This window comes from Garra rufa, chromosome 17, assembly GCF_049309525.1.
Source record: "Garra rufa chromosome 17, GarRuf1.0, whole genome shotgun sequence".
Taxonomy (NCBI): Eukaryota; Metazoa; Chordata; class Actinopteri; order Cypriniformes; family Cyprinidae; genus Garra; species Garra rufa.
In genome coordinates, this window is record NC_133377.1 from 10424365 (window position 1) to 10495132 (window position 70768).

The 70768-nt window shown below is 38.2% G+C and overlaps 4 protein-coding genes across 4 annotated transcripts; all 4 read right to left on the minus strand.

The window, feature by feature from the left end:
• Window positions 1-4609: 4609 nt before the first annotated feature.
• LOC141290177 (asparagine synthetase [glutamine-hydrolyzing]-like) lies at window positions 4610-14819 on the minus strand. Its single transcript, XM_073822376.1, has 8 exons — window positions 11832-14819; window positions 11558-11743; window positions 11077-11178; window positions 10851-10978; window positions 9135-9261; window positions 6961-7061; window positions 5352-5504; window positions 4610-5269 (listed from the first exon to the last, which is right to left on the minus strand). Exons 1-8 carry the CDS (start codon window positions 11971-11973, stop codon window positions 5057-5059), a joined length of 1152 nt encoding a protein of 383 aa, XP_073678477.1. The 5' UTR covers window positions 11974-14819; the 3' UTR covers window positions 4610-5056.
• A 4645-nt stretch (window positions 14820-19464) lies between these two features.
• LOC141290176 (asparagine synthetase [glutamine-hydrolyzing]-like) lies at window positions 19465-36198 on the minus strand. The gene is made up of 12 exons (XM_073822375.1): window positions 36102-36198; window positions 28816-29072; window positions 26981-27218; window positions 26699-26884; window positions 26484-26585; window positions 26258-26385; window positions 25627-25753; window positions 23685-23791; window positions 23409-23509; window positions 23238-23319; window positions 22493-22648; window positions 19465-22409 (listed from the first exon to the last, which is right to left on the minus strand). Exons 2-12 carry the CDS (start codon window positions 29062-29064, stop codon window positions 22200-22202), a joined length of 1686 nt encoding a protein of 561 aa, XP_073678476.1. The 5' UTR covers window positions 29065-29072; window positions 36102-36198; the 3' UTR covers window positions 19465-22199.
• Window positions 36199-38684: 2486 nt separating this feature from the next.
• Window positions 38685-54872, minus strand: LOC141290295 (biogenesis of lysosome-related organelles complex 1 subunit 4-like). Its single transcript, XM_073822476.1, has 5 exons — window positions 54543-54872; window positions 39434-39505; window positions 39193-39294; window positions 38975-39109; window positions 38685-38888 (listed from the first exon to the last, which is right to left on the minus strand). The coding sequence occupies exons 1-5, from the start codon at window positions 54846-54848 to the stop codon at window positions 38793-38795; spliced, it is 711 nt and encodes a 236-aa protein (XP_073678577.1). The 5' UTR covers window positions 54849-54872; the 3' UTR covers window positions 38685-38792.
• Window positions 54873-56250: 1378 nt separating this feature from the next.
• LOC141290242 (partitioning defective 6 homolog gamma-like) lies at window positions 56251-58167 on the minus strand. Its single transcript, XM_073822438.1, has 2 exons — window positions 58134-58167; window positions 56251-57982 (listed from the first exon to the last, which is right to left on the minus strand). The coding sequence occupies exons 1-2, from the start codon at window positions 58165-58167 to the stop codon at window positions 56973-56975; spliced, it is 1044 nt and encodes a 347-aa protein (XP_073678539.1). The 3' UTR covers window positions 56251-56972.
• Between the last annotated feature and the right edge of the window lie 12601 nt (window positions 58168-70768).

The following is a 70768-nucleotide window of genomic DNA, read 5'->3' on the forward strand; positions in this document are numbered from 1 at the left end:
TATTCCTTTTTGTGCTACTTTTATTACTGCAATCTTTACATCCTATACTGTGTTTATTAACTAGGATATTGCTGGAATAAGTGCTCTGCCAATATCAGTGCTGTGAGAAAGGATGCTATACGGTAGGCCTAGCAGAGACAGGGAGGAGTGTGGTAGAGATAGGGAAAACAAAACAGTTACACAATGTACTTTGGGTTTGTAATTAACTCTAAAGTAGAGGTGAACACATGACAATAATTGTAATTTCTTAGGTCCCCATGAGCAAACAGGCTTATAAATCATGCACAATGAGTTTTTTTAAAGAAAGAAAAAGTGTGCACAATCTCCTGTGAGGGCTAGGTTTAGGTGTAGGGTAGGTGTAGGGCGATAGAAAGTACGGTTTGTACAGTATAAAAACCATTACGCCTATGGAATGTACCCATAAAATATGTAAACACAACATGTGTGTGTGTGTGTGTGTGTGTGTGTGTGAGTGTGTGATACACATTCACAGGTTACTCCTATCATAAGTAATAGCAGAAAAACAGCATAAACAGACAGCACACGGACTCTACAAGATTCACAGATTATTTTTTTATTTAGTTTTTACTGTATGTATAAAATGTGTTATAAATAGGTTGTTTTTGTTCCAGTTACATACATTAAATGTTTAAATATCTATTATTGTCACAAGGACGGTCAGAGGCGAGCGGATCCATATGCAGCATTTAATGTAGAGGCAAACAAACTCAAAGGGGCAGGCAAAAATCGTAGTCAAACACGGGCAGAAAGGTCGGGGCAGGCAGCAAGAATCAAACACGGGAAGGAGTCCAGGAATCAAAACACGGGAAGAAACGCTCAGAACTGCAGCCGGGACAATACAAGACTTCGCGAAGAAGCTGAGTGTGTGAGTGGATTTAGCAGTCCTAGAAATGAGGTGCAGGTGTGAGCGGTAATCAGTGCAGTGAGAAACAAGGAGCAGGTGAATGCAGTAATTAGTGCAGTGGCTTGTGGGGAATGAAGTCACATTTACATTTACATTTACATTTATTCATTTAGCCGACGCTTTTATCCAAAGCGACTTACAATTGGGAATACAACAAGTGATTCATCCTAAGGAGGCAGATCAACATAGGAAGTGTTCAAAAATACCATATATCAGGCGTTGTTAGAAGAGTGCAGGCTAGAAGGAGAAGATCAAGAAAGAGAGGAAAAACAGGCTAGAAGGGAGGATATTTTTTTTTTTTTTTTTTTTTTTTATTGAGTCAGATAGTGTCGAAAAAGATGGGTTTTCAGCAGTCGTTTGAAAGCTGTTAAGGAGTCTGCATTCCGGATAGGGGTGGGAAGATCATTCCACCAGGCAGGAACGTTGAACGAGAATGTTCTGGACAGTGATTTCATGCCTCTCTGTGGTGGTACAATGAGGCGTCTTTCACTAGAGGATCTCAGTCTTCTGGAAGGAGTGTAGATGTGTAGTAGTGAATGGAGGTAGGCAGGTGATGATCCGGTGGCTGTCCTATAGGCCAGCATCAGTGTCTTGAATTTGATGCGTGCTGTAACCGGTAGCCAGTGCAGGGATATGAAGAGAGGTGTAACATGGGCCTTTTTGGGCTCGTTGAAGACCAGTCGTGCTGCTGCATTCTGAATCATTTGTAGAGGCTTGATTGTACATGCTGGAAGACCAGCTAAAAGAGCATTGCAGTAGTCCAGCCTGGAAATGACCAGGGCCTGGACGAGGAGTTGTGTAGCATGCTCTGTTAGGAAGGGCCTGATCTTTCTGATGTTGTACAATGCAAACCTGCAAGATCGAGCGGTCTTAGCTATGTGGTCTTTAAAAGTCAGTTGGTTGTCAAAGATAACACCCAGATTTCTGGCTGAAGTTGATGGGGTAATTGTTGATGAACCTAACTGGATGGAGAAGTCATGCTGTAGAGATGGAGTGGCAGGAAAGATAAGGAGTTCCGTCTTTGCTAGATTGAGCTGTAGATGGTGTTCCTTCATCCATGCAGAGATATCCGCTAGGCAACCTGAGATCCGTGCAGCTACCGATGGATCGTCTGGTTTGAAAGAAAGATAGAGCTGTGTGTCATCAGCATAGCAATGGTAGGAGAAGCCATGTGCCTGTATGATGGGGCCCAGAGATGTAGTGTATATGGAGAAGAGGAGAGGTCCAAGAACTGAACCCTGAGGAACCCCAGTGACCAGTTGATGAGTTTTGGATACCTCGCCTCCCCAGGCCACTCTGAAAGACCTACCAGAGAGGTAGGATTTGAACCAGCGAAGTGAAGTCCCTGTAATACCCAGCATTGAGAGGGTGGACAGGAGGATCTGGTGATTCACAGTGTCAAAAGCTGCAGATAGGTCCAGCAAGATGAGTACCGATGATTTGGACTCAGCTTTTGCCGTCCGCAAGGCTTCAGTGACAGACAGTAGCGCAGTCTCAGTTGAATGGCCGCTTCTGAACCCTGATTGGTTAGAGTCCAGTAGATTGTTCTGTGAGAGGAATAAGGATAGCTGGTTGAAAACAGCCCGTTCCAGTGTTTTTGCTATGAATGGAAGGAGGGAGACAGGTCTGTAGTTGTCTATGAGTGAGGAGTTAAGTGTAGGTTTTTTGAGCAGTGGGGTTACCCGGGCCTGCTTAAATGTAGTGGGAAAAGTGCCTGTGAGAAGAGATGTGTTGATGATGTGTGTGAGCGCCGGTAGGATTGTAGGGGAGATTGCTTGGAGAAGGTGTGAGGGGATAGGATCTAAAGGACATGTCGTCGGATGGCTGGAGAGGAAAAGTTTGGTTACTTCTGCCTCCGAGCAAGGACAGAAGGAGAAGTGGGGGGTTCCAGCCGTGATTGTGGTCAATTTTAGTTCCTGTATGTGTGGAGCTGAGAACTTATTATTGATCGATGTAGTTTTGTCTGTAAAAAATGTGGCGAAATCATCAGCTGTTATAGAAGTTGTGGGAGGTGGTGGAGGGGGACAAAGCAGTGTATTAAATGTTTTGAAAAGGTTGCGTGCGTCCGGGGAATTGTTGATCCTGTTGTGGAAGTATGAAGATTTGGCTGTATGTACTTGGGTAGCGAAAGATGAGAGCATAGACCGATACATACTGAGGTCGGATGGATCCTTAGATTTGTGCCATTTTCTCTCAGCTGCCCTAAGTTTGGAACGATGCTCACGAAGAACATCGGATAACCAAGTCCATGATGTGTAGTGCAAGAGTTTATGATGACAGGACGACTCAATTCGTGACAATTATATATGGTACTGCTTGTATTATTTCACCATCTGTACACCAATATAAGTAGTGAATGTGCGTGTCGGTGGGTGGGGCTGTGTCAGTGTGGTAATGTGGGCTGGTGTTGCTACAGTGCCAGGGCTGAATTTTTGTCCCAGTCCGCCCCTGCATCCAATTACTAATATCATTACACATAGAAATATAGTCATTAAAGTGCCAGTCCTACAGAAGTACCCTGCATAGCTTAAGAACACAGTGGTAACAGTTCATGGACTTAAAAGTTTGACCCTATAACCTTTTAGTTTCCAGTCTTTCCAGTTTCCAAATAAATGCTGCTCTTTTGAACATTCTATTTGTCAAACAATCCAAAAATATAAAGCAGCACAACTGTTTTCAAAATTGATAATAACAATAAACGTTTCCTGAGCAGCGAATCAAAATATCTAAATGATTCCTAAGGATTATGTGACACTGAAGACTGGAGTAATGATGCTGAAAATTCAGCTTTGATCACATGGGGGAAAAAAAGTACATTTTACAATATATTACAAACAAAAACATTTTAAATTGTATATTACCGTTTTGGCTTTATTTTTGATATGGAAATGCAAATGATGTGTTGATTTGTAAATTGCTCATTAATGTCAATGTATAAGTTATAAGTTTATGTAAATATAAAAGTATAAAATAAAATAAAAATCATTAAAAAATAAATAAATAAAATCATACTGACCCACACTGTTTGAATGGTAGTACTGTATATTGCTAGCCTGGAAAAAAATCCAGACCCTAATATATTAAGATTAAGGGTTTGGCATCGAGCAATGAAAAGAGCCTAACTCGAGGGGCGGCACCAAGCATGCATTTGAAACTCTCACTGCACGCAATTGGATAACGCTACGACCAATCACAACAATACACTGTGACACACGCTAACTGATAGAATAAACTCTTGCCGTATCCAGTCGGCAAAACAGCAAAAACGTCCTTCTTGCAAAGGAACGATTCGAGCGCGGTTTTCTGTTCCTCTTTTATATGAAAAGCCAAGTCTAACTCGTTCATTGTAGCGGCCAAAGCCGTTTCAAACAACTCGTGTTTATCTATAGCCATCTTCATTCCGGACATCGCAGCGCTGTCGTCATCAGCTTCGCTCGCCTCTGGCCCGCCTACATCAGATACACCGATTTGATTGGTTCCCAGAACTGCTTACGTAATGCAGTAACGTGCAACATTGCTCGATGCCAGAGTGTCTTGCAGAGAAAATTTAAACTGTGCTCTTGCGAGACCTCTGGATTTCCAGGGTAGTATATTGCTTGTTACTAATGTAAAATCATAAATAAATGTGGAATCTCCTTCAAACAACATAAGAAACAACCAATATCTTTAACTTGACCTTTTTGTTTTATTAATATAAAGCTATCATTGTTTTACTACAGTAACAAAATGAGTGTAGAAGAAACAATGTTTCTGTGCAATTTTAAGAGATTTTTTTAACCAACAAGCTATGCTAACCCAGTTCTGTTGTGGTTTGTTTACAGATTCAAGCTCCATAAAAAGAAAAAAAACATGGAGTAAACAAGGCAACTTAAAGGCCTAAAGAGCAGACAAGGCCTCCATTGTTATACTTTGAAATCTATTGAGCTGAAGATACAGTATCACTCTGACCTTTAAAGATCTGTCCTAAAACAAACTCAAGCCTTAGGAAAGACTAAACCCATCAACCTCAAAGATACTTAAAACCTGAACAGAGAATGGGGAGGCAAAAAATATATGATGACATTGTTGAACTGGCAGGTATGTATGCTGTTGTGAATGTATGGTCTTGGCCAGGGATGAAGATTGATGGGATTACTGGTCTTTATCAGGCTTGTAGATGGACAGGGTTCTGGCTGAGGGGTCAGTGGCCTTGATCCAGCGGGGCATCCAGTAATGTGGCGTCCACTCGGAGCGGCCGGGGTAATACTTCTCAAAGATCTGCCTTATTATGAAGAAGCCAACTTTGGTTGTGGGAGGATTGAAAGGGAACAGCTTACTGGCATTCTCCAACTGAGAGTCATTAACCTGAAAGAGAAAAGACAAATATAAGGATGAGATGACAAGGAAGGTGGTGTAAAGCGCTCTGTGTCATGTGCATGTAAAGTACCTCAGACTCAATGTGCTCCTGCAGGCTGATGTACCAGGGTTTCTTCTGAGATGTCATACCATCACTGAAGGCCTCCTTCCTCCAGAGAATCTCATCTGGGATGAGATTTAAATCTTTAAACGACTCCCTCAAGAGATGCTTCTCCACACCATCCTGCTCCCATCAAACAAGTAATTCAATCTTGTTACAAAAACCACTAATAAAAAATTCAGTATCAAAAACTATTGCTTATATTGACCCTATAAAGCCAACTGTATCATGTTTGATACACACATTTTAAAATGTTTTTGAAACCACAAAATACCTAAATCAACTGCAAAAAGTTACATTTTCTAATATATTTATTTCATAGATAGATTGCTCCAGACAGAGCTGTGGAGCCATCTGCTAGACAGTTAAAGCAACACTAAGTAACTTTTCCCTCAACGCTCCCTCTACAGGTTGGAAGCGGAATTGTCCATTACCGCTGTCGTAAATAATTTAGCCTACCGTCGCGTCACATGCACGTTATTTGTTTGAAGGCTATCCAGGACCGGCTTTGGAAATAACGATGTCCAGTGACAAAGTAGAGTATGTTGTATGACTTTATAAAATTAATTCTGCTGAAAAAACCAGCTAAAACCAGCCTAGGCTGGTTGGCTGGTCTTAGCTGGTTTAAGCTGGAAATGGCTGGTTTTAGCTGGTCTCCCAGCCTGGCCAGGCTGGTCAGGCTGGTCTTAGCTGGTCAGGCTGGGAAACCACCAGCTAAAGGAAAAATGGCCAAAACCCCTCTAAAACCAGCCTGCCTCCCAGCTATGACCAGCTAAAACCAGGCTGGTTGACCAGCTAAAACCAGCCAACCAGCCTAGGCTGGTTTTAGCTGTTTTTTTCACCAGAAGCCTGCCGTAAAGCAAGTCGCATTTGTAGTCTCATTTGAACTACAAAACCGCGACCCGACGACCCAAACTTACATAGTGCTGTTATGGCCGATAGAGGGTCGCAAAGCGAATACGAAAGTGCCGTTTCACCCTGTTATGAGTTGATGAACCACTGACACGAGTTCGGAAACATTATTTTAAGGTAAAAACATCTCTTTTGTGTTGACAATTCCGCTTCCAACCTGTAGAGGGAGCGTTGAGGGAAAAGTTACTTAGTGTTGCTTTAAAAGGATTCAAATGGTTTAAAGCACCAAATGCCAGTAAAAATCAGCACAAAAACTAGATTTTTTCTAACTGTATTTTTTATCTTGCATGTCAGGCTTTCCAAGGTTAAAGGTAAGGAGTTTGTCAAATACCTAAATATTCAGTTGGGATTGGAAAAAGTAGCTGCAGTAAGAACTGACATGAGAACAAATAGGAGCTAGGAAAACCCACCTTAGGCACTCTCATCTCTTCAGGCAGAGAGAGGTAAATCATAACAGGGATAAAATACATTACAACAATACATGAAGTAATGGCTCTCTTACTGAACAGAAAAATGATTTGAACATTAAAGTTGTCACTTGTGAAAAAGAAGTAGGCTTAATTGTATTGAATGTGCACTTGTAGTACTGTGTAAAGTGGCTAAGTGTAAAAATACCTGTTGGAGCTACTGTAAATATAAGACAGGTTGATTATACAATAACATGTACCTTATGAAAGTATCCTTGTGTCAGCTCATCCAATCCTTCACCTGAGAAAAGCACAACGCTGTCTGTCTTCTCACGGATGTACTTTGATATCAAGTACATTTCTGCAAACACAAACAGAGATCCCTGAACCTTCCTGCTGCCATCTAGTGGTAAAGTTCAGTCACTGTTACTGTTTGCTCACAATTGACACATGGCAAAGCCCAAGTATTAAGCTTCTGCATTTAACTCATCCTGCACTGTTTGTGCTACAAATATGAATGATGCCAAAATCAGGCAGCTGGCTGTTGATGAGAGGTCTGCCATTACTTTAAGGATTTTTCTTGCCGAATATAAACAAAAAAATAAAAATAAATACACATAATAATTATAAAAAAGTTGCTTTTTCAGGCATTTAGAAACAGCCTTTATTACAGAGGCAAAGGGAAAGAACACCTTGAGCAATGCTGAACCTTTTGTCCTGCCAACCCACCAGACCACCATTGTCTCTAATCCAGAAAATTCATGTGGTCACATGAGCAGAGAAATGGTGGCCAACTAAAACCTAGACGCAGCGGGCTAAGGTCAATGGGCACAGTGACAGCAGGACAGTTTTATCATCAACACTTCACAAATGTTAAGTGGAAATGAATTTCTACTAATGTCTTAAAAGTGCCATAGAATGGAAAACTGTATTTACCTTGGCATAGTTGAATAATAACGGTTCTGTACATGGACATGACAAACCGTGAGTCTCAAACACCATCGTTTTCTCCTTCTTATATAAATCTGGTGTTTGCAAAAGACCACTGAAAAATAGGCTAATCCTAACATAACAGTGACTATTACGTAATAGTCCCGATATCAGTAATAGTTATGCCCCCACCATTTGCATAGCCGAATCATCAGAAGTTCTGCAGCTAGGCTATTGTGAAAAAACAAAACAAAGCGAGGACAACAGTGAAAATGGCAGATCACTGGAATAAATGTTATGTTCCAGGTTGTGCAGGAGATGTGAAGTGCAGGGATGGGTTGGTGTCTGTAGAAAGGCAAGGAAAACAAATAAGGCAATCTAATAAAATAAAGCCAGCCACTGAAGGGATATGGATAGCTTATTGCTAGCAGTAGCCTGTTACATTGCAGTACCTAAGATTTCACTTACCACATAAACGGAGAGTTGACTGCACGGAAGATGGCGAATGATTTACAGATCCTGAGCATCACTAACAAGCATCTAAACTTGTAAAATATGTGGTAAGTACTGTCGCTGTAGTATAACGTTACACAGAGCACATGCGTTCACAAAAGTAAAAGTAGTTTCAATGACCCACATATTAATAGTGGCTCAAGCTCCTTAATTAAATATATATTTTCCTCCATGTGCGAGCTACTGAAATGAGCCGCTCTGTGAAACAGCCAATCAGAGCAGAGCTCATCGTTATTATTCATGAACCTTCCAAATAAGGTAATAACAATAACAATCTAGGGACAAATCCTAGGGTTGTAAATGGACCTGTAAAACCGTTTCTGGAGAATTTTTGCCATTTCCTATGCCATATACCTTCTATGTAGATATCAGAGAACAATTTAAAATATTGTATCAATGCATTCTATGGCACATTTAATGCAAAGGAGAAGCAAGTTTCACATTTTAGAAACTGAGTAGCTGTAGGAACCAGCCAACTCTTCCACATCCTTCAGTATGATTTGTTTAAAGCTACAGTCCTAACTTTTTGCCTCATGGTCACCATTTCGGTTTGTAACCTGCATTTGGAGGTATTTGCAGAATTATCATCACTACGTGGGTGGGCAGCAGCAGGGCTCCTCATCGTGGCTGTCACTGCACCATTGTGGATATTCACTATGTTTTTACAAAGCGTCATCACTCGGCCATATTGGCAGCACTGAACGTAAACAATGCCACTGAACCCGAATATGGCGAATTAGGCTAAAGTAAGGAGATGCATGTTCATGCTTAAAATTTGACTTAACCAAAAAAAACGAATGAACTTGAGCTCTTTTTTTTTAATTAAATAAGAATAATTGAACATTACAAAAATATAGAAATATAAATCCAGATACACAGAATATAATAGCAATCTTAAACTATATAACAGTGAATAAGAGGGAAAAACAGATAAACAAAATAAACTAATACCACATAGAAAAATAAATAAATAAAATGAACTTGTACTCACCGACGGAGGCACACACAGTGGTGATGTCATAACTCTCCAAGTGAAAGATGACATCCTCCAGCACACGGATTGCTTCCTCAGGTGTGAAGTTCACCTCATGGTGTTCACTTTTAATGTGGGCTGCCACCTGCCACACAACAGTAGGTAAAATTAGGCATTGGTGATCTGATATATCATGACCATATTTTAATGACCATTTTGAACCAAAACTGAATGTTTAATGCAATACAGTGTTTTTTTTTTTTTTTTTACTGTGCATAGGTCATAAATCATAGTTTTGTTCCAGTCTGGATATTCTCAAAAGTACATATAAAAATTAGGAAGTTCACGATTCAGATTGTGGATCATGATTTTGCATTACATGATTGTGATATATATACCCCTGTGGTGGGCTCAGGCTTTAGCTTCGTTTTGCTAGGTAAAGGCTAGCTGGGTTTTGGACTGAAAGTGGGGCTGGCAAATCCCTTGTTAGCATCGAAGACGGTGAGTGGTGAATAATTGCTCACCAGCACCCACTCCAAAAAAAACAGCAAAGCTCCCCTGAGGACCTTCCCAAAAATTAAAATTTGATGTTTATCTGCTTACCCCCATGGCATCCAAGATGTAGGTGACTTTGTTTCTTCAGTAGAACACAAACAAAGATTTTTAACTCAAACCGTTGCAGCCTGTTGGTCATATAATGGCAGTTGGTTGATAGATTCCCATGATAGATTTATTGACACTGGCATCTTACCTTGAGACCCGCCTTGATGAGCTGTAACAGTCCGATCGCCATTGTTATAATGCCGGAAAAGGGACATAGACAAGAATGGTTCCTAAGTGATTGAGTTGTTTTGTTGTTGGATGTAATAATAAACATAGTAGTCGTCATTTACTTCCGACATCTGAGCCGCTGAAGACACAGTGGATGGCTTTTGTTTGTGAAGGAAATGCGCCTCCTGATCTACATAAATGTGTCTATGTTTGTGTTTTATGAATCTTTGCAATCACCTTTCCTAATAACGTGCTAGTTAGCAAGTTTCGCAGCTAAAGTAAACAGTCTCTCAGAGCATGGCTCCTCACTCCACAGAGAGAAGAAAGGGGAGCAGAGCTCATTTGCATTTAAAGAAACATCCAACAGAATAGGTTAATTTTTTGCAGAGCTGATTTTTACAAGGTAAAAGGGTGTTGTTTTACAGTACTATTGATTATTTTTTAACTAAAGTATGTTATAGACTTTTTATTAAGACCCAAAAGAATCATTCCAACTTGTGGAAAATGGGCATCCAATGACCCTTTTTGGACACAGTCTCAATATAGTTATGTTAATGCAAGTGGCCCCAGATGTGCATAATTTTGTAATTTTCTAACAATAAACATTCATCTTCAATGTCACAATCTTAAGGAGCAGTACAGTCTTTGTGATAGAGAGTCATGCGTAACAAAATGTGAGACAATTAAATGTATCTGGCAACTAAAATATGTTAACAAAAAATATTTTTACTTAATTGGATTGAAAATCAGTGCAAAATATTATCCCAAAAATATAAAAATCTTATTGATTTTAAATGGTGGATACAACATCATTGTTTAAATTAAACACCTAATCTCACAAAAATACCTGGGATAATGCCTTGAATGCTTTAATGTTTCCAGTATTCATGAAACACGCTTCCAGTGTTTAGGCTATTGAGCTGTAAAGTGCATTTGACAAGCTACATGTATAAAGTGTCTGACCTTGCGAGCAGCAACAGCATCTGGACTGTCTTCTGCACCGATGGAAAACATCTGAATGCAATACTGGAGCTGCTCTTCTTTGGCCAGTTTCACAAGTGTAGCAGCTACCAGACTCGAATCGAGACCACCTGGAAATAAAACCACCATGGACAGGCTGAATGTAAGAAAATAAATTATAGTAACTAACCCACTAAATCAAAGCAAATAACTAAATGAGCACAGGCACCTGAGAGGAGGCAACCGATTCTTCTATGAGCCATCAAGCGTTTCTTAACTGCATCTTCAAACAGGATCCTAATGTTGCTCTTGACAGTCTCCAATTCAAAGCCTGATGAAAAGTATGAATTTTTTTGTTTGTTATACAAAGTTATCAGACTGCTTAAAACAAAACAAAGCAATATAAACTTCTATTATGCTGCTGAATGTGACATCTGTCATTAAACAAGAGCATTAAACAAGAACATGTAACATCAACGACGGACACTGGGGTGTGATTAGACACAGACTTAAATACATAGAAAACAAGGCGTGGTTACAAACAAGATAACGAGATGACGAGGGGGAAATACAATTATGGGCAAGACTGAACCAACTAATACAAAACCAAAAGGGGGGAACACAGGACTAAACCATTATCATAAGGAAAGATAGGGGGAAAAACACTAGGAAAACAGAACAGGACAGGACAAAATACTGACAACATCTACCTGTGCCAAGACCTTCAAGGTTGTTAAAGCTGGCGTGTTTGAGTTCTTCTGTGCAGCAGTGGAAGCGATCCATCTGAAGAGACTGCACTTTTCCAGTGAGCTTCAAATCAAACACCTCAAAGTGTCCTGGTGGGAAAGGAGTGATCTTTGCAGGAGTGGACATGGAGGTTTTGATTTCTAGAAAACCTGTGCAGATTCAATCAAAGTTGAAACATAATGCTGCTAAAAAATATGCTGTAATATGCAAAGTGTGCAAAAACTCTGTTCATTATACCTTTGCCCTCAGAACAGACAGCCAGAAAGCCGTCGTCAGTGATCAGTTTGAACAGTGGTCCCACGCCGTACGTGTCCCTGCCTATGAAATCCCTCATGTTAGCCGTGTCCAACAAGATGAAGGCAAATATGCCATCCAGCATGATATATGATATAATATGATATAACTTTTTATTGTCAGACGAATCTGAAATTTTTCTTGCGTAACAGTATGTTGACACTCTTTACAAACAGACAAAACACAATTTACAAAAAACATTCAATATAATCAAGAAAGAAAAAAAAAAAACAAAAAAAAACACTGGAGCTTTCATTTTACATGGATCTTATTTAGCTCTAGGACAGCCTGGTGTACAAAAGAATGTTTTAATTTCACTCGAATAAATCTTGAAACCTTGTATCTGCGCTTAGATGGCAAAAGAACAAATTCATTATACAACACATGACTAGGATTTGAGACAATATTCATAGCCAGCCTTAAGAGGTTATTATGATCAGAAAGTTCATATAGCTTTTCAAGAGGCTGTCCTACTATCTTTGAACATATATGCATGGAGCATGGAGGCCATCTTCTCGATTCCAAAGCGATCATACAGGTGGAGAAGAATCTCGCCGTTGACTTTAGTCTGATACTCAAACCCAAAGTGATTTTTCAGCTGTAAGAATAAGATAGGTCAACAGATGTTATGGTAAACCATGAAGGAAGACATAGATATTAGTGCTGGGTAGTAACTGATAACATGTAATCTGGATGAATTAAGTTTTCAAATACAAAATTTAATTGATCATTAACTTTTCAATTATTTATGAACCCCCTCTGGTTTCTTCACATTACGTTAGGGATTCCCAAACATTTGCTGATAAAGAATGGAATACATTTTCTTTCTTTTTTTTATGGTACAATATAATTCTAATCAAATCAATATGAGTTAGGTCAAAAGTTATTTAAAATGCATTAAAAAGTACTTTATATTGTCTAAAGAAAATGTAATTATTACATTACTACAATTTTCATTATGTAATATCAGGCACATAAATAGAAGAAACATTTATAAACAGAATAAAAAATGGTGTTAAAATAATAAGATGTTCAGCTACCTACCTTTATGTGGTTGTAGATCTCACCACTGTAACATAAATGAAAATCGGGAACTTCTTGACTCGCAGCGGCTGCATGCCGTACAGTTGGTCCACGATAGCGAGGTGGTGAACCCAGAAACAGCAGTTGGTAAAACCGTTGACAGTCTCAAAGCGGAAAGCATCTGGACCACGATGAGCGATTTTCATGGCATTAGTGCACTGAACTGCAAGGCACTCATCACTACCAAACAAGGCCCATATACCACACATACTGACACTGCAGATAAATAAGAACATAGAATGTATTAACAAATTCTATTACCAAAGTAATCATGTCCAAATGTTTCCACACATGAATTTAAGGCCTCTCAGTACCCATGGTTTTAGATGTATGTGCCATGGAAGTACTAATAGTATTCTATGATTTCATCATTTAAAGGGTTACTCCACCCCAAAATGAAAATTTTGTCATTAATCACTTACCCCCATGTCGTTACAAAAAGCTTTGTGCCTCTTCGGAACACAATTTAAGATATTTTGGATGAAAACTGGGAGCTTAATTAAATTAAAACAAAATTGTTATTTTTGTTTTCTTTGCGTAGATAAAAGTATTCTTGTAGCTTCATAAAATTATGGTTGAACCACTGATGGCAGATGGACTATTTTGACATTGTCTTTCATACTTTTCTGGGCCTTGACAGTGTTATTTACTTGGCAGTCAATGGGACAGCCACAAAGCTCCCAGTTGCTACAAACCCGGCCCTTGTCCTTCTGTCCGCTCACTACCAGAGGTTGTCTGTGCATTTCATTGACTGTTACATCTCACTGACTGTTAAACATCACCCTGGACTCCATATGCCATGTGCCATTGCACGGTTTGCACTTTCACCCACATCCAATCAGCAACTCTATAAATACCAGGTCACTACAGTCACTCACTGTGGAGTATTGGTTTTGCGTAGCAGCCGTACAAAGTGTTCCCTTGTTTTTCTAGTTCTGTTTTGTGTTTCCGTGTTCTTATTGCCCTGTCTGGTTCTCAATCTACTGCCTGCCCTTTTGGATTACTCTTTTGTCTCGCCCCATTGGATTACATTCATCGCTGTTTTCGACCCTCGCCTGTCTAGGATTACTCTTGTGTTTTGCTCCCGTTGTATCTGTTTACTGTTGCCTGACCCTCTGCCTGTTTGACCACGTCTGTGCTAAATACCAATAGCTTGCGAATGGATCCGCACTCCTGTCTTTCCATTACAGAATACTCCGTCACAACAGGATCCAGCAGTTTTTCACCCGGACACTGGTCAGGTATGGACACTGCAAGACAGTTGTTAGCCCTCGAGCAGGGTACACGATCACTCGAGGGCTATATACAGGAGTATTTGGACATTGCTTATTTTTCTGATCTACCAGACTGTATATTAATAGACTTTTTCTGCAAGGGCGTGAATCAGCCGCTTAAATCTGAGCTCGTTTGAGAGGGTCCGTGCTCATCACATTAAATTTATAGATTATGCTTTAGTGTGTGTAGGCTCGTTGTTTACTGTGGGTGTCACAGAGGAGGTACGCGACATCGCGGCAATGATGGCAGCGGGACATACACCTCTCTTGAACATTATGCCATACGCGCAACCCGTTCACGAAATGGCATCCGCGCCAGACCCCATACACAAAATGACGGCCGCACCAGTGAACGCACACAAAGTAGCGGCTACATCTTCACTTCATCACGACACGTCCGTTTCCAGTTATCTGAGGTTCGCATCCAGTTTAGGGGATCCACTGCTGCTGTCAGCTCGAACAGCTGGTCTCCCTAAACCCACATCTGCCAAGCCAGCACCCGCTAACATCACGTCTGCCAAAACAGCGCCCGCTAGCGTCACGTCTGCCAAGCCAGCGCCCGCTAGCATCACGTCACAGCTGCGGTTCCTGAGTCAAGTAACAGCTGTTCCTCCAAGGTCAAGTCCAGTGGCAGATGTTCCTCTAGAGAAAAGTCAAGACACAGTGACACTTCCTGAGTCAGGTCAAGACACAACAGCACTTCCTGAGTCAAGTCAAGACACAGCAGCACTTGCTGAGTCAAGACAAGACACAGCAGCACTTCCTGAGTCAAGTCAAGACACAGCAGCACTTCCTGAGTCAAGTCAAGACACAGCAGCACTTGCTGAGTCAAGACAAGACACAGCTTCACATCCTTCAAAGTCAGGTCAAGTCACGGCTGTTCCTTCATAGTCAAGTCAAGTCACGGCTGTTCCTTCAAAGTCAAGTAAGGTCACAGCATTTCCTCCAGAGCCAAGTCACATCTTGTCCGAGCATCCAGAGCCAAGTTATGTCTCGTCCGAGCGTCCAGAGCCAAGTCACGTCTCGTCTGACCGCCCAGAGTCTTGCCACATCATGGCTGACCGCCCAGAGTCTCGCCTAGTCACCGCTGACTGTCCAGAGTCGGTTGACCGCCCAAAGAGTCCTATCACGTCACAACTGGTCTCCTAGAACCAGGTCATGTCGCATCTGTTCGGCCAGAGCCAACTCACCTCAGGCTTCCTACCCACAAACTGATTCCCCTGTCCACGACATTTCCCATCATGGGAGTTGCACCACCACCGAGTCTCCAGAGGTGGTGGCTCACGCTGCAGAACCTCTGGAGGCAGCCTCGTCTACCGGGGCTTCCTCCATGGCTATGAGACTCCTGTCCTGTCTCGGCCACAGAGGCCGTATATGAACTCTCAGCCTTTCCCAAGGACTCTACTCCATCAACGGAATCTCGGACGGATGAGCTACTCCATCAAGGGGACCCGATCAGACCCGTCCACTTTATTAGCGGATACAGGTGGGGTCTGTCTGGTCCTAATCCTTATTTATTCCGCATCCATCGAGCCGTGCAAGTGGACGCTGATACGGACCCGTTTTGCGGAGTCATTATGCTATCTGGGCAACCACCGCACAGAATATGAAGAATATCAAAAACTTTGTGATTTAGCTGTCCACGGTAGTCCTAAACGTGTACCAGCACAATAACATGAAAACAAAATTTGTGAAAAAAAAAAAAAAAAAAATATATATATATATATATATATATATATATATATATATATATGTCGTACTGCAGTATATGAGTAATATATGTTAAGCTGTTCAGTTATTGCCAGGGGCGCCACTCGCAATTTTGGGCCCTATGACAAAATATGAGTTTGGGCCCCCCCTACCACACCAAAGCAGATCTCTGGGGGCCCCTAAAGGGCATGGGCCCTTAGAATCGTCCTACTTACCCCCCCTTAGCGGCACCCCTGGTTATTGCATTTAAGTCCACTTATTACAGCTGGAAAACATATGACAGGAATTTGACATTTGGACAAATAACCTGCTAAGGAATGTTCTAATCACAAATGAGATATATAAATATTAAAAAGCAAACTGATATCACACATAACTAGCAATACCTGTAATAGATGCTTGATTTGCTTTATTTTGGTTGAAATAGGGGAGAGGTAGCCCTATCAGATCTTCCTCAGAGAAGCTCGGCTGATGAAACGAGATACCCATTGCTGTCTCAGACAGTATGGCCAGCCCAGCAGCGTCAACCCCGACGTAGAAAAAGTTATTTTATTAAGCATAGCGCCACGTAGTGTTCGGATCATCTATGTTGGTGTCAAATTAGCATTTTATTATATCGAATTATCGATTTAATCAGACGATAGATAGATGAGGTAGCTGATCAAAAACAAGGTGAGATTATAAGGCTTTCATAAAACAAAGCTATACAAATGTGTTGCCAAATTCTTTCCAAGAATAACTCTCTATTGACTGTTGGATCTTCATGTTGATGGTGAGGTAAAAAGAAGAAAATTTATATATATCGTTTTCATTACAATGAATAAACAAAAGTGCTTTCCTTGACCTCTGTATTAAATTGCTCTGTACATGGTCCTTGAGATGCCCTTTGATTTCACAGCTGTAAGTTGTATAAAAAGATAATTAAGACTTGATTCAATTTGATGATATATTAATATTTGCTTTTCCTTATTTACCAGTTGGATTTTCCTTTAATACTAAAATGGCAGTGCTTGGAAAATTTTGCTGTTGAACGGTATCTTTTTCTCTCTTTCGCTTTTCTCTGTCCAGCAGACTACAAATTACCATATTTTTTCACAGGAAACATCCTCACAGATATGCAAGTGACGGAAGAGCAGGAGATTGAAATCGGCAATCGGGTATGCTTTTATGTCTCAAATAAGAGCACTTGAGAAAAAAAAAATGAAAACTTGATTTGCCTTGAATTCTTTTTTGTTATACTTGCTTCAAACCCAAAGAGCACCTTCTGGGATTACTTCACAAGGTCCTTTCAGCAAGTAGCACTCCAACATGTCTTCTATATAAATAGCATGTTTCTCAAGTTTTTATTTTAGTTTTCTTTTGTCAATTTTGAAAATTATTGTTAAATGTTTTGAATCAAATGTTCAATGCTTCGTTTTGTCTCTTTGTCCACCGGGGGACTGGTTTTTATCATTGGATCTCAAAGGCGCTTACTTTCACATCCAGATGTGATCCTTGTGTCTGCCAGTCAGCGAGTAGTCCCACGCTTGGTGCCTGGGATGTCTTTACCTCAAGGTGATACACTGCTGCATCAGAGCTGTGGCCCCTTGGAAGGCCCCTTGCCTGTTTCAGACAGGTGTCCCAGAGGGACTGACCTTCAGAAGGAATGCCTTCTTCTATGGCCACAGTGCAACCTACTCTCACAAGGAGCGGGCATACTGTCCAAGGGCAATTTTGCTCCAGAAGAATGGAGACTACACTCCCAAATGTTTCAAATGATTTGCTCTTTGTTTAAAGAGCTGATGGATAAGGGGGGCACCCTTTCTAATCTTGAATGTATATGTGAAAAAAACCTATATATAGCAGCTATCTAAAGACCTTGTCTTTAAGTTCCTGAGGTGGAGCTCTGAGACTGAATCCAACTTGTCCTCATACTGTGCCACTTTGAGACTTATCCATAGTCCTTATGGCCCTATGAGGCCCTCACTTTGAGCCACTCCAGTAAGCCAACATACAGCCCCTGTTGCTTAAGACCACCTTCCTTTTGGCTTTAGCTCTAACCACTTTCAACTATTTGTATACTTAGGAGGCCGATTTAAAGTGCTGCCAGTCACAAAGCAGAGATTATCTTGCTGAATAGTTGATGCCAAAGCCCTGCATGGCTTATGCATCAGTGGGCTTGCAGTGTCCTATTAGAGTGAGGGCCCACTCCATCAGAGGAATGCCCTTCTCCTGGGCTCGGTCCAGCTGAGTTTTAATTAGATATCTGTATGCGGCAGCTGGTCTTCGTCATCCACCTTTGCCAGATTTTACAACTTGGACATCCCTGCCCTTCAGGTATGGATTTTGTCCAGAGCTGCACAGGTTGTTGCTGGGATCCTCTTTCACTTCTCATGAAGCTACTGGACGTTAAACACATGGTTTTTCTCCACCTTATGCTTGAGGATGACCAAACTGTTTTTTGTTTGTGTGCGGGGCGCGTAAGCGCAGGGTAAAGGTAGTTCCACTACAGGTCTGCACCTATTAAATTAATATGCCCTTGTCTCAAATAAAACTTCACTTTTCTTTTTTCCAAGTTGTTATATAATCAACAAAGAAACAACATTTTACTTGTTTGTATGGCCACTCAGACCGCTGACATAATATGAAAATAATATGCTCAACAGGATCAGGCAGGAACACACGAACAACGACGTAGTAAAAGACGAATATTTAATAAATCCAATGGGAAACAGGCAGACACAGGAACACGGAGTGGTAACATTAAAGACCGACAGCATTGAGGGGAAAACACACACACTAAATAAACAGAATGATTACACATCCAGGTGGAGACAATGAGGGAGAAACCAACAACACTCAGAACTGCGGGGGAAAATGGGAGAAACCAACATGAAAGTCCGGGGGTGTGACAAACCCACTTTAGATCTTAGCCAATCAATATCATTTTTATATATTTTGGCCTCATGTGATTGGACCGTTTTTGACTGTCAAATACGCGCAATATCTTTTCCGAGATAAAAGTAAATTTATCTTGTAAAAAAACCTTTCACAAGCCGTTCAAATGAAGAAATAAAATAAAAATACGGATCATGGAGCTTTTGGATGGAGTTTGCTCACTAGATGTTATGTAAGTCATGCTTTTTATTGTTTTCCCTGTTCATTATTTCCTGTCCCCAAATTGTTGTAAGCAGCTACACAGAAAGTAACTGAAACAATGCAGTCTTGAGGCAATCGTCGGGGTTCAAGCACAATGCTTTGTGTAGATGATTTAGTTACACAATGGACATGTCTCTTTTCAAGTAAACTGAGTCTTTATAAGTATTAAACGTTATAAGTTGTTTGGCTGTTGTTGTTTTTATAATTAACATCTATCTTGGGATTAAGGAAGTTAACACAAAGAAAAATAATAAAGATAAATTCAAGTTGTTTATTTAGAATCAGGGAGGTTTTCTGTTACTAAAGAAATCAGAAGTGGAGTAATGAAATTTATTACAATTCGTTTAAGGCGAGAGAGCACGACACGAAGCTGACAGTTCCAAAGCAAAGACTTTAATTTAATCCACACTGGTAATTCCACAAACAGGGTAATACACACAAAAGGGTGTGACAAGACAGGATAATCAAACATTGAACACAAACCAACTTATAAAGACAGGCTAAATGACACCAGGACAGGTGATGGTGATTGCTATTTAGTGCACATGACGAGGACTGGAACTGGAAGGGCCATATAAGGGCAAACCTCGCAACGTAGAAAAAACAAAACAAAATAAAGAAAGGCAAAAACGTTCAAGGAGGTGAAGATGGAGGGGGGAGTCAGAGGGAGACAGAACAGTCCAGTGTGGTGACGATGGGGGGAGGAGGCAAAGGAGAGACAGGCGAGACCCAGACCGCGGCCATGATAGTAGCCCACGGCGGAGCTGACGGAGGAGCCATGGTGGAGGAAGAGGTGACGACTTCATGGGGCCGACCGAAGGAGGCGGAGCAGGTGGAGCCCGAGGCAGTGGTGGTGGTGTGGTCCTCGAGAGAGTGGTCCTCCTGCTCCAGCAGAAGGACGAGGATGACGGGATCTTCCATGGCAAATGAAGAATTTCAGTCAGGTTTCAGGCCCCACCATAGCACAGAAACTGCACTTGTAAAAAAATCACAAATGACTTGCTTCTTGTGTCAGACCAAGGCTGCATCTCATTGCTAGTTTTACTTGATCTTAAAGCTGCTATAGACACTATAGATCATGACATACTCATAGATTGATATAAAGCTATACAGGTATTCAAGGGCAGGCTTTAAGATGGTTCAGATCATACCTGTCTGACCGCTACCACTTTGTTTAAATGGGGAGTCATCGCAATTATCACCAGTAAAGTGTGGAGTGCCACAATGATCTGCTATTTTCAATTTACATGTTACCCCTTGGGTAATATTATAAGGAAGTAGGGGATTAGTTTCCATTGTTATGCTGATGATGATACTCAACTATATATTTCAACAAGACCAGATGAAATCTCTAACTTAGCAAAGTTAACAGAGGGTGTTAAAAATGTAAAAGACCGAATGACCAATAATTTTCTACTGTTGAATTCAGATAAGACTGAAATATTACTTATTGGACCAAAAAACAGTACACAGAATCTCTTGAATTGCAATTTGCAACTAGACGGATGCACTGTTATTTCCTCTACAGTCAAAAATCTGGGTGTTATATTAGACAGCAACCTGTCTTTTGAAAACCATATTTCTCATGTTACAAAAAACAGCATTCTTCCATCTTAGAAACATTGCTAAGCTACGGAACATGTTACCTGTCTCTGATGCAGAAAAGTTAGTTCATGCATTCATGAGCTCTAGACTGGACTATTGTAATGCACTACTAGGTGGTTGTCCTGCTTCTTCAATAAACAAGCTACAGGTAGTCCAAAATGCAGCTGCTAGAGTCCTTACCAGGTCAAGAAAATATGATCATATTACCCCAATGTTACAGTCTCTACACTGGCTACCTATTAGGTTCTGTATCAGTTACAAAAGACTACTTCTTACCTATAAGGCCCTTAATGGTTTAGCTCCTGCATACCTGGGTGTGCATTATTTTCGTAGAATTCTACGGCCCGAAGTCAATTATTCCGCTTATACTACAGTTACCACACCTCCAGACATCGATCAAATGATATATTTCAAGACATTCGTCCCTTTTTATCCTTAACACGCTATTGTGAGTAGGATTAATTTCTTACGCAGCTCATTCAACAGCTTCGTTTTAGAACTAGTAACGACGCTTGAGCCGTTGATAGCAAAATAATGCCGTTAATAATGAAGTTTAGACAGACAGGCAGGCAAGCAGACAGATGGAAAGAGTGAGGGAGAGAAACTAAGTGTATGACTTTACCTCTCTCAAGTCTGTGTGTCTCTCAAAGGTGACTGGCAGCATCGTCTCTACTAACAGTTAAACTTTAAGTTCATTTTCTTCAAGACCACGCCGTTGTTACCTCGCGTGTGAGAGCTGTCATGTCGTTTTTAAGTTGTTAGTCATCAGAGCAGCGCTAACAACATTAGCGTGAATGCTAACTTGAGTGCAAACTGTAACGTTATGTGTGTGCGTCTGTGAGGTGAGTGAGAGAGGGCGAGAGAAATAGAGTTTGTGCTTTCCGTACATAATAAAACGTAATATATTGTGGAAAAAACATGGAAATAATCTGTCGTTTTTATTCTGATGTTTACTGTATTTATTAGTTTGGCCAGTGTCATTGTGGGTTTTAGTTATTTTGCTGTTTTGGGCTGTAAGGACCTTTGAAATAACTGAAATCGTATGACGAAGTGATATAGACATGCACTGCGGTCTAATGCTGCCTGGAACTACGTTCGCCGTGCGTTTCCCTGAATATAATGCACACCTCTAGAACGTTCGTCAGCCAATCAGATTCAAGCATTCAACGGCCCTGTAGTATAATGAAAAATAAAACATTAGCAGATTCATCATTCTCAGTATATTTGAAACACTTTGCTAAGGAAGGATCATTGTTTTGAGCTTCAATGAGTTTGTCACGAGTTACTATTAACGGCAAAGGGTTGCTCACTACTAATTCCTTCCCTTCATCAATGTTATCAGCCTTGGTTTCTACAACGTCTTCGAACGCACCATCCATACATAAGAAAGTGTCAGAAAAGGATATGTTTTTTATTTTTTTGCTTTGGGCACGTGTAATCACACATGCAGGAAATGCACTGGGGCATTTCTTTGTTTGCCCCCCCCCCCCAGCCGCCACTGTTACTGGTCTTTATCAGGCTTGTAGATGGACAGGGTTCTGGCTGAGGGGTCAGTGGCCTTGATCCAGCGGGGCATCCAGTAATGTGGCGTCCACTCAGAGCGGCCGGGGAAATGCTTCTCAAAGATCTGCCTTATGAAGAAGCCCTCTTTGGTTGTGGGAGGATTGAAAGGGAACAACTTACTGGCATTCTCCAACTGAGAGTCATTCACCTGAAAGAGAAAAGACAAATGGACGAATGGAGATGATGGAGAAGGTGCTTTAAAGCGCTCTGTGTCATGTACAGGTGCAGTACCTCAGACTCAATGTGCTCCTGCAGGCTGATGTACCAGGATTTCTTCAGAGATGTCATACCATCACTGAAGGCCTCCTTCCTCCTCCAGAGAATCTCATCTGGGATGAGTTTTAAACCTTTAAATGACTCTCTCAAGAGATGCTTCTCCACACCATCCTGCTCCCATCAAACAAGTAATTCAATCTTGTTATGAAATGTTTTATACATTTGTAAAAGGTTTTTGAAAATCGCAAAACGGCCTTAATTACCTAAACAAACTGCGAAAAATTACTTTTTCTAATACATTTATTTCATAGACTGTTTACTCTAGAGCAGGAGTTCTCAACTCTGGCCCTCGAGGTCCATTTTCCTGCAGAGTTTAGCTCCAACCCTAATCAAACACACCTGAACAAGCTAATCAAGCTCTTCATCATTACTAGAAAGTTACAGGCAGGAGAGTTTGATCAAGGTAGGAGGTAAACTCTGCAGGAAAGTGGACCTCGAGGGCCAGAGTTGAGAACCTCTGCTCCAGAGTCTAGACAGAGCTGCACAAACTCGTGGCACCATCTGCTGGACAGTTGAAAGGATTCAAATGGTTTAAAGAACCAAAGTGCAAAAACTAGACTTTTTAACTGGTATTTCATATGTCAGGCTTTACTGGTTTAAGGGTTAGAAGTCTGTCAGATCCCCAACTCCAAATATTCAATTAAGATTGGAAAGAGTACTTGCAATAAGAACTGACATAGGTGGTGTCAGGAAAACCCACCTTAGGCACTCTCATCTCTTCAGGCAGAGAGAGGTAGTATGCTGTGAACCTATGGTCCAAGAAAGGCACTCTCAGCTCCAGCCTAGAAAAGGGAAAAAATAATTTGAGTGCCAAATACTGGGAAAAATGACCAAGTTGCTGTGGGAGGGGAAGAGAAGGGCATTTAGTCACCCGTGTGCAGCTGTGGTTCTGTCCGCTCTCAACACGTCAAACAGATAAAGTTCTTTCATCAGACGCACACTGTCCTCTGCAGCAGCTTTAGGTGACGGCGCCTAATGCAAAAATGTAACTGGCATAAAATACATTACAACAAAACATGACTGCAATGGCTGTTTTACAAAACACAAATGATTCAGACACTGAAGTTACCACTTGTGAAAAAGTAGTAAGCTTAATTGCATTGAATGTGCACTTATACAAAGTCAGGTTGATCAAACAATAACATACCTCATGAAAGTAGATGTATCCTTGTGTCAGCTCATCTGATCCTTCACCTGAGAAAATCACAACGCTGTCTGTCTTCTCACGGATGTACTTTGATATCAGGTACATTCCTGCAGACAAACACAAACAGATATCACTGAATGTTCCTGCTGCCATCTAGTGGTAGATTTCAGTCTCTATAATCAGAGACTGAGCGATACTTGCTCACACTTACTGGTTTGTTTATACACAAATGAATGATGCCAAATGAATTCACAAATGAATGAAAAATGAATGATGCCACACATCAGGCAGCTGGTTGTTGATGAGATTTCTGCCATTAATTTAAGGATTTTTTTCTATAAATACTATAAATACACAATAATTATAAAAAAGAAGCTTTAAGCATTTAGAAACGGTCTTTATTACAGAGCCATTGTGCTGAACCTTTTGTCCTGCTAACCCATTTTCTAAGCAGTATAATGATGACACGGCTTGCAACCACCATTGTCTCTAATCCAGAGAATTCATGTGGTCACATGAGCAGAGGAATGGTAGCCAACTAAAACCCAAATGCAGCTGGCTGAGGTCTATGGCCACAGTGACAGCAGGACAGTTTTTTCATCGACATCTGCAAATGCTGAGTAGAAATTATTAGTTTACTAAAATTTTTACTATAATATGTTGTGTTAATTATGCAGATATGCAGAGGAGAATCAAATTTCACATTTTGTTCCATAGAAGAAACTGAAGGAACCGACCAACTAACTCTGTAAAAGTAATATCTTTCAGTGGGATTATTTTAATTTAAAGGGTTACTCCACCCCAAAATCAAAATTGTGTCATTCATCACTTACTCCCATGTCGTTCCAAACCCGTAAAAGCTTCGTTCATCTTCGGAACACAATTTAAGATATTTTGGATGTAAACCGTAAGGTTTGTCAGCTCCGTTCCATTGAGTGCCAGGTAGATTGTGCAGATTGAACCACTGATGGCAGATGGACTATTTTGACGATGCCTTTCATACTTTATTGGTTCTTGACAGTGGTATTTACCTGGAAGTCAATGGGACAGTGACAAGCCTCCCGGTTTTCATTTAAAAGTGTGTTCCGAAGACGAACAAAGCTTTTACGGGTTTGGAATGACATAGCGGCAAGTGATTAAAGGGGGCATAACACACACAGTTTCACCCAATTTCATGTTAGTCTTGAGTACCTATATAGTAGTACTGCATCCTTCATATCTCCAAAAAGTCTTTAGTTTTATCATATTTACAAAAGAAAGATACAGCTTTACAATTCTCTCCGAAAACAGCCAAGCTCCTGGATGTGCACCGTGGGAGGAGCTAAAGATTGACGAGAATTGCCAAGAAAACACAGACTTTGATGCCGTTTCACTTACCAGCTGCAGTTCTGAATCATGACCGGAATATTTTATACCTGGGACCGCTCCATCTTTCAGTATCAAACGATGTACAAATCCAGCATCAAACTGGGTCTTGTTTATAAAACGTTCATCAACAAACACACTTGCAAAACTCAGTTTCTGCCCAGGAAAAACAAAACGCATCCACTGTGCATGTAACGCTGGGTTCTTCGGGAAGATGAGCAAGATTATCTTTGTCTTACAACCAAAACCAAACTTCTTTAGAGACATTCTTCCCGAGTGAGTCCCATGCAGCCGAATGAAGCACGTTGATGGGCGCGCTCTTGCTCTTGCTCTGGTCGATGAAAAAACTTTCAGAAACTTGTAAGAAACCTGGAAGTGTGTGTTTGGCACAGAAATACTCCGTTATATGTCCAAATAGTTTTTTTGAAACTTTGGCCATGTTTAGCATTAGAATCCAACTCTTTAACGGTGTAAATAACAAAACATGCATGAAACAGCATTGTAACCCCCATTTAATGACAACAATTTCTTATTAGGGTTGAGTAACCCTTTAAGTCTGACAAACTTGTGTACTCACCGACGGAGGCACGCACAGTGGTGATATCATAACTCTCCAAATGAAAGATAACATCCTCCAGTGCACGGATCCCCTCCTCAGGTGTGAAGTTCACCTCATGGTGTTCACTTTTAATGTGGGCTGCCACCTGCCACACAACAGGTAAAACTAAGGTTGAGTGATTTGACAATTTTATATTGTAATCAACCTTGAAGATGAATCTTAGAGGTTATGATCTTTTTGTTCTCGTAACAATTTCAAAGTTGTTTTTTTATGTTAAAGTTTCACTCCATCTTAATGACCATTTTGACAACTGACTGTTTAATTTAATACTGTGTTTTTTACACTGTGCAAATACGCAAGTCATAGGCTTGTTTCAGTCTGGATATTCTCGATAGTACATCTCAAAATTTGAAAGATTGTGATTCAGATCGTAATTTTGCATTATAAGTTCATATGACATTTGGGGAAGATCGCCCACACCTACGTAAAACCAAACATCTGCTACAAAATGCTCAAAACTGCATATAGAATTTCCCATGAATGGGTTACACAAACACCTAATATTTAAAAAAAATACCTGGGATTATGTCTTGAATGCCTTAATGTTTACGGTATTCATGAAACATGCTACGTGTATAAAGTGTCTGACCTTGCGAGCAGCAACAGCATCTGGACTGTCTTTTGCACCGATGGAAAATGTCTGAATGGGATACTGGAGCTCCTCTTGTTTGGCCAGTTTCACAAGTGTAGCAGCTACCAGACTCGAATCGAGACCACCTGGAAATAAAGCCATCATGGACAGGCTGAATGTAAGAAAATGAATCAGAGTAACTAACCCACTAAATCAAAGCAAATAACAAAATGAGCACAGGCACCTGAGAGGAGGCAACCGATTCTTCTATGAGCCATCAAGCGTTTCTTTACCGCATCTTCAAACAGGATCCTAATGTTGCTCTTGACGGTCTCCAATTCAAAACCTAATGAAAAGTATGATTTTTCTTTTATTTGTTTGTCATACAAAACTATCAGCTTGCTTAAAACACAACAAAGCAGTATGAACTACTTTTATGCTGCTGAATATGACATCTACCTGTACGAAGACCTTCAAGGTTGTTATAGCTGGCGTGTTTGGGTTCCTCTGTGCAGCTGTGGAAGCGATCCATCTGAAGAGACCGCACTTTTCCATTGAGGTTCAAGTCAAACTTCTCAAAGTGTCCTGGTGGGAAGGGAGTGATCTTTGCAGGAGTGGACATAGAGGTTTTGATCTCTAGCAAACCTGTGCAGATTAAATCAAAGTTAAACCATATTGCTGTTTAAATCATACGCTGTAATTTATGGTATTGAAAGTGTGCAAAAACTCCATTCATTATACCTTTGGCCTCAGAACAGACAGCCAAAAAGCCGTCGTCGGTGAGCAGTTTGAACAGTGGTCTCACGCCATACGTGTCCCTGCCTAAGTAAATTTTTCTGTCAGCCGTATCCAACAAAATGAAGGCGAATACGCCATCCAGCATGGCGGCCATTTTCTCGATTCCAAAGCGATCGTACAGGTGGAGAAGGATCTCACCATCGACTTTAGTCTGATATTCAAACTCAAATTGATTTTTCATCTATAAGGATTAGATCAGTCAGCAGATGATATGGTAAACCATGAAGGCATATAAGACATCAGATATCAGCAGTGCTAGGTAGTAACTGGATTACTTGATCAGGTTTCAAAATGTTCCATTTTTAAAATACTCAGACTAGGTACTTTTTATTAATTATATGATCACCTAAAAAATAAAAATAAATAAATAAAATCAATACAATTATTACAGATTAATTAGACCGATAACCGATATTTCAAACGATATGTCTAGTGTGATGAAACTAAAAAAGAAAATCAAAATTAAGAATGGCTAAGGCTCTGTGTTCAGTAATTGACTACATTTTGTGAGTAATCTACCAAGGACTTTATATAAGGCACATACGTGGAAAAACATAAACGTATGAATTAGGGATGCACGATATTTATCGGACAGATAAATTATCGACCGATATGGGTAAAAATTATGTCATTTTTATTGCTCCGATAAATAAATGAAACCCGATCCGATAAAGTACTCTTGCTGGTAAATCAATCAACTGCAGTGACTCTTGGCCTTTGTCGCGTTTAATACGTCATCATCGCCTTCGCAGGTCTGGAAGTTTTTCACGGTGACAGAGGAGGACAATGCTATTGCTATTTGCAACACATGTTTAGCAAGGATTCCGAGAGGAGGTAAAAAGCCGTCAAGTTTTAACAATCTTATATCTCACTTCAGAGGTCGTCATCGCGGTGAATCTGTTTTAGGGGCCGTTCACATGTCGCGCCTAAAAACGCGTGGAAAACGCTGAAGCGCTGCCTTCTCTTTCTTATCAAACCCAAAGTCTTTGCCAAACCGCTCTGTAGTTTGAGCTCCAGTGGTGTCTGCCGTTGCTAAGCAGCCATGACATGCGCTCTCCATAAAGACGCGGTAGTTTCAGCAAAGAATAAATAGATTTTCAGCATTAAAAATCGCTTGCAGTAGCTCTGTTTTAAATTTATTTAAAAATGTTTATTCCTGTACAGCTATGATAAGCTGTTTCTCCACCTTGCCAGTGCTTTCAGTGTTATTAAGGGAAAGGATGAAGCTGATTGGTTGGTTCATGTCACATGACCTGCGTTGCGCTTGCGGCATTCTGAAGAGTTGAGATGTTTTTATCTCGATTCTGATGTTTTATTCCCCGCACACATTCATAATATGATCAATAAGAATGGACTACATTGTAAGCTTTACCACAGACATTTGGACATCTGACGTTACTCCATGATGCACTTTATTTTTTCCAGGTTGACAAAATGTCAAAGCATTTTATTTTATTTAGAATTGTGGTGCCTTACACAAAAAAATAAAAACATTTTTGAAGAGTCAGGACTGTTTGCTATGATTGTTAGACCCAGATATATAATATAAATTTCATTAGTTTATCTTAGATTTTGTATTCTCCTGTGTGCACAAAATTATCATATAAAAATATGAATGTATTGGTTATCGGTATTGGTATCGGCATCGGCCAAAAGAAGGACTTAATTATCGGCTATCGGTATCGGTTAGAATTTTTCATATCGTGCATCTCTAGTATGAATGTATATAATCAGAATAAAAAATGGAGCTAAAATATCCAAGACATTCAGCTACTTACCGTGATGTGGTTGTAGATCTCACCGTTGTAACATAACCAAAGATAGGGGAACTTCTTGACTCGCAGCGGCTGCATGCCGTACAGTTGGTCCACGATAGCAAGGCGGTGAAACCCGAAGCAGCAGTTGGTAAAACCATTGACATTCTCAAAGCGGAAAGCATCTGGACCACGATGAGCGATTTTCATGGCATTAGTGCATTGAACTGCAAGGCACTCATCGCTACCAAACAAGGCCCATATACCACACATTCTGATTACTGTGGATAAATAAGAACATAGAATGTATTTTATTGATTTGAATAAATGTGCCTTAGTAATATTTTGCTCAATGCGCCCTCTTTGCCAAAAGCTTTTTTTCACCCCAACTGACATTTTATTAAAACAGCCTTTATTAAAATCATTAAATTTGAATATAATTGGAATTCTGATCATATTTAAGAACAAAATTCAAATTTAGTTTTTTAGAATTTTCTCTATTCTAGAAGTGCACACAAACTGGATTGCCATTTCCCAAATTATGCGTGTGGAATTTTTATAAAGTCTGTAAAGACGAGAAAATACTGTACCAGGCAGATCAAGCTCACTGTTTGTGATGTTCGAGATATATGAAGACAGATATGCAGGGGTTTCACAATTATACAACCTAATTAAAAACAAAAAAAACAAAAAAAAAAAAAAAACACTTCTCATACTACATATATGTAACACTAATCTATGGAAGCCTGTTTCCGCCACTGAATAAAAAAAAAAATAATAATATTGCGACTTTTTTTCTCAGAATTGCGAGTTATAAAGTCAGAATTGCGAGATATAAAGTCGCAATTGCGAGTTATAAAGTCAGAATTCTGAGATATAAACTCGCAATTGCGAGAAAAAAAGTCAGAATTCTGACATATAAAGTCGCAATTGCGAGTTATAAAGTCAGAATTCTGAGATATAAACTCGCAATTGCGAGAAAAAAAGTCAGAATTCTGACATATAAAGTCGCAATTGCGAGTTATAAAGTCAGAATTCTGACATATAAAGTCGCAATTGCGAGAAAAAAGTCAGAATTCTGACTTTTTTTCTCGCAATTGCGACTTTATATCTCGCAAATTCTGACTTTTGTTTCTGTTCATTTGTGACACTTTCTGGTAAAACACAATAGGAAACGGAGATATTGTCTTGTTAAAACGACATATGTCATAAAAACGATATGATTTTATATGATAACATGTGATGTGAGCGAGCTAGGCGATTGTCCGCGCTGCCTTCGCCACAGTCCTGACATAAAGGAGGATCTACACGCTGCTGAAGTTATAGAAATACACTGTTTTAAGTATTTTAATGTAACGGTTTCAATTGTAGCCGCATGTTTATTAGGATTAATCTGTCTCCAATAACTGCACTCAGACCCAGAGGATATGACTAACAGCAAATCCAAATCCTACTAACCGAAAGAAAAAAAAGAGAAATGACAAACGATTTGATTGTATTATGATGATGATGATGATGATGATGATGATTTCGTTCTGTTTTAAAATGGGAAAAAATTAAGCCAGAATTGTCGGGTTTTTTGTTCATTTTCCGTCTTTTACTGTCTGTGCCATCATGCAGAATAAATGTTCGTCTGATGTACCGCTCTGCAAATTAGTCACAATAACGTTTCTTCATAATAGTTGGCTATTTCTTGCAATACATCTCATATAAGGCACAACACTGCACTTCTCGGGTGGGCGGCGCAGGCTCGATAAATAAATATAGGCCTAGCCTAAATGTCTTCTTTATATTATGTACTTCCACAATAATAACACAACATTACAAAATGCTTTTGTAAAAATACAGGGTGCGCTGTCGCAACTTGTCTATAGACATAAACAAAACAAAATAATAATAATAATAATAATAATAATAATCATATTATTATTATTATTATTATGCGTATTATTATTTTTTATTATAAAATCTCATTATCAGCATTTCTGAGTAATCCACTCAAAGCTTGGGATATTTATTTGGATAACTTTAATGTAACTGCAAATCGCAATACGAGCAAAAATTAATTAAAGAAATATTATATAAAAATTATAATACGTATCATAGCTTGTTGATATTGTTATTATTATTATTATTTCGTTTTGTTTGAGAAACAGAAAAACGAAAATTAAGCTTGATTTTTCGTATTTTTGTTCGTGGGTAAAACAAATGAGCTTATTGCTTTAATATTTGTTTAACATGCCTGGGCGGCCTTGATACTTAGTCTGATTATATATAAATTATTACATTATATCTTTAGCTGAATCAAGCAGCACATTGGGTTGTTCTTCTGGGTTAAATTCCAGGCTACACTGTGGAAAGGGGCTGCGCTCTGGGTGTAAGCACAATAGTACAGGTTACAGGTTACAGATAATGAACTCACACAATAAACAAAATTTGTTTTCTATCGATTTATTGAAGTAGATCTTTCAAGCTGTCTATAGACATGTATTTTTACAAAAGCATTTTGTAACATTGTGTTGTTATTGTGGAAGTACATAGCCTACTATAAAGAAGACATTTATATTTATTTATCGAGCCTGCGCCGCCCACCCGAGAAGTGCAGTGTTTCGCATTAAATTAGATGTATTGCAAGCAATATAGCCAACTATTATGAAGAAACGTTATTGTGACTAATTTGCAGAGCGGTACATCAGACGAACATTTATTCTGCATGATAGTACAGACAGTAAAGACGAAAAATGAACAAAAAACCGGAAAATTCTGGCTTAATTTTTTCCCATTTTAAAACAGAACGAAATCATCATCATCATCATCATCATCATACAATCAAATCGTTTGTCATTTCTCTTTTTTTTCTTTCGGTTAGTATTTGGATTTGCTGTTAGTCATATCCTCTGAGTGCAGTTATTGGAGACAGATTAATCCTAATAAACATGATGCTACAATTGAAACCGTATGAAACCGAACAGTGTATTTCTATAACTTCAGCAGCGTGTAGATCCTCCTTTATGTCAGGACTGTGGCGAAGGCAGGGCGGACAATCGCCTAGCTCGCTCACATCACATGTTATCATATAAAATCATATCGTTTTTATGACATAATATGTCGTTTTAACAAGACAATATCTCCGTTTCCTATTGTGTTTTACCAGAAAGTGTCACAAATGAACAGAAACAAAAGTCAGAATTGCGAGATATAAAGTCGCAATTGCGAGAAAAAAAGTCAGAATTCTGACTTTTTTTCTCGCAATTGCGAGTTTATATCTCAGAATTCTGACTTTATAACTCGCAATTGCGACTTTATATCTCGCAATTCTGACTTTATAACTCGCAATTGCGACTTTATATGTCAGAATTCTGACTTTATAACTCGCAATTGCGACTTTATATGTCAGAATTCTGACTTTATAACTCGCAATTGCGACTTTATATGTCGCAATTCTGACTTTATAACTCGCAATTGCGACTTTATATCTCGCAATTCTGACTTTATAACTCGCAATTGCGACTTTATATCTCGCAATTCTGACTTTATAACTCGCAATTGCGACTTTATATGTCAGAATTCTGACTTTATAACTCGCAATTGCGACTTTATATCTCGCAATTCTGACTTTATAACTCGCAATTGCGACTTTATATCTTAGAATTCTGACTTTATATCTCGCAATTCTGACTTTATATCTCGCAATTGCGACTTTATATGTCAGAATTCTGACTTTATAACTCGCAATTGCGACTTTATATGTCAGAATTCTGACTTTATAACTCGCAATTGCGACTTTATATCTCGCAATTCTGACTTTATAACTCGCAATTCTGACTTTATAACTCGCAATTGCGACTTTATATATCAGAATTCTGAATTTATAACTCGCAATTGCGACTTTATATCTCGCAATTCTGACTTTATAACTCGCAATTGCGACTTTATATATCAGAATTCTGACTTTATAACTCGCAATTGCGACTTTATATCTCGCAATTCTGACTTTATAACTCGCAATTGCGACTTTATATATCAGAATTCTGACTTTATAACTCGCAATTGCGACTTTATATATCAGAATTCTGACTTTATAACTCGCAATTGCGACTTTATATCTTAGAATTCTGACTTTATATCTCGCAATTCTGACTTTATATCTCGCAATTGCGACTTTATATGTCAGAATTCTGACTTTATAACTCGCAATTGCGACTTTATATGTCGCAATTCTGACTTTATAACTCGCAATTGCGACTTTATATCTCGCAATTCTGACTTTATAACTCGCAATTGCGACTTTATATCTCGCAATTCTGACTTTATAACTCGCAATTGCGACTTTATATGTCAGAATTCTGACTTTATAACTCGCAATTGCGACTTTATATCTCGCAATTCTGACTTTATAACTCGCAATTGCGACTTTATATCTTAGAATTCTGACTTTATATCTCGCAATTGCGACTTTATATCTCGCAATTCTGACTTTATAACTCGCAATTGCGACTTTATATCTCGCAATTCTGACTTTATAACTCGCAATTGCGACTTTATATCTCGCAATTCTGACTTTATAACTCGCAATTGCGACTTTATATCTTAGAATTCTGACTTTATATCTCGCAATTGCGACTTTATATCTCGCAATTGCGACTTTATATCTCGCAATTCTGACTTTATAACTCGCAATTGCGACTTTATATCTCGCAATTCTGACTTTATAACTCGCAATTGCGACTTTATATCTTAGAATTCTGACTTTATATCTCGCAATTGTGACTTTATATCTCGCAATTCTGACTTTATAACTCGCAATTGCGACTTTATATCTCGCAATTCTGACTTTATAACTCGCAATTGCGACTTTATATCTCGCAATTCTGACTTTATAACTCGCAATTGCGACTTTATGTCAGAATTCTGACTTTATAACTCGCAATTGCGACTTTATATCTCGCAATTCTGACTTTATAACTCGCAATTGCGACTTTATATCTTAGAATTCTGACTTTATATCTCGCAATTGCGACTTTATATCTCGCAATTCTGACTTTATAACTCGCAATTGCGACTTTATATGTCAGAATTCTGACTTTATAACTCGCAATTGCGACTTTATATCTCGCAATTCTGACTTTATAACTCGCAATTGCGACTTTATATCTCAGAATTCTGACTTTATAACTCGCAATTGCGACTTTATATCTCGCAATTCTGACTTTATAACTCGCAATTGCGACTTTATATGTCAGAATTCTGACTTTATAACTCGCAATTGCGACTTTATATGTCAGAATTCTGACTTTATAACTCGCAATTGCGACTTTATATCTCGCAATTCTGACTTTATAACTCGCAATTCTGACTTTATAACTCGCAATTGCGACTTTATATATCAGAATTCTGAATTTATAACTCGCAATTGCGACTTTATATCTCGCAATTCTGACTTTATAACTCGCAATTGCGACTTTATATATCAGAATTCTGACTTTATAACTCGCAATTGCGACTTTATATCTCGCAATTCTGACTTTATAACTCGCAATTGCGACTTTATATGTCAGAATTCTGACTTTATAACTCGCAATTGCGACTTTATATATCAGAATTCTGACTTTATAACTCGCAATTGCGACTTTATATATCAGAATTCTGACTTTATAACTCGCAATTGCGACTTTATATGTCAGAATTCTGACTTTATAACTCGCAATTGCGACTTTATATCTCGCAATTCTGACTTTATAACTCGCAATTGCGACTTTATATATCAGAATTCTGACTTTATAACTCGCAATTGCGACTTTATATCTCGCAATTCTGACTTTATAACTCGCAATTGCGACTTTATATATCAGAATTCTGACTTTATAACTCGCAATTGCGACTTTATATATCAGAATTCTGACTTTATAACTCGCAATTGCGACTTTATATGTCAGAATTCTGACTTTATAACTCGCAATTGCGACTTTATATCTCGCAATTCTGACTTTATAACTCGCAATTGCGACTTTATATATCAGAATTCTGACTTTATAACTCGCAATTGCGACTTTATATCTCGCAATTCTGACTTTATAACTCGCAATTGCGACTTTATATCTCGCAATTCTGACTTTATAACTCGCAATTGCGACTTTATATCTTAGAATTCTGACTTTATAACTCGCAATTGCGACTTTATATCTCGCAATTCTGACTTTATAACTCGCAATTGCGACTTTATATCTCGCAATTCTGACTTTATAACTCGCAATTGCGACTTTATATCTTAGAATTCTGACTTTATATCTCGCAATTCTGACTTTATATCTCGCAATTCTGACTTTATATCTCGCAATTCTGACTTTATATCTCGCAATTCTGACTTTATAACTCGCAATTCTGAGGAAAAAAGTCAGAATTGCGAGTTTTTATCTCGCAATTCTGAGAAAAAAAAGTCGCAATATTTTTTTTTTTTTTTTTTTTATTCAGTGGCGGAAACGGGCTTCCATACTAATCTCTATTCAAAATAAATGAAAAAAAAAAAAAAATCAGAGATATGTACCAAACCGTGACTTCTGTGTACCGTTACACCCCTACTGTACATGTATGCATATTTTGCAACAAACCTAAAATGTATTGTTACACAACCAACATCTCTAAATCAAAAGTTTTCTTTTTCATTTCTCTATTTTTTAATTACATTTTATTCTCTCATTTGCCGTGCTTTTGGGATTGCAGTTCATTGCCTCATTAATGTCATGATTCATGTTGTAGGCCTAGTTGTTTGCTTTAGTTCATGGCTTATAGCTTTCTTAAAGACTTGTTCTTTTACTTCTGAACCAGTCTGCTGAAAAAGTCACTTTCACCCTATTTGGCTTATTTTTTTTAAAGAAACATCACTGCAGAAACACAACTAAATAAAAACTTTGCACATATTTTGCCACTGACAAGTCACAACTATGCTTCCTCATTCTTGAAAAGATGAATGGATTAGATGATGAATGAATTACGTTTGTTGCATCAGCACGCTTGCTCAATAAACGATTGTTTCCTGTAAATAATAGGTGCATTTAGCCTATGCTTTTTGCAGGATATCAGCTACAACCTGCCCTCAAACGGCTGGTTTAAACAGGAAAACACAGTCTTCTTAACCTTACAGTATAACTGGACGGTTATTGCATTAAAGTAAGCTGCAGCAGCTGTAAAGCATATGGCAGGAAAAGACGCTGTGGTTTGGACAGATAGCCGGCTGAGGCATGTTCTAAACACAAATTAGGCATTATATGAATGGTAAATGGCAAGCTAATATCACAAATAACTAGCAATACCTGTAAAAGAAGCTTGATTTGGTCTATATTGGTTAAAGTGGGCGAAGTATCAAATCGTCCTCAGCGAAGCACGGCTGATGAAACACATGTATCCGTGCGGCAGGGAGGAAAACATTTGTCCTCATAGGAGTCGCTGCTGCTGATTGGTCCGATGTACGTCAACGTCGCCGCCATATTGGTCCGGGCAACTCTCCATAACTCTCATATCAGTACGAGAGAAAAGATACCTGCCTCGTCTGCAGCTTGGGCATCTACAAACCATCGCACAAGAGTAAAAACAGATCTTGGGGTATTATCTTTCACATGTAAGACTGAACAGTTGTTTCTGCTTGTTTTTTGGTAATTTTTAACGCTTAATTGACCACCAGTCATAGACTATTAATAGCTAGCAATATAACCTTAGTTAGCTGTAAAAGCTGAGACTTTATAAGAAATCACGAAGTTTAAATTCTTATTAAGTTTGAACTTATATTGTAGTTCATATCATAAACTAAATTGTGAGCACACTATACATAATGAGTACAGACAGTGAACACTTTGACAGGACAATGTTATTTATTATGCTCATTTACAAAAAGTACGTTTATTATCACTAGATTATAAGGATTTGATAGCTTATCATAAAACTGTGGACTGATTTTTATTTTTTTCCCTTTTTAGCCAATTGCAAACAGAACAACACAAGCCTGAAGGAAAGCTGACGAAAGCCTGTCAGTGGACTGTTGTCCATTTTCAAGAGACTAAACCTCTTCAGCCTAATGTTGTATTTGTACAACCTAAAGTCCTGTACAAGTTAATGTTTCTGTCGTTTTTGTCAAATATTTAAATATAACCAGTATACTGTATAACCAGTTTCTTCAGTCAATCACAATACTATAGACTGCATTTAAAATTATTTACCCAGGCTGTTTAAAGTTGATCATGATTTTCAGAATTTGAAGATTAGGGTAAATTTAACTTATTTTGTCCTCTGAGAAAAAATGTAAGTATCTTCTGTAGCTGCTAAAGGCTAGTGCTAAATCGTTTTCCCTTCTGGAACATCACTAAGTGTTTAAACCTTCTGTAATAGTTGCATATGAGTCCCTCAGTTGTCCTCAGTGTGAAAAGATGGATCTCAAAATCATACAGTCATTGTTGGAAAAGGTTAAGACACACAAAAAGGCTGGAAAACCAAAGAATTTGTGGCACCTGAAGGATTTTTCTGAAGAACAGCAGGCAGTTTAATTGTTCAGGACAAACAAGGGACTCATGAACAACTATCAAAAAAAAAAAAAAAAAAAAAGCTGTAGATCATTCAGGTAACAACACAGTATTAAGAATCAAGTGTATGTAAACTTTTGAACAGGGCCATTTTTATAAATTAAACTATTATTTTCTCCTTTGGACTATATTGAAACGTTTCTAACATAAAATATCTTATTCAGGTCAGTACTAAATAAAAAAATAACACACATTTTGTATGATCCCTCCTATTTTGGTAAAATAATTAACATTTTGCAGATTCTGCAAGGTTCCGGTTAATCGAAAATGGGCAAAGAGGCGGGACGTGGGTGGAGCTGGTTGCTGAAACCACACCCGCCTAGCGCGACCGTGGTGACAGCAGCGGCAATCCCCGTCACTCAAGTGGCCACACCCTTAATTATGCAGAACATTAAGGCTTAATATAACTTAAACGGATGAGTTATAAAAAAAAATCACCCCCCTCACAGTTGACATGAAGGGCGAAATTAGCTATATAGACCAAAACCACTTTTTGTACAAGACTGTAAACATTTTTTTTTCTGCTGTAAAGTTGGGCAGTTAAACATGGGGCGTCTATGGGATTGACTCCCTTTTGCGGCCAGTCCATGTAACAAATATAATATGAATGGATGCTTGAATTGATTTCTTGTATCTTTCTTTGTTTGAAATGTTTCATAACTTCCACTACAATTGACCAATACAGCTGACCAAAAATAAGTGATGATCAGTAACTTTATATTAGGCTACATTTAGAAATTTATTACAAATAGACAATCATAAGTCACAATTATGTAACAATTAGCATAGCACAACTGTCCATGGACATTTAAGTATAAAAGTAAATGGTCCATGAGGAACGATATTTGTTGTGGCGATTGTTTGGCTAAGTGTGCGGCGCTGAATGCTACATAATAACCCACTGGTTACGTGAATTCATCAAATATTCATTGTCAACCTGTGCCAGACACCAAATTTTAGATCTTAATAAGACAGATCAGTGATAAATAGCAACAGTGAAAGTAGTGCAAAAAGATCTCAAGCACTGGAAGAAAAGACTGAGGGCAAAAGAATTATAAAGCTGTAAAACTATGTACAAGTTGGAGTAAAAATCATATAAACGTTTCAACTAATGTTCTGACATTTTTCGAGCATGCTTTCCCATTTATAAGAAACAGTGTCAGACTTCCTGGAGAGGCACTTCAGGAAAAACAAAAAAACAAGTTATTTAAAACCAAAGCTTCTGTAGGTTATAAAACTAGCTGCCATTAGACTGCCTACTAAAACAACAGTTGGCTTCGATCAGGATTCATTAAATAAGTTGCAGGTAAAGTGACTGTGAAATGTTTGTGTCAGCAATCCCAGGTGTTTGCATCTGAAAGCAGGCAGCACTGCTGATGTTGGAGAACCCTGGTCTTGGTTGGTACTTCAAGAAGTCAATACGACAGTCTTTTACTGCTCAGACTGAGGTTTAAAGTAATCTTCTGTCCTGAACACACTGGGAAGCTCTTGATGTCTTTGTGATTGCCTTCTTGGACTAGCAGGTTTCTGAAGACAAAAAGAAGAGGAAGTAAACATTTGTTAGCAGTTGCTAAATAACATAGCAGGAATGTATGTACATATAAAGAGCTTACATTTAAAAAACCTGGTACGGCCATTGTGCGGAAGATCTTTTTGAAAGCTCCTGGTAGGGTTCCAACTTCACCTTCAACTTGAGTTACTTGTTCCTCCATTGCACCGACATTGGCTCCAACCATTTTGACAAAGGCCTGACAATTAGACAGCACACTTGAAACAACAACAACACGTCTATTCATCACCATTGTTTAAAGACCGCATTTAAAGCCATTACCTCCAATTTGTCAATTTTTCGGTAAATCTCTCTCATCTCTTCAGATTTTCTTTGTATCTGTGGTAGGTTGTCATTGACCACCTGTGAGGTGTCATTTCGAATCTATATATATATAAAAAAGTTTTAGTTAAGAACAACACTATCCATTGAATGCATGCTGAATTATAAAAATATAAGTGTGGCAAAGAAGGTGAAAAAAATATAGAAAACACAACAGTAAACGCAGAAACATTGATCTTACCATATCAAGCATGCCAACAAACTCATCAACTCTTGTAAGCATTTCCTCCAGGCTTTTCTCCAAGCACAGGACCTGCACAACAAATGCATAATGAATGTAAAGAGCAGCACATGATATTATGGATGCACCGAATGTTCGGCAACCGAATATACAGAATAAGCGAAAAGGCTGAATAAATTATAACGAACAATGACGTGACACGATCAAATAGAGGCGCGCACTAATGCAGCAAACATGTCGGCAGTGTGGAAGCATCTAAAACTGTCAGAAAAAAAAAAGCAAAAATCATTACAAGCACCGACAGCGAGAGACTGTTTAGAACTGCATCGCATGCCTTCGATGACAAGAGAATGTATGATGACGAATCACGAAATGGCCTTAAACCATTAGTACATAAACTACAGAACCTTATGTCTAATACACACACAAATTGTATGTATTCTGACAGTGCTGCACAAGCTCCTGAGCCAGGGTTCTAAGTCCAAAAGCGCGAGGGAAACAGCGTGATAAAACAGCGTAAATCTGATTCTGTCAGCAAAAAGTAGCAGTACTGAGGTCTTTTTGTGGGTTTCCGCCAAAATAAGTCAACATTCATAAATGTTAGCACTGTAATTTTACTGTTGTTCTGTAAAATAAAATAAAAATAAAAACAAAAATAATGATAACAATCATTACAACAGCTCTATTAATACATTTATTATAACATTCCCCTTTGCTCAGCAAAGCTGCATTTATTTGTACATTAAAAAAACACATGCCTGATTCAAGAAGGGGGTCTTAAAAATGACCATAAGAATATTCTTTTACTAACTTATTAATTTTAAGTTAAATTGTGCTTTGTTGGTGGGCTATAACATCTACTAGAATGTTAAAAATGTTCAGTGTTAAGTAAATATTTTTAAAATGTTGTTTTTGAAAAGCAAGACAAAACTGTAAAAAGCACATTTTGGCTATTTAATTTATGCAATGGTGAAAAAAATTGCCAAAATACATGAGGGAAAAAAATACGAAAAACCGTGTTCGGTAATCGGCCTTCAGCCCAGTGTTTAATTTTGTTCGGCTTCAGCCAATAATTTTCATTTTGGTGCATCCCCACATGACATACTGTAAAAATAATTATGTGTGTACATGTGATATAAGAATTTAGAAGGACAAAAAGTTGCTTTACATACTACCTTGTAAAAACAAAGGACAATAAATAATTTAAAAAGCAGCCATGTGTCAGGAATTTAATCAAATTCAGTCAGCAGCGCAGAGAACAAGTCAGTCTTTCTTCCATATCACGCTTAACAAATTAGGCTTGATACAGTAACTACACTGTGCTCCAATAGGAGATATGTGGAAGAAACTTTGAGTTGGTCATCATAAAAACTTGTGATACACACGTGCAGGAGACTGTTTATCATAAAGCAGAATTCCAGTAAGTTAAGCTTACTTAGAGCAAATCTATGATCCATACCAATACAGTAGAGAGACTTTAATCTGGATTCACCACAACAGCAATGTACAGTCGTGGCCAAAAGTTGAGAATGACACAAATATTAGTTTTCACAAAGTTTGCTGCTCAACTGCTTTTAGATCTTTGTTTCAGTTGTTTCTGTGATGTACTGAAATATAATTACAAGCACTTCATACGTTTCAAAGGCTTTTATGGACAATTACATGACATTTATGCAAAGAGTCAGTATTTGCAGTGTTGGCCCTTCTTTTTCAGGACCTCTGCAATTCGACTGGGCATGCTCTCAATCAACTTCTGGGCCAAATCCTGACTGATAGCAACCCATTCTTTCATAATCACTTCTTGGAGTTTGTCAGAATTAGTGGGTTTTTGTTTGTCCACCCGCCTCTTGAGGATTGACCACAAGTTTTAAGATCTGGGGAGTTTCCAGGCCATGGACCCAAAATGTCAACGTTTTGGTCCACGAGCCACTTAGTTATCACTTTTGCCTTATGGCACAGTGCTCCATCGTGCTGGAAAATGCATTGTTCTTCACCAAACTGTTGTTGGATTGTTGGAAGAAGTTGCTGTTGGAGGGTGTTTTGGTACCATTCTTTATTCATGGCTGTGTTTTTGGGCAAAATTGTGAGTGAGCCCACTCCCTTGGATGAGAAGCAACCCCACACATGAATGGTCTCAGGATGCTTTACTGTTGGCATGACACAGGACTGATGGTAGCGCTCACCTTTTCTTCTCCGGACAAGCCTTTTTCCAGATGCCCCAAACAATCGGAAAGAGGCTTCATCGGAGAATATGACTTTGCCCCAGTCCTCAGCAGTCCATTCGCCATACTTTTTGCAGAAGATCAATCTGTCCCTGATGTTTTTTTTGGAGAGAAGTGGCTTCTTTGCTGCCCTTCTTGACACCAGGCCATCTTCCAAAAGTCTTGGCCTCACTGTGGGTTCAGATGCGCTCACACCTGCCTGCTGCCATTCCTGAGCAAGCTCTGCACTGGTGGCACTCCGATCCCGCAGCTGAATCCTCTTTAGGAGACGATCCTGGTGCTTGCTGGACTTTCTTGGACGCCCTGAAGCCTTCTTAACAATGCAGTGGAAAGTTTTTTTCGGGATTAAGTTAATTTTCATGGCAAAGAAGGACTATGCAATTCATCTGATCACTTTTCCAAATTCCAATATTTATGTAATTCTCAAAACTTTTGGCCACGACTGTACAGTACTATACACTAACAAATTGTAATCCATTACTGATTCTAAATAACGTGACACAAACTTTAGTTAGTAACGTAATCCATTACATTACACATTTATTATTTATCTTATTATTTATTACACATTTCAGACCTTCTGATTATTTTTGACCTTACTTGTTTATCACATTGATTTAACAGGACAATGTTGCACCATATTGACATAAAAATACAAAGAGTAAGAAAATACATTCCATTTGTTATTAACAACATGAAGTGCATTACACATAATATTACGTCAAGGTTTCCCAAACTGTTTTTTGTGAAGGAACTGCAGGGGGTTTATGAGTTTAATGAAAAATAATAATGAATTAAATCATAGAAAATGTTAAATTAAAATAAATTATTTTAAAATCAATCTAATCTAAATAAAAATATTTTATTTGTTTACCTGCATTTCATGTGACCATAACCATTGTTGGAGAACCAATGAACATGCAAATGTGAACATTCATATGTGAAATATTTATTTATAATATATTATTGATCTCATTCAACTTTTTTTTTTATTGATATACTTATTTGAAGTACCCCCTTCAAATAAGTATATCAATAAAAAACGTTGAATTTGTGCATTTTAATGTGTTTAAAAGACAAAAGCCTTCCAAATACATGGTTAAATAGTAAATACAGAGTGATAATTCAAATAAAAAATCAATGTGCTCATTAGTAGTTGATGCAATGTTAAAACACTTTTTAAATCTGAAACGATTTTTGTAAATCAGTGCTGAAATGCTTTCACCACTTGAAAGATGACTGATCTTTGTGTGAATGTCAACAAAACTTGAAGACTTTGTGAATGTATATAAGCAGTAGATTATTTTTAGAAAGAAAAAATAAAGAAATGAAAAAGAGGATTTAGGGAGAATCAATAAATTATGAATAATTTATTGCTGTTGTGTAAATAATATGTAATCATGTAATCCATAAAAAAGTAACTGTAGTCTGATTATGAGTATTTCAAAATGTAATTTAATCTAATAACAAGTAGTTCACTTTTGGAAAATGATTAAGTAATCCAGATTACATGTAATCAGTTACCACCCAACTCTGATGACAAACTGTCTTATACGTTTATTACCAAAAACTAATATGACGAGAAAATTACAGAAAGTTTAGCAAACACCGCGGAATCAAATAAATACCTCCGTAGCTTAATGTCAGGTAAACAGCAAAGAAAACAGCTTCTTTAAAATGAAAACTAAAGAAAATTAAAACTAAATTGGCTGTTGGTGACAGTGCTTGCATTTTTTGTATTGTTTTGGCCAAGAAAACCAACTTTTGTTTAAGAAGTGGTCCTCCGTTCGGCATTGTTTCCTCAGTATTTGCATAATTTTTGCTGGGTGCACCTTAGAGTTGTCAAAAAGTACAGAGTTCGGTACTGAAATTCTAAAAACGTCTATTTCCCGCTCACATTTGAGCGCTGTTGAGTCGAATTTTAAACACTGCTGAATGGCTATAGTGTTCATGTGCTCAACAGATATGACTGTGACTGGCTACAATGATCAGCGCTTCACGCTCCTCACCAAACACTCACACATAAGTAAATGGGAGTGTTTAAAATTTCAGTACCGAACCCGGTACTTTTTAATAACTCTAGTGCACCTTATATCAAGATGGTGCACTCCTATGACTTATAAATTAAAGAAATTGCAACGCACTAGTGTTGTCAAAAATATCAATATTTCGATAAATATCGATACTGAAATATCTGAACGGTACCAATACTAATTTCCCGAGGTATCGATACTAGCAGAACTGTCACTTTCACTTCTCCTCAAAGGCGCGTGACCGCAGTGCCTGTCTCGTCTCATTTAAGTGAAGCGAATAGAAAGTGCGAGTGCGGCGCCCCCGCGACCAGCTTTGTTTGATAAGGAACACAGCAGGAGTGCTATCTGGAAATATTTCAGATATGCATTTCCATGAAGCAAATGAACACGGTGCTAACAAAAGGCGCTAACATCACTAATTTCGCAAAGCACCTGAAAGACAGACACCCGGATCTATATAAAGAAATTCGAGAGGTTGGTAACTGTTCTCATTTTAACTATTACTGAATCATTAAATAAGACTGATTGTTGCTGATATGAGTGTTGTCCCGTTTTTTACCGTAGTTCGTTAATATAATCAGATTGAGGAATCTTAGACGAGTAAATACTTTAACTGCGGTCAAATGTAAATTAACAGCGCTTATTTAACTTTATTTAAAACAAATCATTACTGAAATTCTGCAATTTGTCTTAATGTCTATCCAGTGAGCAAGTGAGCATTGTTTTCGCGTGTGATGCACGCATGTTTGCCTCCATGGATCGGTGATTATGAATCCGGCATTAAAATCTGTTCGTCAAATAATGTTAATCTATTAACCAGCATTTATGAACGATGAGCAATGCATTTGTTACAGTATATTTTAATCTTTGATAACCGTAGATAATAAAAATACAACGGATCATGTTAGCTTTGGTCCAATAAAAAATATTAACAGATAGAACTTTGCATTTTAATTAGTTCAGGTATTAGTAAATGATAGTTTAAATTAGCTTTTAACTAAGATTAATAAATGTTTTGGAAGTATTTTTCATTGTTTAGTCATGTTAACTAATGTTAACAAATATCTTTTACCCTTAACTTAAGTTCTAAGATTAGTTAAGATAGTTCAGTTAATTTTAAAAGTGTGGTCTAAAAAGAAAAAAAAAGTTTACGACCTACACTACCAGTTGTATTTGAACAGCAAAGAAAGTATGAAGCAAACTCAAATGAAGCTAAGAAGCTGAACAGGGCTGTAGCAGGGTACATATGCTTATACCTCATTGTCATGTTCTAGACTTATTATGTGTTATATTTATCTTTAATTTAAAAAGAATAATATTGTGGCTGTTTTTTTCTCTGTGGTATCAAACATAGTATCGAATATCGATATTTTTCAAGGTATCGTATCGAAGTTAGAAATTCCAGTATCGTGACAACACTACAACGCACAAATGCCAGAATAGTCCCGCCTTCTAAATAAAACAGCCAATCGATAATTGGTAAAGTCATTGCATCACTACAGCTGCCGTTACGCTGTGTGCACCAAACATGATTTGAATATTCAGATCGCTCTAAATTACTTCTGGGATGTTTTTAGTGTCACTCGTGCGAATAAAATCCTGGATTACTTGTGGATTATTGTAATGTTTTCATCAGCTGTTTGGACTCTCATTCTAACGGCACCCATTTACTGCAGAGGATCCACTGATAAGCATGTGATGTGATGCTAAATTTCTCCAAATCTGTTCTGATGAACAAACAATCTTCATCTCGGATGACCTGAGGATAAGTACATTTTTTGGTGAACTATTCATTTTCCATTAAGTCTGAATTATTTTTTTAAGTTTTGTTAAACTGAAACTAATCCTGCAATCCTGAAGTGGTTCCGTTTGCTTCATGACATTCTCCTGTAGTCATTTTTTGTGTAACCAAGAACTCATAGTTCCATAAATTAAAAAAAATATAACCTTCAGCCAATGCTAGAGAGGCTTGCAGATGTCACAAAGAACCTCAGGGGAACATGACCTGCTTTTGGAGAGGTTTTTGTTAGACAACCACTCCCAAGAAGAGTGACAGTGGTTTTGAATTTCTTCACACTATTCTCCATTCACTTCTTCACAAATAGATTTGAATCTGTTGTGGTTAATATAAACTTTCTTTTTCATGTTCATGTTATTCAATAGAGCAGGGGGTGCTATAATCATGTGATCTTAAACCCATGAATTGAAACAACTGACTTGAATTACCTCGCTAATGTTCACGGTCATATGCTTTCTCAACAAATATCGTTTAACAAATACAAAGATGTGGTATTATTTGTTTAACTGGATTATCGTTATCTAGGTACAGGACTCCAATCACTATAGTAATTCTATTAGAACCACATTTTTACAATTAGCATTATAATGTGTTATTATGTGGGGAATCTGGTATTATACTCAAGGAAGTAACCATACTTTGAAAGCAAACACATCTAACGCACTCTAAATAAATATGGCTTATTCAAAGCGATTTACATTGTATTCAAGATATAAAATGTGTCAGTTTATGTCAAACTAGCAGATTGTTGCTAAGAGTAAAGATGTGCAAAATATTCCAGTGCAAATGTTCACAGTTTGAATTTAAGTTCACGTAATGCGCAATGTCCATGGGGGCACATAAGAAACCGTGATTGGTCATGGAAATTGTTGATGAGGGCAGTTGCAGATGAAAAAAAAAGTAGTTTTTGTAGCTAGAGGTTCTGGTCCTGGTCCACTTCCAAAAACAGTATGTGAGCTATATGTCTAAATTCACAGACAAATGTGGGTAATTGGACAGGCCCAGTGTTTTATTACTGTATCAATCGGCTGTTTGAACAAATCGGTTGAATGAAATCACTCATGCAGTGATTTGCCGACACCTACTGGCAATTTTAGGTTAATATTTAAAGTATATTTTCCATTTTTGTCCTCCCAAATCATTTCAAATATCAGTACTGAATGTTTTGTTTTTAAAACATCAAAACATTGTATGCATTTGGAACTGCATTCATGTCCTGCATTAAACAGCCAGTGTGGACGCATCGAAATGCCACTTCAGATGCAAATTCTGTGCCACCTCTCCACTGCAAAAAAATTTTTGTTGATACGAATTTAATTTGATTGGTAACAGCCCTATATCTGTTTAATATATACAAACATTTTTGATTAAATACCTATTGGATAGAAATGGCATATTTCTCTAGTAAGGGCAAATTACCGCTGTGCTAATATTCAGAAGAACAGCAATATAATATAATTTTAAATTAAATTTAAGTTTTTCTATGCCCTCAATATATTGTGTATATGGGCCATTCTACAGAATTGGTCCAAACTGTTGTCCCACAACCAAAAAACACATTTGAAAAGCATTTAAGTATTCAAATCTTTGATGTTTACTAAGATCCTTCTATTATCTATTGAACCCAATATATTAGTAAGCTTAATATATAATTTGTTGGGTACTGGCAATTGGGAGGTGGCTATCCCGAACCCTAACCTCTAAATTTCAACTTATGAAAATGATACTGAAATCATTTTTTTCCAATGTTGTTTTTAGAAGTATCTTTTTGATTCTTTTAAAAAGTAAAGTTTAAAATAATATTTATTTACAAAAAAGGTGTCCCGCATTTACAAATCACTCCCAAAATACTGTATTTTCTAGTCCATTGGCTGAGACTGATGATCAGGAAATATTTATGTGCCACTCTCTCTCATAGCTACACGGTGAGTAGATAGGCCTCATCATTTTGAGGTAAATGTGTTCAAAGTCCGTAACTGTATGTAACTCTAAGAAACATCACTAACAAACACCTTTTTTTTTTGCAATTAAGCACACTTTTTTGGGTGTTATTCCATAACATTTCGTTTTTATAAATGTACAACTGTTCAGAACTGTGCTAGCTAACCATGTGCTGATTAGCATCTTTGAGTTACGGTGCGTTCACACTGGCACGTAGCGAGCGGGGCGAAGCGAGCGTTTTCAATTCATTCATGTGGAAGTTGAGCGTAAACGGTCGCGTGGTGCATTTTGGGATTGGAAGCGGCGCGGAGAAAGCGTTGAGAGCAGCTGAGAGCATCAAAAGGTTGGGCATTCCTCAACTTTATGCAAATCTCGAGCGCAAAACGCTGGGCGACAACCAATCGCTGTGAGAAGTTGGCAAGGAAAGACTATGACGCGTGTTACCGAAACTGGTGGATTACTGAGCTGAAATCACATATTATTGAAAAAGTCACGCAAAAGTAAATGTACTTTGCATGTTGTTAGTATACGCTACAGTTTAGTTTGCGAACCGCCGTTAAAAGAAGACAATGGAACGTAAATAGGGTGTGAACATTGTTTTTCAGAGGCGTGCTCTGCCCTAAATTGCACTGAGCGCAAATTTGACGCTGTAGTGTGAACGCACCGTTAGTCTCAAAAGTATCTAAAATTGTCACCACCGAAACAGACACTACCAACACATTTGATGAAGTTTTGGTAGTGACATCTTTGTTTTTTTGGGTGTTATTCCATAAATTTGTCACTAACGTAACAAAAACTCAATGATGTCACTACCGAAACTCCACTAAATGTGTCGGTAGTGACAAATTCATGGAATAACATCCAAACAAACAAAGATGTCACTACTAAATTTTGTTACTACCAAAACATTTGGCAAAGTTTCGGTAGTGACATCTTTGTTTTTTGGGGTGTTATTCCACAAATTTTGTCACTACCAAAACATTTGGCGAAGTTTCGGTAGTGAAATCTTTGTTTTTGTGGGAGTTATTCCATAAATTTTGTCACTACCAAAACATTTGGCGAAGTTTCGGTAGTGAAATCTTTGTTTTTTTTGGTGTTATTCCATAAATTTTGTCACTACTAAAACATTTGGTGAAGTTTCGTAGTGACATCTTTGTTTTTTGGGGGGTTATTCCATACATTTTGTCACTACCAAAACATTTGGCAAAGTTTCGGTAGTGAAATATTTGTTTTTTTGGTGTTATTCCATAAATTTTGTCACTACCAAAACATTTGGTGAAGTTTCGGTAGTGAAATCTTTGTTTTTTGGGTGTTATTCCATAAATTTGTCACTACCGAAACATTTGGTGAAATTTCGTTGTGACATCTTTGTTTTTTGGGGTGTTATTCCATAAATTTTGTCACTACCAAAACATTTGGCAAAGTTTCGGTAGTGAAATATTTGTTTTTTTGGTGTTATTCCATAAATTGTCACTACTAAAACATTTGGTGAAGTTTCGTAGTGACATCTTTGTTTTTTGGGGTGTTATTCCACAAATTTTGTCACTACCAAAACATTTGGCAAAGTTTCGGTAGTGAAATATTTGTTTTTTTGGTGTTATTCCATAAATTTTGTCACTACCAAAACATTTGGCGAAGTTTCGGTAGTGACATCTTTGTTTTTTTTGGTGTTATTCCATAAATTTTGTCACTACCAAAACATTTGGTGAAGTTTCGTAGTGACATCTTTGTTTTTTTGGGTGTTATTCCATAAATTTGTCACTACCGAAACATTTGGTGAAGTTTCGGTAGTGAAATATTTGTTTTTTTGGGTGTTATTCCATAAATTTGTCACTACTAAAACATTTGGTGAAGTTTCGTAGTGACATCTTTGTTTTTTTGGGTGTTATTCCATAAATTTGTCACTACCGAAACATTTGGCAAAGTTTCGGTAGTGAAATATTTGTTTTTTTGGTGTTATTCCATAAATTGTCACTACTAAAACATTTGGTGAAGTTTCGTAGTGACATCTTTGTTTTTTGGGGTGTTATTCCACAAATTTTGTCACTACCAAAACATTTGGCAAAGTTTCGGTAGTGAAATATTTGTTTTTTTTGGTGTTATTCCATAAATTTTGTCACTACCAAAACATTTGGCGAAGTTTCGGTAGTGACATCTTTGTTTTTTTTGGTGTTATTCCATAAATTTTGTCACTACTAAAACATTTGGTGAAGTTTCGTAGTGACATCTTTGTTTTTTTGGGTGTTATTCCATAAATTTGTCACTACCGAAACATTTGGTGAAGTTTCGGTAGTGAAATATTTGTTTTTTTGGGTGTTATTCCATAAATTTGTCACTACTAAAACATTTGGTGAAGTTTCGTAGTGACATCTTTGTTTTTTTGGGTGTTATTCCATAAATTTGTCACTACCGAAACATTTGGTGAAGTTTCGGTAGTGAAATATTTGTTTTTTTGGGTGTTATACCATAAATTTTGGCACTACTAAAACATTTGGTGAAGTTTCGTAGTGACATCTTTGTTTTTTTTGGTGTTATTCCATAAATTTTGTCAATACTAAAACATTTGGTGAAGTTTCGTAGTGACATCTTTGTTTTTTGGGGTGTTATTCCACAAATTTTGTCACTACTAAAACATTTGGCAAAGTTTCGGTAGTGACATCTTTGTTTTTTTGGTGTTATTCCATAAATTTTGGCACTACTAAAACATTTGGTGAAGTTTCGGTAGTGAAATATTTGGTTTTTTGGGTGTTATTCCATAAATTTGTCACTACCGAAACATTTGGTGAAGTTTCGGTAGTGAAATCTTTGTTTTTTGGGGTGTTATTCCATAAATTTTGGCACTACTAAAACATTTGGTGAAGTTTCGTAGTGACATCTTTGTTTTTTTGGTGTTATTCCATAAATTTTGGCACTACTAAAACATTTGGTGAAGTTTCGGTAGTGAAATATTTGTTTTTTTGGGTGTTATTCCATAAATTTGTCACTACCGAAACATTTGGTGAAGTTTCGTAGTGACATCTTTGTTTTTCGGGGTGTTATTCCATAAATTTTGTCACTACCAAAACATTTGGCGAAGTTTCGGTAGTGACATCTTTGTTTTTTTTGGTGTTATTCCATAAATTTTGTCACTACTAAAACATTTGGTGAAGTTTCGTAGTGACATCTTTGTTTTTTTGGGTGTTATTCCATAAATTTGTCACTACCGAAACATTTGGTGAAGTTTCGGTAGTGAAATATTTGTTTTTTTGGGTGTTATTCCATAAATTTGTCACTACTAAAACATTTGGTGAAGTTTCGTAGTGACATCTTTGTTTTTTTGGGTGTTATTCCATAAATTTGTCACTACCGAAACATTTGGTGAAGTTTCGGTAGTGAAATATTTGTTTTTTTGGGTGTTATTCCATAAATTTTGGCACTACTAAAACATTTGGTGAAGTTTCGTAGTGACATCTTTGTTTTTTTTGGTGTTATTCCATAAATTTTGTCACTACTAAAACATTTGGTGAAGTTTCGTAGTGACATCTTTGTTTTTTGGGGTGTTATTCCACAAATTTTGTCACTACTAAAACATTTGGCAAAGTTTCGGTAGTGACATCTTTGTTTTTTTGGTGTTATTCCATAAATTTTGGCACTACTAAAACATTTGGTGAAGTTTCGGTAGTGAAATATTTGGTTTTTTGGGTGTTATTCCATAAATTTGTCACTACCGAAACATTTGGTGAAGTTTCGGTAGTGAAATCTTTGTTTTTTGGGGTGTTATTCCATAAATTTTGGCACTACTAAAACATTTGGTGAAGTTTCGTAGTGACATCTTTGTTTTTTTGGTGTTATTCCATAAATTTTGGCACTACTAAAACATTTGGTGAAGTTTCGGTAGTGAAATCTTTGTTTTTTTTGGTGTTATTCCATAAATTTTGTCACTACTAAAACATTTGGTGAAGTTTCGTAGTGACATCTTTGTTTTTTGGGGTGTTATTCCACAAATTTTGTCACTACTAAAACATTTGGCAAAGTTTCGGTAGTGACATCTTTGTTTTTTTGGTGTTATTCCATAAATTTTGGCACTACTAAAACATTTGGTGAAGTTTCGGTAGTGAAATATTTGTTTTTTTGGGTGTTATTCCATAAATTTGTCACTACCGAAACATTTGGTGAAGTTTCGTAGTGACATCTTTGTATTTTGGGGTGTTATTCCATAAATTTAGTCACTACCAAAACATTTGGCAAAGTTTCGGTAGTGAAATATTTGTTTTTTTGGTGTTATTCCATAAATTTTGTCACTACTAAAACATTTGGTGAAGTTTCGTAGTGACATTTTAGTTTTTTGGGGTGTTATTCCACAAATTTTGTCACTACCAAAACATTTGGTGAAATTTCAGTAGTGACATTTTAGTTTTTTGGGGTGTTATTCCATAAATGTCACTACTGTAACAAAAACTCAATTATGTCACTACCGAAACATTTGGCAAAGTTTCGGTAGTGAAATATTTGTTTTTTTGGTGTTATTCCATAAATTTAGTCACTACCAAAACATTTGGCAAAGTTTCGGTAGTGAAATATTAGTTTTTTTTGGTGTTATTCCATAAATTGTGTCACTACTAAAACATTTGGTGAAGTTTCGTAGTGACATCTTTGTTTTTTGGGGTGTTATTCCACAAATTTTGTCACTACCAAAACATTTGGCAAAGTTTCGGTAGTGAAATATTTGTTTTTTTGGTGTTATTCCATAAATTTTGTCACTACCAAAACATTTGGCGAAGTTTCGGTAGTGAAATATTTGTTTTTTGGGTGTTATTCCATAAATTTGTCACTACCGAAACATTTGGTGGAGTTTCGTAGTGACATCTTTGTTTTTTGGGGTGTTATTCCACAAATTTTGTCACTACCAAAACATTTGGTGAAATTTCAGTAGTGACATTTTAGTTTTTTGGGGTGTTATTCCATAAATGTCACTACTGTAACAAAAACTCAATTATGTCACTACCGAAACATTTGGCAAAGTTTCGGTAGTGAAATATTTGTTTTTTTGGTGTTATTCCATAAATTTAGTCACTACCAAAACATTTGGCAAAGTTTCGGTAGTGAAATATTAGTTTTTTTTGGTGTTATTCCATAAATTTTGTCACTACTAAAACATTTAGTGAAGTTTCGTAGTGACATCTTTGTTTTTTTTGGTGTTATTCCATAAATTTGTCACTACTGTAACAAAAACTCAATTATGTCACTACCGAAACATTTGGTGGAGTTTCGTAGTGACATCTTTGTTTTTTGGGGTGTTATTCCATAAATTTTGTCACTACCAAAACATTTGGTGAAATTTCAGTAGTGACATTTTAGTTTTTTGGGGTGTTATTCCATAAATTTGTCACTACTGTAACAAAAACTCAATTATGTCACTACCGAAACATTTGGTGGAGTTTCGGTAGTGACATAATTGATTTTTTGGGTGTTATTCCATAAATTTGTCGCTACTGAAACAGTCACGACCAAAACGTCATGATTGTTTCGGTAGTGACAAAAGGGAACACATAATCCTCATATTTACAAGAAATAAACAAAATGTTAGTACAGTTATTAATTTTTTTGTATGTGTTTTAGTATGCAAGTTAAAATTCTGGGCCTGTATCCCTAAAGAATTTTTGTGCAAAAAGTGGCTCCTAGCGGCCAAATTCTAAGAAAATTCTCAGAGTCATGACGTTTTCTTAGAATTTCCCCTAAAAGTGACACGAAAATCCCAGTTAATATAAAAGCTATTCCTCAAGATTCCTAGCGCTTAAAAGGGCTCCTAATGCGAGATCTGCTAAGAGCAGGGAAGAGGACTTTTAGTGGCTTAGGAGTTCCCCTAAGCAGCTGCACAAAATGGCCATTTTCTGTGTTTGTAGGATATTTGTTAACAAGCCTTCATAAATAGACCAGCCAGCAATCACAGACATTGATAAAAGCTGAGCCGTGTTACCCTCGTTAAGACCACACTGAGTTGTAACGTTGCAATTTCTACTTCATTAAGGACAGCCCATCTTGTTTTCAATGGGGTCCATATGGGAGTGAAAGTACAAAATATGCCAGCTAGGATATTAATATGAGCAAATAAGACACAAATCATTATTTGAACAGGGTGTAATGAGCTTAAGTTTTCACATATTTTAGATTCTAATGTTAGGCTATAACCCCTACAGCTTACTATTCATTTTCCAGATATTTTCTTGAATGTGAAATATTATTTACAATTACAGTCTGCATAAGATTAGAGTGTATAATTATGTTTATTGATTTGAGGGTACATCCTTTGCTCATTATCACCAAAAGTTCATTTTCATCAAACTTGTAGGATCAACCAATCACGGCTTTTGAAATGATGACTCATACCTAGCAACGGGGTCAACCACACCTCCTCACTAAGATAGGATTTTCCATCCATTCCTTGCTCAGAGTTCACTGAAAATGTTCTGGAATCACTTCTAAGCTAAAACTCCTGGCAAGGAATTTTTAGGTTAAGTTAGGAGCTCTCTGAGAGGATTCTCAGAATCTTTAGGGATACGGGCCCTGTAATGAGATGTTGTCACTACTGAAACATGGGACGTTATGTCAAAAATAAAGTATACTGAATTATCAACTAAGACGTTATGATAGTTTTTGGTTCAAATTATATTAAAACTAATGAATCGTTAACTTTAAAATCAGTATGATCAACTTTTTGCCTTTTACAAAGGAAAGCTTTATTCAAAATGCAACAAATCTCATTAATTACACTTGAAATACAGTTAAAATTTTAATTGTTATTGATTTATCTCTGAAAAATAATTATTTACAATGTAGATGTAAGCAAAATATTGTTAAATCAATATAACCCTTCTTAATAAATTATATATTACTTTGTTTTGGTGGTGACAAAATTGGGGAGAGGATAAATATTCCAAACCTTTCTGAAAATATAATATGAGAATTAACTGCACAATTACTAGAAATGTGTACCTCGGCTATTATACAATTTGCATACCTACACATTTTTCTGGAAAAAGACGTTTCGAACTCGTAATTCAGACCAATTCTGTACAATGGCCCATGATGTATAGGCATTTTAATATATTAAACACTCATGTCAAAACGGTCCTTACCTCTTCTTCCGCGTTGGCTCTGATATAAGAAGAGTAAGTGATCGCTGTGTGTCTCAGTAACTCGTCGTCTTGGGTCTGCTCCGGCTCGCTCTGGTCCTGGGGTTCTCCGGCTGCTGAGCTCGGGCTCTGGGCCACCGCAGCGCCAAAGCTCGGGCTCTGAGACACAGTACCGCTGCTCAGGGCCTCACTCACCATAGACAGGCTGCTAGCGCTCTGGGACACGATGCCGCTGTCTCTGCTCACCTCCGCGCTGGACTCCTCCAGCGGTGACAGCACCGCTGCCGCCCTGTCAAAGCGATGCTCCATGTTTCGCTATCCACTACACTGCTCTTGTTTATGTGGAAGTGAACGCAGAGCAGCACGTGCGCATGCGCGGGTTTAACAGCCAGTCAGAGAACTGGTCGACCACATGTTGGTCATGTGATATTAAGGGTCAAACCGAAAGATTAAAAAATAGATTAAAAAACGACAATTTTTATATTATATAACGTAAATGATTAATTTTATGTTTATAATTGTTTATTAAATTAGCTGACATTAGCGTTTCCCGTCCAAAGATGATATATAAAACTATTTAATCTAAAATTGTTAATGATTAATAACGAACTCTGATCGTTAAAAATAAAATGAGTAAATACAAGTTTTTTCCATCTCAGAATTTTATTATGCATTTTTTTAAAAACGATTGACATCAGTAAAAACAATATAGACAATATTCACATGTATTTTTTGTATTAAAAGGGGTTTAAACTACTATTTTAAATGTGGTTTGACTGCTTTACTAATATAGAGTGCTATTAGGATCGTAGACACCCAAATTTATTGCGTTAAACCATAAATATGACACTGAAACTGTCTTGACACGACTTAAGACATTATCTGTTGTACCCTTTTCCTTTAATAATCTGCTTCTGAACTCGTCTTGTTTTGAATTTCTATTAAATTTATTCAATGTTAATGGATACACATACAGATGAACCAAGACATTAACAGTGATACGAATGAAAAAGTATTAAATGTAAAACAAAAAATGGGATTTGCAGCAAAAGAGACACAGCTCAGTCAGCGACCAGCAGATGGCGACTCACAACAAATGTATTTCGCCTCGCACATGCACGTGTTATACCATGTCCTTGCTTTTACCAAAATGAAAATATTTCCAGTGGTCAGATCCAAATACTTAGTCTGTTTGAGTGAACCATGTCTGTAGGAGGGGCAGTAAGGCACAAAGATGGTGGATATGAAGGTAAGTCTTTGTTGAAGAAGACAAAAACGAAGTCAACCTAAAAGAAGAAGAAGGTATGTCCACAGTGGTTTTAAATTATATACAGAAAATATTCCACAGCTTCTCTCTATAAACTAAATTACTGGGTATAAACTGTGCGTTCCAAATGTAAAACAGGATGATATAAGACTGTCCGTGTAATACCTCAAGTTTGACTGGACTTAAAGAGACAGTTCTCCCAAAAATGTCACTGTTTGGTTACGACCATGTCTTCTTTCATGTTCAACAGTGGAAAGAAACTAATACAGGGATGGAAGAACTTGAGGGTGAATAAAATACAGAATTTTGGGGTACACTATCCCTTTAAGTATGCAAATTGGCAGCATTAACACTAAAAATCTGACTACTATGACACAGCAGTCTGTTTTGTTGTGGTAGTCAGAGGTGAGGCTTCATTAACAGTGAGGTGACAGAAAATGTGTACGGACTAAACACAGAGAGAACCAACAAACTCACATTCCGCTGGACTCCCGAAGTCAAAAGGTCTTTAAGAAGACATACAAGTGAGAAATACCAACATGTGATGACCCATTACACTCCACTGCAGTCAAATAATCCAGAAACCAAGTTAACTGAAACCCTACATGACCAACATGATTGTAAATGTCTTACGACAAGTGATATTTTAAGACACTTTAAAAGAGATGACATTTCCAAAAAGCCTTTTTTGAAAAATGTTGATACAAGTGATATTAATATATTTGGAAACCAAATATTGCATAATCTTGCATAATGCAGCTGGCTTTTCTATTACACTGGGGCAAATGTTTGTTTTCAGATACAAACCCTAAACAGAAGACAACAGTACGCACAGGTCTAAAACCCAACTACTGGTCCCAAAAGACATTAAGGTAACATGATTAAAATTAACCTCTAAACAAGAACTGAGAAACACTGATAGACAAGATAAAAAAGTGGCTCTGCTTAGAAAAAGAGACACATACCACTAAATCTGAAACATTTTTGACATTACAACACAGGGAAAGCAAACATTTAAAAAGAGTAAAATTCCAGATAATGTTTCTGTTAAATTATTCATTTTACAAAACCCTTAAAGTTTGGTGAGGTTCAAAGTCGAGTCTGATGTCCCAGGCTGAAAAGCAGAGTCTCTGGGAGGGCTGGATTTTAATATGTGACTGTATGTATTATAAAGTGATGACTGTGCCGTCCTCCTCCACCCCTCCTCTGGGCAAAGCCAGGCTGTGACGGGGGTCTGTCCTCAGGCTGCTGAGGATTTTGTGTAGGCTGCCGTTGCTCTCCCGCATAGCGGGGTTGCTGCTGTGGTAGGGGTGGTGTTGGAGGGTAAGGTCCTTGTGCAACTTGTAACTCAAACTATTGTGTACTGTGCCGTTAAAGCTCGGTTGAGAGTGGAAAGAGGCCGTGGACACTGTGGACGGCGGCCTTGTTTGGGGTCGCGTAGGAGGGCTCGGTGGGTTCAGGGTGGTCGTTTGTGTCTGGGAACGGGATGCAGTTGAAGCCACCGAGGCATTGGAGCGTCGTGACGGCCGCTTCATGTTGCTCTCAATTACGATGTCCGACTCCTCGTCACTCTCGAGATCTTCTGGGCTGTAGCCATGAGAGATGGCCGTGGCACCGGTGGGAGCGGTAATGGCGGGGTATCCCACCGAACCACTGCTGTCAGATGATTGACCCGAGCTGCCCGAGATACGACTGCTGCGCACAACATTGTTGCGCTGGTTCACCGGCTTCACGGTCACGATAAGGTTGTGGCTGTTCGCGATCATCATGTCAGTCACCTGGTCCAACGTTTTTCCTGTCACCTCGATGCCATTGACCTCCAAGACCTCGTCATTGACGGCCAGCAGGCCTGTGCTCTCAGCTAGGCCTCCAGGTACCAGACGGGAAATAAAGATACCCGGGACCTTTTCCAAGCCGTGGGGTGTAACACGGACACTGGTTCCATCACGGATGTAGAATCCCAGGGGCTTGTCCGAGCCGTGCCGGTAGAGCCGAACTCTTCGGTGAGATTCAGGAAGGATGTCCACGTCAATAATGGACGACACAGGACGGAAGTCCTGAGGCATGCCAATGCGGATGTGGGGCCGTTTGCGGTTCAGGTCGTTGCGGAGAGTGACCACGGCCTTCTTTTTCCGGGTCAGAGTGCTGGTGCCAAAGTTGCTGTAGTCGACCTCTTCTGTAAGAGTAAACAAGAAATGACAGCTGTTATTACTTTTGCAGAAACATTGTAAAGATCAGATCAGTCTGTTAAACTTCAGCCTTAGTATTGTTGAAAAGTAAAGCTGCATATTAAGTTGATGAGGACAAGCATGCAAATCTAATCAGACCTGCTGCACGGTTTATACCCCTCAGATGCTCCATGGATTATGATGTAACATGCTTTTTCTGGCAAGTTAACTTAACCACCATTGAGGCCAACATTACAAAAACGTATTCAGCAGAGATGAAGGTATTTGCATGTTCTGATGCACTCTGATAAGCGCTGGAAGATCTCTGTGCTACTGGAGATAGATACCCCTTTTCCACCAAGATAGTTTAAGTGCTGGTTCAGAGCCAGAACCAAGTTTCAAATCAATTCTGTCTTTTGACACCTAAAGCACCAGCCCTGAATCAGGAAAAATGGTTTGTAATTGGCACCAAACAAAACATTGCTGGTCTAGAAGTAAAAACCACCATTTTTAAAAAAGCAGCTAAACACTTTTGATTCAGCGTGTTTGGATGCCGATGTAGTTTTTGCAAAGCCATGAGCATTAATAGCAATGCAACATCCGCCATTGTTGATATTAGGCTTGTTCAGGATCCGTCAGCACCATGCAGATCAGTCGGCTTGTGGCGTCGAAGCACCACGAGAGCAGTTCAAAAGCTTAAAGAGTCTACTCTTCAATTGCTTTCGCAGGGCTATGGTGTCATGCACTCGTTGGTCTGATGCATCTAAAGCAAGCCTGATGTGTTTGTGTTTGGCGCTAATGCACTAGTGTTGCTGGGAAAGATGAGCCACATTCAGTGACTTAAGACCTGGCTCTGTGGTGGCTCTCTAGCTGTGAAAAGAGAAACCAGCTCTTAGAAGGCTCACCAGTCGAACCAACTCCAAACTGGCAATAGCACTGGCTCTGAACTAGCACCTGGTTCATGCTGGTGGAAAAGGGGTATACAATATCAAGTGCAATTACAAATCTTAAAGGGATAGTTCACCCAAAAATGAAAATTTGATGTTTATCTGCTTACCCCCAATGCATCCAAGATGTAGGTGACTTTGTTTCCTCAGAAAAACACAAACGAAGATTTTTAACGAAAACCGGTGCAGTCTGCCAGCCTTATCATGGACGTGGATGGGCACCAAACCTTTAAAAGTAAACAAAAACATGCACAGACAAATCCAAATTACACCCTGCGACTCGTGACGATACATTGATGTCCTAAGACACGAAACGATCGTTTTTTGTGAGAAACTGAACAGTATCATTTTTTACCTTTGATACACAGCCACGTCCATCTGTCATGTGCACGAGTTTGGCATCAGTCACGTCACATGTGCACGCGCTCTGGCGTAGAATACGCAAACACCGTAAGCGATCTGTCACATGTATACGACACTCATTGTTAACATAGAGCACAGAGATTGTGGGTATAGCGGCTGTTCAAAATGGTAATTACTTGTGCGATCCTGATTGTTTAAACCGATTTAAAGCTAAAAGATTACGTTTGCTTGCGCAAACTCATCCGGGACTTTTCACTGATTTCCCCTTACGGAGTTTGCGTATTCTACGACAGAGCGCGTGCACATGTGACGTGACTGATGCCAAACTCGTGCACATGACAGATGGACGTGGCTGTGTATCAAAGGTAAAAAATGATATAAATACTGTTCAGTTTCTCGCGAAAAACGATCGTTTCGTGTCTTAAGACATCGATGTATCGTCACGAGTCGCAGGGTGTAATTTGGATTTGTCTGTGCATGTTTTTGTTTACTTTTAAAGGTTTGGTGCCCATCCACGTCCATGATAAGGCTGGCAGACTGCACCGGTTTTCATTAAAAATCTTCGTTTGTGTTTTTCTGAGGAAACAAAGTCACCTACATCTTGGATGCATTGGGGGTAAGCAGATAAACATCAAATTTTCATTTTTGGGTGAACTATCCCTTTAATACAACACATCTTAAAACAGACGTGCAGTATTGAAACGCCTCGTAAGGACGGGGACCGGCTTACTTTGGTGAGGCTAATGATAGAATACAATTTGAGGAGCTCAGAGTGTTTTAATAAGGCTCCTCTTTGAACACTAACATAACTTGCTTCAAAAACAGCCCCCTCTGTGCTGAGTCAGACAGCTATCAACCACACCTGGACTGTTCTTTGTGGACATAAGGTATAGTTTTCAGCACAAGTTTATCCAACTTCCCAGCATGAGTTCTCAAGGAAATACAGGCAAGAAAAAGCCCACCTTCTGTTCAATTAGTCTCAAATCATTTTTAAAAATGCTTTTACAAAGCTTCCGAATTTTCATCAAAGCATCCAGCCGCAGTTGTTCTTAGTTTGGCTCTTTGGCGGCCTGATTATTTTGATTGAGTCCAGACAGGCTTTTATTATGTCCTGGAATTTCAGCCACAACTGCAAGTCTCTTGATAGGAAACACATTGAAGTGTTTCTGCTTCTGGCCTTCATTAGGAGGGTACCGTTCTCTTCAAATGTCCACCCTCAACTGTCTTCTTCTGAAAAGAACGATGAAAATAAACGGGACATGTAGGAATTTAGGGACTGGTGAAAGGCGTACTTTATAGGTAATCAAATACCAAGTTGATGTTAAAGTCTGGAGTCTGGGACTTGGAGTTAAGACAATGAATATGTTTTTTTTTTAAGGTTTGCCTGGCAGAAACTAGACTCCACTGGAGTTTCCATTCTGTCTCTCGGTGACCAGTCTGTGCTGGTATCGGCATAGACCCAATGTGGATTCTTTAACCTCCAATGGGACTGAGAGAAAAGGGCAAGCCACCAAGTCACCAAGCCTAAACTACTCCTGACAGAGTAATCCTCACTGCACTGATGCACGATGGGAAAACAAATTCTGCTCAGTGATCAAAGGACAGCAGGCGGTTTCCAGACATTTCCAGGGGAAAAGTGAATGGCCCAGTGCCTACCAGACAAAAAAAAAGTCTACAGGTTCAAGAAAAGCAACAATATTGCCCAAGGAGGTTTCATTAATTGGCAGTTTTCATGTTGAGTCAATAGCTGATGCCTAAATCATTATTTCATACATTCATACGTTCTTTAAAGGTTTAGGCACCAAATGGTGGAAATTTGGGTTATGGTCATGTCTACAATACTAAAACTGTGTTTTTCCTTTTTCTTTTCGAAAAACATTGATTTATAAACCATGGAAATGGAAATATCCTGATGGTTTGTTGGCTTTATATCAATGGCTAGAATCACCATGATATTCAGCCACTGCTATAAGTAACATTTCTAGAAAACCACCTAAAACATGCATTAAAATTAGACAGCACTACAGTCACCTGACTAGGCTCCAAGGGAAGGGGCAGAGCCCCAGTGTCTGGGGTCACTGGAGATGTGGTAGATGAGCCTGGTAGGAATAAACCCTACATTCCCCCAAACAGTGCCTTAACTAGGAATGCAGAAGTTGTTTCACAACTTAACCGAGATGACCCACATGTTTGAAGCATAATTCATCAGTTGACCGTAGCGGTACGGTCCCCCTCAGTCACCCACGGGTGGGTGTGGGAAAGAGGAGTGGGCGAGGTCTCGGGCCTTTGTTCATGCCGTCCCACCTCTCGTTAACTTCCACACTGAAAAGGTCCCTTTTCAAGTTCTGTTGAGTTTTTACAAACGCTCATAAAAGCAGGACTCAAAAGAGTTTTACGACCAATCATTATGCCTACCAACACCGTTTATTTTCCCATTTTCTCCTGCGCTTCCTACTGTGTGTTCTGGAGAAACTGCCAATGCGATTCACTTTTCGCTTTCCAAAACACCCTGCCCAAATTCCAGTCTGGGTTCTATTATTTGTGCTCACTGTCACTGTCGTGCTGGTGAAGAATGCGCTTCGTGGGAGTCATCCACCGATGCCACAAGTGAATAAAGTGATATGCATTAGCATTGAGTGACAGATAGAGCTAACGCAATTCTGCATGACAATACCTTGCCTGTGAGGCGATGAGAAGACTATATAGCACCCTGACAAACAAAGTCAATTTCCATAACTACCAGGAGAAAGAAAGGGAACTCTAACATGAACCGCATATATTATCGGATTATATACATATAAAGCAGACACAGGTACTCGAGGGTTCACCACAGTGCAGATTCAGGGGTAATGACTCTCAGACAGAGCCCCCTGGGAGAGTCCGTCTGTGTTTGCTTCAAACCGTCACACTCAAATTTCCCTGGATGAATGGAGCGATGGCTTTTGGCTTCTCTACATAGCCCTGAGAGGGATTAAAGGAGGAAGCCCCTCCTTCACGGGTGCACACTCAGCAGAGCTCTCTATGCAGGCTCCTACGGGTTTTAACTCGTGTTACCCACAGTGCACTGACGTACACATCTGGGAGAAGTTAGCAGGCAGCGGTGAAGGGTGGAGACTGTGTCAGGAGTTTAAGCTCCCTTGCCATCATTTTGCAATGTTGCATAAGGACCGCTTTTAACAGGTAGACAAACGACGAAAGTTATTTTAGACATTCCATCAAGTCTACCGTGGTCCAGTGAGATTTCACCTTAAATGTAAAGCTAGTACGTCCACTGTGCAATTCACATGCTTCTCAATGCAGCTCTGCACATAAACCATCTCTACACGAAAACATATGCTTAGTGTTTAACCTTGTTCTCCACCCCCCATATGTTCTGCAAGTGTGGCCAAGTTTTGGACATGGCTGCCAAGAGTCCTCGAGTCCCAGTACATAACTAAGCATGTCCTATCATTACATGACATAATCACTGCGGCTGCAAGTACGTAACGTCCATGGAAATGCAAATAAAGGCTATTACTAGTGATCACATAAAGCTCTGAGGCTAACTGTTTGGTTATGAAGTGTGTGCGGAGCTGACAAAAAACACAATGGAAAAGAACTGAGGAAAACTGTCAGGAAGCAGAACATGGTTCAGGATGCACTGGTTGCCCTCTTCATGCTGTGGTGTGTGTCGGTGGTACATTTATGAAAACGATCAGTTTCAGCCCTAATTAACAAAGTCAAAAGATGGTCCAGGTTGAAAACTCTTCTTCTGATTCTGTATGAGAACGATGCTTGCTTTTGCTGGGGTTTCCAGACCTAATACCAGGATCAAAGCTGGTGTGACCCTAAAGGCAATAGTGGATAAAACCAGATTTGCGCTTGGCAACGTTAAAGGGACAGTTAACCCAAAAATAAAAATTGTTTCACTAATTACTCACCCTAATGTCATTTTAAACTAGGGCTGTGCGAAATGGACAAAAGAAACCTATCACGATTTTCTTGAACAGTATTGCGATTTCGATTTTAATCACGGTTTTGACACAGACATGTTTTACTGTGTGAATCTAAAACATTTTTTTAAAAGAAAACAATTAGATCTTTATCAAAGACCTGTAACATGTCTCTAAAACAGAAGGCGGAAAAAAATCACCTAGCAGGTGAAAAAAGTTAGGAGCACCAAAAAAAATGTAGGCGCACCCAGTTTCTTTTTAGTAATGCACTGATCTTGATTCTTCATGGCTGATTCTGACAGCAGATGTTTTACAAGCACATGATCAAAGTAGGCTACTCTTTCAATATTCAACGTGCAAATAGCATGATACAGAACTATAGACAACTGCACAATATATTTTTTATAGCCCACATACTAATAACTGCCTAGATATTTTATGTAACCTAATTTGCGTGCATTGAGGAGTCGCTCTCTAAACGTTATAAAAATATTAAAATTGCTTTTGAATGCGCGTCCGCGTTACTTTTGGTTTCGTTTTAACAAAACCATTTGAAATATGAGAGGACACAAACAGGATTTTGAAAAGCATGTCCCCAGTGAAAATTACGCCCCCGTGTGAGTGGAACTCTGCCGCTGAGTTATCATCTGATGTGATTGTGGATGAATGCCGTGTTGTACAGTAACGTATATGGACACGGAGGCGCCAGAATTGTACCTGACAGAATGTAAGCTATAGCACGAAATATATTATATTTCTTCAAAAGCGGTTTGTTGAGACCTTTTATTTTTCACAATCGAAAGAGAGAATGGCGAACCTGTCACTGTATCAGCTCACAGCAGTCTGTGCAGTAGTTAGGCTAGCGAAAGTTTTGTAAAGAAATGAAACCAAGTCGGGCCACAACAGTTTCTCGCACTCGCACCAATGGTCCCAAATATAATTTCAGGTCAAGCAGATTAAATTTTGGGAGCATATGCGACCAAAACGTTCACAATTTCGAGCCCTGCCTGGTAGCCTGGCATGTTCTTGCTCTCTGTTTAGACGCGCTGTGTTGTGATCGGTTCAAATAGCATGCTGCGGGAAAAGTATCAGTCGAGTGCGTGCAAAAAATCGTGCTGTAAGGCGATTTAGAAATCGTGCATGTTCACATCGGGATTTCGATACGATTTCAATTAATCGCACAGCCCTATTTTAAACCCGTAGGACCTTCGTTCATCTTCGGAACACAAATTAAGATATTTTTGATACTTTCTGACCCTGCATAGACAGCAACACAACTATCACGTTCAAGGCCAAAAAGGTCAGTAAAGACATCATTAAAATAGTCCACGTGATATCAATGGTTCAACCGTAATTTTATAAAGCTAACAAAACAAAAATAGAGTGCCATATGTGGTGCTGCTGAAGAAGAAGAGAAGAAATTGTTGAATAAAGTCGTTATTTGTGTTTTCTTTAACAACGTCCTTAATTCCTTTCTGGGCCTTGAACGTGTCAGTTGCATTGCTGTCTATGCAAGATCAAAAATCTTTTCGAATTTGATCAAAAACTTCTTAATTTGTGTTAAGATGAATAAAGGTCTTACAGGTTTGGAACGACAAAAAGGTGGGTTAATTAATGACAGAATTTTTTTCATTTTTGGGTGAGCTATCTCTTTAAACCATGTGTTTGTAGGTACCTATCACCATCTGAACAATGTAAAAGCTCATCCCAACACCCACAAGAGATGAGTTACGATAAGCTGAAATCATCAAATCAAGTACAAAAGACTAATAAAATTGCATTTGGTAAGATTTATAGTGAGAACTGCCTGAAAGATCTGCCCTTACTTGTAATGCACCATTGATGAGTCAATGTAATTGCAGATATGCAATTTTAAAATATTATTAAATAACGTTTGCCAACACAAAGGTCACCAGTACTGGTATTCATACTTAAAAAAGTGATAGATAGAACAGACTGCTAGTGCTAACCCTAAGTGATAATGACAAATGTCTGATGGAAGATACAATGACCTGCAAATCCCTATAGCATTGTGGCACCACTCTTTTTTACACAAGATCTAGTTCATATTATTCTATTTTAACTGCTTTACTGTGGTAAGGTGACAGTTTGGTGTATTTTGCTAACAATGGAAGGCCAATGAAAGAATGATGCATTAAAAAATCCAACCCAAGCACATTCATTCCAAGTGGCAGGGGGAATGCAATGATATCCTAAAATTCCCTTTAATCCCCAGATTTGCTATCTGCTGTACTGTACTCCTGCAGGGCTCACAGAGGTCATGCAGTGTGTGTTTGAGTCATCAGTGATGAGCGGGTGAGTCCTCATCTAGCTCTGACCTCATCCAGCATTTGAAATGATCCCAACCCCCCCAAACAAGCTGCTAAGTGAGACGTTCCAGATCTGCTCTCTAATCTCTCACTGTCACGGGTGACACCAAACAGCACCAGGTTTGGAGGGGGTGCAGGAATGAGGGAGGATTAAGGTGTTAATGACACCCTCAATCTGTCCCTTTAAAGCTGTTTGTGGAGGAAAGAAAAACTAGGTTAATCAGATAAAGAAAAGATTTCTCACACCCAAGACGAGCTAAGTAACTTATAGGGAAATGCAGTTAGATTCAAGAAAATACAAGCCACTTTTGATGACTCTTTTGGGTAGTTTAAAAGATTTTTAACACATAATTATTAGAAAATTAATTTCTTTTACGAACCCTAACTAATGCTTTAATACTCAAATGAGAATTAGTTGACATGTACACTAAAATAAAGTGTAACCTTGAGGTTTACTACTTTACATAAAATTGTACATTCAATACTTTCTTGAATATTCTTAGTCATACATTCTTTAAATTTTTGAGAACTCGATGTTCCACAGAAAAATATAATTTGTCCTCATAATGTTATCAAATTGTACTAATTTGCTTTGCCTCTGAAATTACTTTCCTTTTCAGCAGATGTCACAAATTATTACTATTTTTCAACTACTGTCATATAGAGACGACATTTCACTCACAAATGGATGAAATCAAGCCCAACACTTCCTATTTTGTCAAAGATCATGTTTGAATCTGAAATTTTTTTTGCATACATCTACATCAGCCTTCTCAACCATTTAAATATTGTATATGCCATAAATATTTTAATCAACTTTGTAAAAGATTTTATACATTCCTCTGACAATCCACAAAGCTTAGACACAATATAAAAAAAATAAAAAATACTACTTATTAGGCTGTGTTTTTTTTAAGAATAGTCACATATTTCAAGTAGCCAATGAATAAATAAATAAAAACAATTGAAAATGTAGAAGAAAATGAATATTTTGGCTTGGAAACAGTTACTACATAGCTTCACAGTATCATCTTCCAATGAGGATGAACTATTCATAATGCAAGGCAAAAACAATGTTGAGAAACCAATGATGAAAATGATTCCAAACCACAGCAAAAAATGCTTTCACTGCAATTTGCTTTTCTGCAGAGTCTAAGCTTTGAATTATACTGCGGTTTATGAGAGAAAATGATGCTGCAGTCTTTACATAAATAATGAGAAAATACTGCATTCATGGCAAGTTAAAACTCTAGGAAGATTCAGTTTCTTCATGTTTACTTCTGGTGAGGAACTTCCCACACAAAAGCTTAGACTTAGGTAGTTTTTAAGTGAAAGATACTTCTATTTTTAAAAGTAGAACTATATAAAATATATTTATAGAGTGTTAACCACATGAGGCAGTCATGCCTCATCAGGACGAGCGTCTTGTGTCTTTCTTCCTGTTGTTATTAAGAAAGTGTTCTGAAGGTCTGGGCAGGTTGAGGCTGGTCTTCCACACCTGTACTCAACACACACCCTTTCACAACCCACTTCCTGAATAAGACCTGCTGAAATGTGTGCCAATAGATTCTGCCTCGCTCCGCTGCCTCTATTTGCTGTGATGACCCTCACGTGTAGACACGTCTAACACGTTACACACACTCACTCACCCACACAGATCAAGTCTAAATGAATACTGAGATACTGAAAGCCAAAGTAAACATCCTTTATCTGGTGTATCTAATAAAAAAAACTCAACAAATTATGAATGAACTAAGAAATATAACAATATGCAACTTCATGTTCTATCATAAAAACTTAATGATACGTCATGGTCGCAGTCTTGCAATAGCAAGTTCAGCCAAAGGTCCTATCAAGCGCTTCAAGCTGTCAATTTCTCCGCAGGAACAGCATCTGGTTTAACTGGCTTCCCCCACATTCACAGCTGAACTCCTGAACCGCACGGCAGCAGAGATTTGCAGGTGTCCCACAGATTTCTACTAAGAGATGGATGTGTTTTGACCTCAAAGCTGGTCAACCGAATCTGTTATTTATCAACGAGTTAAAGACAGATCCAAAATCATTAAGTTGATGACAGAATCTACAATATGCTTCTGAAGATGCATCCTAACAGTTCAAGAAGCAGGTTCTTATGTTGTGCAAATAATCGAAATTCAGTTTTGATTTCGATTTCGGCTTCAAACGATTATGAAAATACAATAATCGAGATAAAACGATTATTGCTTCTGATTCTGCCCCCTTTGTGAAAAATCACTCACTGCTCTTGAATGAAGGACTTTTGTAGTTTTAATAAGAAACAAAGCATGTTTAACTATTACAGTGAAGATGCTGTTTTATTTTACATTCAAATAATTACATTTAATTTCTGTAGTATTGTTAGACTACCTTAGACTTGCATAAAATTATGCAGTATATATATATATATATTTTTAAAAAGCACTGTTTTTTTATTTGTATCTTTTTTCTGCTGTATTGCCATCTTTAAATTATTCACTAATATAAGGTTTTGGACCTGGCCATAATCGTGTTAAATAATCTTAATGAAAATATTGACCAAAATAATCGTGATTATGATTTTTGCCAAAATCGAGCAGCCCAAGAATCTAGGATATGCTTCTGAAGATGCACCCTAATGGTTCAAGAAGCAGGTTCTTAGGTTGTGCAATTAATTCGAAATTCAGTTTCGATTTCGGCTTCAAACGATTATGAAAATACAATAATCAAGATTAAACGATCATTGCTCTTGATTCCGCCTCCTTTGTGTGCTTTAGTGCCTCTATAAAAGCCTAATTTCACATGCATATCAGTAAAATCATGTAACGTGACTTGCATAAAATGGGACGTGCTTGATTTGTTAATGTTTATTTGATGTTGTGCACAACAATTTGCACTGTTCTATGCGTTCAGAGATGGAACAGAACACGGACAAGTGAACATTTAGATTAAGATGCGTACCTGAATGATCAAATACATGCAAATATATGTGGCATTTGGTGATTATTTGTCTAAACTTTCGTCAGTTATGTCTGAAATTACCGTAAACAGTTGAGAACGACAATACGTGTGCAACAGTACATCGGATCCGTGCAGCTCTTAAAGCGACCACAAGTAATATTCCTTCTGCCGTCTCTGTGCTTAAAGGGGTCATCGGATGCCCATTTTCCACAAGTTGATATGATTCTTTAGGGTCTTAATGATAAGTCTATAACATACTTTAGTTAAAATTTCTCAATGATAGTGTAAAAAAAACACTCTTTTTAGCTTGTCAAATCAGCCCTTTTCAGAGCGAGCTATTCTATTGCATGTTCCTTTAAATGCTAATGAGCTCTGCTCGCCCCGCCACACTCTGCCGTGGAATGATGAGCTGTAATGTTTACTTTAGCCGCATTTAGCCACGTTAAGCTGTGGGTGAAGCTGCATCACAAAGAATTCACACGAACATAGATGCATATGTAGATCGGGACTGCGCTTTGCTTTCAAAAACGAACGTAACGTTAATCCTCTGCGTCTTCGGTGGCTCAGATGTCGGGAGTAAATGACGACTGCTATGTTCATTATTACATTCAACAACAGAACACCTCAATCGCTCAATCTGAGACATTCTTGTCTTCCCCTGCACCTGAGTCGACACAATGGCGATCGGAGTCGGACTGTTTCAGCTCAGTGAGGGCGGGTCTAAGCTAAGGCGCTCATGTCAATCAACTATCGTGGGAGCGGCCTCTATCTGTGTGTCGTCACACCGACAAGAAGCTGAGAATGACCTGATTTTAAAAAGGGGATATTACTTTTAAAGATTAAAAAAATACCACTGGGTGGATTTTTATCATTTTAGGGTGGTTGTGTACACAAACTGCCAACACACATTAATGTTCAAACTACATGTAAAAGTGAGTTTTGCATCCGATGACCCCTTTAATGTTAATCAAACAGCAAAATTGTATTGCTATCTTTAAATTAATCAATCATATAAAGTTCCGGACCACCTCATAATCATGTTAAATAATCATGATTACAATATTGACCAAAATAATCGTGATTATGGATTTTTGCCATAATCGAGCAGCCCTACAGGTTCTATCACAAGAAACTGAAGAATTACAATCATCACAGTTGTGCTTGGTTGTCATTGTGCCCTTACACAAGCCACTTAACCTAAAGTTACTTAGTTGAGACCACCCCACTAATCAGTGGACTGTAAAGCAACTGGAGATAAAAGTCTCTGCTAATTGGCAAGCAACAAGTTAACACATTTCAGACTCAGCTGCCAAACAGAAAAAGCCTCATTGGATTGATCCTGTTTGTAAAGGCCCCACAGGTTTGAGTTCTTCTTTTGCTCTTTCATTAAAGGGTTAGTTCAACCAAAAATTAAAATTCTGTCATTAGTTACTCACCCTCATGTCATTCCAAACCTGTCCTTCGTTCATCTTTAGAACACAAATTAAGATATTTTTGATGAAATCCAAGAGCTTTCTAACCCTGCATACAGCAACGCAACTACCATGGTAAAGTTGTGAACACAAAGACTGACACAGAAGAGTAGAAATAGTTTTTCTTTGCACACCAAAAGTATTCTTGTAGCTTCATAACATTACGATTGAACCACTAATGTCACATGGACTGTTTCATCAATGTCCTTACTACCTTACTACTGTTGCAGTCTATGCAAGGTCTGAAAGCTCTCAGATTTAATCAAAAATATCTTAATTTGTGTTTCCAAGGTAAACGAAGGTCTTGCACGTTTGGAATGACAGTAGGATGAGTAATTAATGACAGAATTTTCATTTTTGAGCAAACTATCCCTTTAAAGCAGATGATAGAATGCATCCTAAATAAAATGTGAGAAGTATTATGTCCCAAATCAGAGTTTGTTGAAATTAAGATGCCATATGTGCCCTGGTGCATTGCTGTTTCTAGGGGAATTGTGACGTGAACGTCAGTGCTGTGTGCATCAACTACTGCCAACAAGCCCTTGCACAATGAATTTACAACTATTATCTTCTGGCTCTTTTACATTTAAAATCTGCAACAGCAGTTACATATTAATGAATTGTAAAGAATGAGTTTAGCTATTTTTTTTACATTTGCATACGTGATATTTCAATGTCAAATACTAATCTCTTCATATTCCAAAAAAAATATTTGTGAATATGCATGTAAAAAGTGACCCTTTAACAAACCCTTGGTGTTTCTTTTGAGAAAAGCTATTGTTATATCATATACAT

Coding starts and splice junctions, on each gene's coding strand:
- LOC141290177 (XM_073822376.1), bottom strand. CDS start 11,973: ATGCTGGATGGCATATTTGCCTTCATCTTGTTGGACACGGCTAACATG. Junction 7,062..9,134: donor CACTGTGTGTGCCTCCGTCG/GTGAGTACAAGT, acceptor TTGTGTTTGCAG/AAATGTACTTGATATCAAAG. Junction 5,270..5,351: donor AGGAGCACATTGAGTCTGAG/GTACTTTACATG, acceptor TTTCTCTTTCAG/GTTAATGACTCTCAGTTGGA.
- LOC141290176 (XM_073822375.1), bottom strand. CDS start 29,064: ATGTGTGGTATATGGGCCTTGTTTGGTAGCGATGAGTGCCTTGCAGTT. Junction 23,792..25,626: donor CACTGTGCGTGCCTCCGTCG/GTGAGTACACAA, acceptor GTTTGTCTGCAG/GAATGTACCTGATATCAAAG. Junction 23,510..23,684: donor GATACATCTACTTTCATGAG/GTATGTTATTGT, acceptor TTTTTGCATTAG/GCGCCGTCACCTAAAGCTGC.
- LOC141290295 (XM_073822476.1), bottom strand. CDS start 54,848: ATGGAGCATCGCTTTGACAGGGCGGCAGCGGTGCTGTCACCGCTGGAG. Junction 39,506..54,542: donor GAGCCAACGCGGAAGAAGAG/GTAAGGACCGTT, acceptor TTTGTTGTGCAG/GTCCTGTGCTTGGAGAAAAG. Junction 39,295..39,433: donor TTGTTGGCATGCTTGATATG/GTAAGATCAATG, acceptor ATATATATATAG/ATTCGAAATGACACCTCACA.
- LOC141290242 (XM_073822438.1), bottom strand. CDS start 58,167: ATGGAGCATCTGAGGGGTATAAACCGTGCAGCAG. Junction 57,983..58,133: donor GGGTATAAACCGTGCAGCAG/GTCTGATTAGAT, acceptor TTACTCTTACAG/AAGAGGTCGACTACAGCAAC.